This window comes from Lycium barbarum, chromosome 12 (genome assembly GCF_019175385.1).
Source record: "Lycium barbarum isolate Lr01 chromosome 12, ASM1917538v2, whole genome shotgun sequence".
Classification (NCBI taxonomy): domain Eukaryota; kingdom Viridiplantae; phylum Streptophyta; class Magnoliopsida; order Solanales; family Solanaceae; genus Lycium; species Lycium barbarum.
In genome coordinates, this window is record NC_083348.1 from 66,342,166 (window position 1) to 66,414,254 (window position 72,089).

Genomic DNA, 72,089 nt, shown 5'->3' on the forward strand with positions numbered 1-72,089 from the left:
ACCGTTGCCCGTCCATGGATTCCAGCTGATACGATCCTTTGCCCGTTACCTCAGTTATCTTATACGGTCCTTCCCAGTTCGGACCCAGTTTTCCTTCGTTGGGATTCTTGGTGTTCAGGGTAACTTTCCGAAGCACCAAGTCCCCAACTTGAAAATGTCGAAAATTGGCCCTCTGGTTGTAGTACCTTTCCATTCTCTGCTTCTGGGCTGCAATATGGACCAACGCGTTTTCGCGAAGTTCATCCGTGAGGTCTAGTTTTACGGCCATGGCCTCCTCGTTTGACTCCTCAGTGGTATACCTGAACCGGATACTTGGTTCACCAACTTCTACAGGAATGAGGGATTCGGCCCCGTAGACCAACGAGAAAGGTGTTTCTCCCATGCTTGATTTCGATGTGGTTCTGTGAGCCCACAATACCTCCGGTAGTACTTCCCTCTAGTGATGCTTTGACGCTTCAAGTCTCTTCCTCAGATTTTGAATTATTATTTTATTCGTGGATTCCGCCTGTCCGTTCGCACATGGGTGATATGGAGTTGATACGATTTTCTTGATCTTCAACCCTTCGAGGAAATTATTGACTTTGCTGCCCAAGAACTGAGGACCATTATCACAAGTTATCTCGGCAGGGATGCCGAAAGGACAAATAATGTGGTCCCATATGAAGTCGATGACTTCCTTCTCTCTAATTTTTTCGAAGGCCTGCACTTCAACCCATTTGGAGAAATAGTCAGTCATAAACAGAATAAAACGGGCTTTACCTGGTGCACATGACAATGGACCAACAATGTTCATTCCCCACTTCATGAAAGGCCAAGGTGACACCACCGAATGCAGCAACTCCCCGGGCTGATAAATCATCGGGGCATGTCTTTGACATCCGTCGCATTTCCAGACAAAATTCTTCGAATCTTCCTCCATCCGATTCCAATAGTAACCGGCTCTGACAATTTTTTGGACCAGGGTTTCAGCACCGGAGTGGTTGTCGCAGATCCCATCGTGCACTTCTCTCATCACATACTCCGTTTCTCCGGGACCCAAACACTTGGCCAGGGGTCCGAAGAAAGACCGTCGATACAATTAGCCGTCTACCAAGCAGAAACGCGCAACTTTTGTCCTTAGTGACCGTGATTCTTTTGGGTCACTCGGGAGCTTTCCATCTCGCAAGTAGTCGACGTATTTGTTGCGCCAATCCCAAGTTAAACCCATTGTGTTTATTTCGGCATGTCCGTTTTATATTTCTGAATTCATCAAGTGCACCGTAGTCCGGGGGTTGATTTCTTCCCCTTCGACTGAAGATTCCAAATTGGCCAATGCATCGGCTTCGCTGTTCTGCTCCCTCGGTACATGTTGCATGGTCCATTCTTTAAACCGGTGTAGTATCACTTAGATTTTTTCCAGAAACCTTTGCATCCGTTCGTCCTTGACCTCGAAGACGCCATTCACCTAGTTAATGACCAAAAGAGAATCGCACTTTGCCTCGATTATTTCGGCCCCCATACTCTGGGATAATTCCAAACCTGCAATCATAGCCTCATACTTGGCTTCATTGTTAATCAATTTAACAGTTCTAATGGATTGTCGAACGGCATCCCCAGTCGGGGTTCTAAGGACGATTCCTAGCCCGGAACCTTTGAGGTTCAAGGCTCCGTCCGTGTGTAGCGACCAAATACCCGAAGCTTTCCCCGAGGTTAGGAGAAGTTCTTTCTCAACCTCGGGGACCATAGCCGGGGTGATGTCCGCCACAAAATCGGCCAAGATCTGGGACTTGATGGCCGTCCGAGGCTTGTATTCGATATCATATCCACTAATTTGTACGGCCCATTTAGTTAGTCTACCCGATAATTCCGGTTTGTGCATGATGTTTTTAGGGGGTAAGTAGTCACTACACATATCGGATGGCATTGAAAGTAAGGCTTGAGCTTTCTAGAAGCACTTACCAATGCCAATGCCAACTTTTCCAAGTGGGGATAACGGGTCTCCGCATCCCCAAAAGTTCTAATTACATAATATATAGGTAATTGCGTACCTGATTCTTCTCAGACCAAAACGCCACTTACCGCTATCTCGGAGACAGCAAGGTAGAGAAAAAGCTGCTCGTCCGCTTTTGGTGTATGCAATAGCGGTGGGCTAGACAAATACCTTTTTAATTCTTGTAAATCTCTTTGACACTCCGGTGTCCAAACGAAGTCGTTCTTCTTCCTCAGTTAGGAGAAAAAGCGGTGACTCTTGTCCGAGGACCTCGATATGAAACGACTCAGCGCCGCTATCCTTCCGGTGAGCCTGTTGACGTTATTCACCACCTCAATATCCTCGATGGCTTTGATCTTGTCCGGGTTGATTTCAATCCCCCGGTTTGACACCATGAAACCCAAAAATTTACCAGACCGAACACGGAAGGCACATATTTCCGGGTTAAGCTTCATATTATACTTGCGGAGTACATCGAAGGTTTCCTGCAAATGCTTTAAATGGTCCTCTGTTTCCAGGGACTTGACCACCATATCGTCAATATAAACTTCTATTGTTTTCCCTATTTGTTCTTCGAACATTCCATTAACTAGGCGTTGATAAGTTGCACCGGCAATTTTTAATCCAAAAGGCATGACATTGTAACAGTAAGTCCCATATCGGGTAATAAAGGATGTTTTCTCTTGATCCTCCGGGTGCATCCGGATTTGGTTATACCCGGAGTAAGCATCGAGAAAACTTAACATCTCATGCTCGGCCGTTGCATCAATCATTCTATCGATGTGAGGCAACGGAAATGAATCCTTCGGGCATGCTTTGTTTAGATCCTTATAATTAACGCATATTCGAAATTTATTAGCTTTTTGCGGCACCACTACTACGTTAGCTAGCCAGTCCGGGTATTTTACCTCCCAGATAGAGCCTATTTTTAAAATCTTCGTTACCTCATCCTTTACGAAGGCGTGTTTTGCCTCTGCCATGGGCCTTCTCTTCTGCTTCACCGGGGGAAACCTCCCGTCTAAGCTGAGCTTGTGAGTTGTTACTTCCGGTGGCACACCTGTCATATCTATATGGGACCATGCGAAACAATCGGCATTAGCTCGAAGAAATTTAATTAACTTGTTCCTGAGCTTCGAGGTTAATCCCGTGCCCAGGTATACCTTTCTGTCCAGTAGACATTCGGACAAGGTGATTTTCTCCAACTCCTCTACTGTTGACTTGGTCGCATCCGAGTCATCCGGCATGACGAATGATCTGGGTATATCGAAATCATCCTCTTCATATCCCGGATCCAACCCTGTATGCTTTAGTTGCTATTTGGTGTCCTTTCCCCCGGTTGAATCTTCTTCCTTTTGATCCGATTTTTTGGGCTGAGGTGTCGCTTTCTCGACCGCGAGCATCTCCCTTGCAGCGGGCTGTTCACCTCGGATGGTTTTTATCCCCTCCGGGGTCAGGAATTTCAGCAGCTAATGTAATGTCGACGGCACGGTCCTCATGCTATGTAACCAAGGTCTACCCAGCAATGCATTATACTTCATATCTCCTTCGATTACATAGAACACCGTTTGCTGGATAGTGTCATCAATGTTCACCGGCAATGAGATCTCCCCATTCGTGGTTTCGCTCACCATGTTGAACCCGCTGAGCACCCGAGCTACCGGTACGATCTGATCGAGTAGCCTTAGCTATTCGACCACTCTCCACCGGATGATGTTGGCCGAGCTACCTGGGTCAAGCAAAATACATTTAACCTGTGTTTTAAAAACAAGTATAAAGATTACCAATGCATCATTGTGCGGTTGAATGATGCCTTCTGCATCCTCGTTGCTGAAAGAGATGGAACCCTCGGGTAAGTAATCCCGGCTGCGCTTCTCACGAACAATAGAAACCTTCGTCCGCTTCATCACCGGCCCTCGTGGGGTATCGTTACCCCCGATTATCATGTTGATTATATGCTGAGGATCTACTGGTTCGGCCCTTTTATGAGTCTCCCTTTCCTTGTAGTGACCTTTGGCTCGTTCACTTAGAAATTCTCGGAGATGGCCATTCTTCAGTAACCGAGCTACCTCCTCTCTTAGCTGGCGACAATCCTCAGTTCTGTGTCCATGGGTTCCATGATATTCACACATCACGCTCGGGTCCCGTTGGCCCGGGTCTGACCTTAGTGGTCTCGGCCATCTTACATCTGCGATACGGCCAATAGCTGAGACGAGGTCCGAAGTGTTGACGTTGAAGTTGTACTCCAATATCCTCGGTAAGTCTTTGTTGCCGGCCGAGCTTCCGGCATCGCTCCGGAATGAGAGACCTCGACTGTTCGACGGGTGCTCGGCCCGTTTATCACCCCGCCCAGAGAAATGACTCGGGCCAACCCTTGATTTTTCTGACCTGAAGCTTGGTTTTTCCGAATGCGAGTATGGACGATACCTTTCCCTCGATGATCTGGCCTCCGGTTCGTAATTCTTTCGTGATTTCTCCGAGCTTTTGTTCATATTTACGGGCCCCGAGTGAAGCTCGAGTTGGTCATCCTCCACCCGAATCTTTGACTCGTATCGGTTATGGACATCCGCCCAGGTCACAGCCTCGTATTCCAGCAAGTTTTCCTTTAATTTGAACGAGGTCGTTGAGCTCCGAGGATTGAGCCCCTTTGTGAAAGCTTGTGCAGCCCATTCTTCTCTAACCGGAGGGAGCTCCATTCGTTCCCTTTGGAATCGGTTGACAAATTCACGCAATAACTCATCGTCCCTTTGGGATATACGGAAAATATCCGCCTTATGGTCCTGCACCTTTTTGGCACCGGCGTGAGCTTTTATGAAAGCATCAGCGAGCATTTCGAAAGAAGTGATTGAATGCTCAGGCAGATGGTCGTACCATGTTAATGCTCCTTTTGACAGAGTTTCCTCGAACTTTTTCAGCAACACGGATTCAATTTCATCCTCTTCCACATCATTGCCTTTTATAGCGCAGGTGTATGAAGTCACGTGTTCCTGAGGATCCGTTCTGCCGTCATATTTCTGGATATCCGGCATCTTGAACCTCTTCGGGATCAATTTCGAAGCCGCACTCGGAGGAAAAAGCCTCTGAATATACCTCTTCGAATCCGGACCTTTCAGAATAGGCGGAGCCCCCGGGATTTGGTCCACCCGAGAGTTATATGTTTCCACCCTATTTTCGGTCGAGTCTACCCGCTTCGCCAATGTTTCGAGCATTCTCAGAACTTCGGTGGATGAACCAGCTCCGGACCCATTGCTCTCAACCATTCGCGTCTCGTCCCTTCGGGGTTCAGCAACACCTTTCGCCCTCTCCGGGGTCGTTTTATCACTTTTGTTTTGCAACAGGGCTATCGTGATTCCTTGTTCGGCAATCGCTGCTCTATATTCCTGCAACATTTCAAAAATTAAACGTAAGTCAATATTATCATCCGGGGTATCCGGTTCTTTCCGGCCCTGTGTCCGGGACAAAGTAATTGAATTGTGAGTATTTAAATGATTGGTGGGCGGCGAGGCGACATTCTCCTGATTCACGATGTTTTGCCGGTTGAGGCCCTCCCTCGAATTAACGGGGTTTGGGTCAGCGGGATTTGCTAGTAATCCTCGTGGCCCGCTGTCTTCATTTTCGGCCACAATCACGTTGTTGTTGATGTGACCAAATTGTCCACTGTTAACCATTTGGTTCGTTTTTACAGAGACAAACAAAAGATTTTTTCGATTCTGATGGGTAAGAGATAGAAATTAAGATCAAAGACCACTATTATCCTAGCCCCACAGTGGGCGCCAAACTGTTTACCCCGAATTTAGGTAATCAATTAAATTTATGAGTGAGGTATAAGATATGTGGTTGAGCTTTAATCTATTTGGTTGAAAAACGATATATATGGATATGCTATGAAGAAGTGAATAATAATTGATGGTTTGCCCTAAATATATATATTTAATAATATATGAATACTGTTTAATTGAACAAAGCTAAAGGATAACACACTGAATCCGGACCAAAATCAGAGAATGAGAGATGGAGATTTTATATATTTTGCTATTACAATGTTCTAGAGCTCAAAAAGTCAACCCTTGAAAGTAAAGTAATGCCTCCTATTTATAGCTTTGCCTTATGGGCCTCATACAACATAAAGCCCTTTTGAATAAATAAGAAACCCTAAAAAGGATAAGGTTGGGTCGTACGGTCTGACACCCGTACGGATGGCAGTACAATGTGGCAGAACGGTATTGACGCGTGGCAATTTTGTAACGGATCACCCGGACCAACGGCCAAGATCAACCGGACCAACGGCTAAGATCAATCGGACCAACGGCCACGATCAACCGGGCCAACGGCCACGATCAACTCGGCTATGGAGAAACCGGTCCAAACGATGTCCTTCGCTTTCTTCGGATCAAGCACTCCTCCGGTCCCAAAAGAAAGTCTTCATGCTCGTGCTTGTTTCTTTCTTCCCTCGGTCTCCGGTCTCACCAGTCTAGCATATATCCGATTTTTACCGTATACACTATATGCCCTGTGTTAGTAATAGATACTGACTGAGAAGAGCAAGCATTGAGAAAATAAGACGTATTGTCGCATTAATTGTAGAATACAAGAAGGAAAAAGATATCATTAAAACTACTTGTACCACTTGATGGTGAAATCTTTTTCGAAGGAAAACTCAAATTTGACTATATTATACTTAATATATAGAGCTTGCAATAAAATAATATTTTCAGCTTTCGCAAGATTTATTAAATTAAATTTTGAATTGGAAAGCGGAAGTTTTATGTGTCCATCTCCTGTTCACTCTCAAATAATCACATCGTCTTCTTGTGGAAATTCAAGTTTTTATTGAACTTGAATTTCATTTGGTTTTGTTAATCCTGAAGAAATTTTGCCATATATCAACAATATGAAGTTGTTCCAGGATCTATTTACAGGTACCAAGTATACTTGGAGCTTGAACATTTTTTATGTCACTCATTGGGCCTATCTCACGTTCTCATTAGACTATAGTCCATAAAAGAATATGAAAAATGAAACCCATTTTGACCTAGCAGATTGATCAGAATTCATGTCTACTGGCAAGTTAAGAAAGTGGATCCTAGGTATCAACTAGATAGGCCCTAAAATTTCCGTCCTTTGCTTTATCCCATCATGGATTTCAGACCTTCTTAATAGTACATATAAGAATTGTATTTCATATCATGGTATATTGGGCAACTTACATAATTCATTACCTTTTAAGAACTTTTAACAATTCGTAGCTACATTTTATGTATTTACATTTCATAGCTAGTTTAGGGTAATTTACTGTATTTGAGTGTATTTAAATGCATTGTTCAGTTGTATCCAATCTTATTTGATTTTGAGTATATTTGAATACATACCCAGTGTATTTATATATTAACGTATCCTTTTGCTTTGGCTGTATTTGAATGTATTCGAGCTCCGATAAGCAAGGTCGTCGCCGAACGTCGCAAAGGTTGGATGTATTCGACTGTATTTTAATGTATTTAAGTTGTCGCCGCTAGTATTTCACTGCTATAGAGTGTATTCGGGTGTATCAAACAATGACGGGTAAATTTGTATACAAACAAGAAAAGTTCAAATACAAAATTTCAGATACACTGTATTTACTCGAAAATATTGTATACAAACATATGTATATTATTAGGAACCAAAATCCCCAAAGAAGGTGAAGTCGCGAAACATAAATATGTTGCGGAATTAAATAAAGGAAAATATAATAGGTCTCATAATAAATCTAGTGGAAACAAGGCCATAAGTAGTCTAAGTCAATACAATCCCCAAAACTTGGAAGTCGAAGTACATGAGCAACTAAATTCGAATACAGTCCAGAAATACAACATAAACTGTCTGAAATGAAGAAAGACAAAAGATAAATGATAAAGTTAAGTCTAGTGTCATGCGACCGTCATCAGCATACCCTGAACTCCAAGAAAGCGCTCCAACAGTCGCGGAACCAAGATGCTCAACTCATACCCGGATTTGTACCTGCACACAAAAGATGCAGCAAGTATTTAGTGAGTATAGGAAGCACGTGTACCCAGTAGCATGGATCATTGACTGACCCTAAACTATCCAGATGACGAGGATTGGAACTACTGATACTCTTATTTTTGCTTTGTGTCACGACCCAATCGGAGGGCCATGACGGGCACCTGGAGCTAACCCACCGGGCACCTCTCATCGTACATTCACATTCATAACTAGGTGAGCCACATGGCTTATCAACAAACTCTATGCCTCAATAATACCATTTCCAACGGCTAAAACACTTTTATACATCAACATCAACAACTACGTCCATATGCATATACACAAGCCGACGTGGCTTAACAAAATAATATACCAAAAGTATGAGCCAACAAGGCAAAAGACATCTACTATACATGACTGTCTACGAGCCTCTAAGAAGAGTATGAAACATCATCATAAGGATGGGACAGGGCCCCGCCATGCCATATATACACAAAAGAATAGTACCCACAGCTGCAGCTCCGGATCAAATGGAGCTCCTCTAAGCAATCTCCGGATAAGCAGCCTAAAGATCAAGTCTATCTCCCTGTCCACCTGCGAGCATGATGCAGCGTCCACAAATAAAAGGACGTCAGTACGAATAATGTATTAAGTATGTAAAGCATAATCAATATCATAACAGAAGCATAAGAAATGACATAAGATAGAAAAGTCATGGGATGAAAGAGCCATATATACCTCTAGCGACGTTCATCATATTTACTTACCCTCTCTCTAATGGGAAACTTCTATTTTATATATTTATACATTTAGCAGTATCATACCCGACCATAGAGGTTCGGTGTTTTACGTACCCGACCATAACAAAGTTCGGTGTTATAGGATAGGACCAATGGTATCGTGAGAATATCAAGATCATGAGCTTTAGTGATTCTAGGAATGAAGTCATCCTGGAAGATACTATGGATTTCACATGAAGGTACTCATCAATAGGATCATACCTTAAGAAAGAAGGGTTAGCCTTACATACCTCTTTGTCTTCTTAACCACTTAACGTTCACTGCCCAAGCTTGAGAAATCTACATTTAAAAGGATTCATACCATGGTTAAGTCTTAGAGACATCCTTAAATTCAAACTAGAACAACTCATGGACTAACAAAAATTGGGCAGCATTTCCCCTATTTCATCGACTTCCACCATATTACCAAACAAATCCCAAACATCCATAATAACATCCACAATATCATAATCAAGTAATCACATTCCATTAAGTCTTCAAAATTCATTCTCATGTTCAATTTATACTAACAACTTCACACCCAACCTGAGCACATTTTCATACAACGCTTCCTCATCACTATTATTACCTTTCATAACAATATTATATCCATATCACACTAAGAATCATGACTCAAGTTAGCCTACTACCCAAAAACATCATAAAAACTACATTTAGACCTCATCTCCTACTTTCTCCTTCTACCCAAGTTGTTCAATAACTAAGTATTCTTGATAACATGAGATAAGCATGAAAACTAACCTTTTATCTCACAAGGATGATCTTTGGAGCAAGCTATCAACTTATATGGAAACCCTAGCTTCAATACCTAAAGAATTCTTGAAATCTACTAACCCTAGCAAGACTTCTAGCACATGGATATCTTGATTCTTGCCTCTTGATCTTTAATTTCTCTTGAATTTGTGTGGAATATGTTTGGAGAAGGGTTTTGGAGCTCTCAAGACTTGGAGAGAATATGGGAAATGAAATAATGAACAAGGGTCATCTATTTAAAACAAGAAAATAAAGCTGCATGTCGGGATTTATAGGGACACTTATACGGTCCGTATAAGTGACGGTATAATATCACTAGTGGTGACCCTTCACTGTAACTGTTATACGGACCCTTATACGGACTGTATAAGTGGTTGTATAACCCACTATTTTTTGAACTTTCTCTCGTTGCTTCGTTTGACCTCCAATCCTTGTGAAACCTTCTCGGCACTTATATAACACTTCATTAACCATACAATAAGCCCTATAGCAGCCCCTCAAGACATCGCTAAATACGTATCAAATCAACTATCACGAAAACCCTTCCAAACATGACTTACATTCACTTCCTTTAACAAGCTTAGTCTCACATATCCATATGACTTCGAAATCTTATGATACGCGCTTTGAGCTATCTAATACTCTCCTTAATCTCGTAAGGACTTCATGTTCATCTTAAGCTCACATTTTTCTACTCACAAGGTAACAAATTCGGAATTTTCGAGATGTAACACTTTGTTAGTTTAAAATCCACAATTCATAAGCATTCAACCAGTATAGAATTTGCGTACACTATATCAGTTCAGACAATCCATTTCTGTTCCACCTTAGTCGTAAAGGTTCAGTCTTTCCCTTAGTTAAGTCAAGTTTCAGAGTAAAGACCCCCTTTTTATATTAGTTGTGATACGCACGAGCATAAAGATCCCATCTATATATACCTTAGGCACACATAGCATGAAAACAAGACAAACATCATAAATGGTATGCAATATAAAGTAATACATGAAAATTTAAGTGAATAGTATGCAATGCAATGGCCATATGCACCGGTAGACAAACGCTCTTGCAGTAGATTTCACATGACCCATGGGGGACTCATGAGGTTCATACATCCACCCAGAATACCAGATCTCCCATATCACATTGGGTCCCAGCCGTTGGCTGAAATATCATCATCACTCCAAATCATAGACCATATCCAATATCCGGCCTCCCAGACCCCTGTCTTGTAATTTACCAGTCACATGCTAATAATATCATGAAATTATTAATGGATATGCGTACACCATGCAAATGCACAATATCAAGTCAATATCAAGATTATAAGTCCTTTTTCATAGTTCAAACGAGATGTGGAGTGATGAAATGCAATTCAAGACATTAATCACAAGTATTCAGTCAATCGTGGCTCTCATGCCCAAATAAACAACAATCATACCAACCTACTGCAAGAAAAAAATCATAAAGCATGTACTATGTATAATTTCCTGCAAAAATATTTTTTATAAAGTATGTTCTATAGATGACACTAAGAAACCACTACAACATTATGTATATATCGCTATGAAATACAATGTAGCTAAACGTGAAAATTTTCGTGGCTAAACACTTTAGCCACAATTTTTTTTCGTAGCAAGATGTAGCCAAAAGATAGCTACAGGCTTTACATGGTCCGTGACTAAGGATTGATATTTGTAGCTACATAATTTTTTTGTGTTGTAGCTGTGATGATAAAAAAAATTGCCACAAAATACACTTAGAGCAAATCTTATTCTTTTGTCATGTCAGATAAAAATCTTCATGATGTAGCTACAAATTATTGTATTGTAGCAAAAGTTTTAATTTGTTTGCCACGCAAACCCAAATTTTGTTGCTAGTTATATAGCTTAATCTCGTGGCAATAGAACTCGTATTTAGCTACGAATTAAAATTTTCATAGCTACGAATTGAAGTATTTGCCACAAATATTTTAAGACCTCATACCTTTTAACTAAGCCTTATTCATGATTCAGGGACTTAGAGACCAAGACGAGGGAGTGTTGGGATTGAAAATTTGCCTCATATCGATAAATTGACGTCTTACGTCATTTGTACGAGCTGTACATTAATGTACGGGCCGTACTTTGAGGACGTCCCTCGCAAGGGAAGAATTTGAGCTTTTGGAATTTGACATTCCATGTACGGTCAAGTTATACAGACCGTACAAATTTGTACGGGCCGTACTTCTCATCGTACATTATTTTATGGGGACGTACTTCCAGCTCGTACCTCACTTGGTATGAATCATGGTTACTGAAATTTGACATTCCAGGTACGACCACATGGGCCGTACATTAATGTACGGGCCGTACGTGGTATCCATACAAATGCCGACGCAGCAAAGAGTATAGATATGAAACTTCAATTTTTAATCCTATTTTTCATACTCTCAAGCCCTAGCACGAAGGTTCACTCCTCCCATCAATCCAATACACCAAGGTAAGCCTATTCCAAGCCTTTCCAATGAATTCTAACATATACCCATGAATGCTAAGTAGAAATTCATTGTTCCTAAACCTAGGGTTTCCAAGAAAACCCATCTCAAGGATTTAAGATTAAAGCTTTTGGAATTCTTCTTCAAGTTCAGACCTTTTTTACAAGTTTTGGAGCGATTAAGATATGTAGGGTTTCTATCCACGTGTGAGAACATCATTGTTCTTCCCCACGCCACGTTCTTCCATGACAATATGAAGTTTCACCAAAACTAGGGTTTCTAGTCAAATTCATGATGACCCTAAGTACACTCACCACGATATACCATGTTCGTATTAATAATTCGTAATTGTGTTCTTAATATTCCATTTTTCGGTTATTGGGAATCCGTTCGTAATCCATGAACATCCATGCTTTGCATTCCATGGGTTCTTAAATGCAAGATATGAGCTATTATGCTTATTTCCATGAAAATTCACATGCTTCCATGATCTCATACAAGTTATACTATATACCTATATTCATGTTATACTGCACTTACGAATCATGCTTACAACCATGTTTATGTAATGTATGGGCTTTTAAGCCAATTATATCCATGTTCATATTTTTGGGAGTTGCACAGATTACCGAGAAGGTATCATACCTGAAACTACGTATGCTAGCGTAGGATAAGGATCGATTCACCCAGTTAGGACGATTCCTTCATTTTACCCGTTACGGGTTATTGGATCCATTCATGTCATGTTCATGTCTTGTACCCCGGCAAGGTACAAGATGGATTAGTTGATCGGGCAGTGATCAGGAGCCACGTGCTCACGTGGTGGTTACATGTCGGTTATACTAAGGCTCTCCCATTTAAAATGTTTCGCTCATGTTATATATATATATATATATATATATATTCATGTCAGATGATGCTCATGTTCATGTTCAGCTTACAGTCTCAGTTTGAGTTCAGCTCTTATTATTTCATGTGCTTTATTTCATAGTTGTTTTACATACCAGTACAATTCAAATGTACTGATGTTACACCTTGGAAAAATTCCCCGTTAACGTACAGTGAATAGGCTAGCGAAGAGCACGATGTATACGATGTTTCGATAAGTGAGAAATAGCCTCTGATGATCCTAATTGAGATTCAAGACATTTAACGAAAAGGAAGAAGGTTATCAAGGAAAGCAAAGGATATGTTGCGTGTCGGGTAAGAATTATGGGCGACAAGTTAATGATGGCGTAATGACATCTTAGAGAAGAGTTATAACGTCCCTTAGATTGGTATTGAGGTGTTAAACAAGTGTCAAGAAGGTTCCATAAGGATTGGAGATCAAACGAGTCGACGAGAACGAAATCGGAACAGCTGGGCATTATACGGCCCAACATACTGGCCGTATAAATTATACTGGCCGTCTGTTAGGCCATATAATTAGCCAAGAGGGGCATCACTCACTGGACCAAACATACGGCCAAACATACGGCCCGTATAAAATGTACGGACCGTATGTTGGTCCGTATATGTTGGTCGGGACAGATTTTAAGAATTAATATAAGGACCCCTCTCTCATTATTTCATTTCATTTCCACTCTCCTCTCTTCAAGAAACCTCTAGAACACTCTCCATTATTCATCCACAATAAATCAAGGGAAATCCATGATCAACTACATTAAAATCACAAAATCAAGTGTATGAAACCTAACAAAAGTTCATCTACACCAAGACAACTCACGGGAAGTGAGTTAGGGTTTTAGTGCAAGAAGAGAAGTTCCACTCAAGGATTGTTCATCCACTATCTAAGGTGAGTTTTATGATCACTCTTGGTTGTTTAAGGTGTTGAAAGTTAAAAACACATGGATTGTAGAAAGATATAGAAAATGGGTCATAAATGTGGGAATAGTGACATTGTTGGGTAAAGGTTTGGATTGAATTATGAATATTGGTATGTTGTGATTGTAAATATGTTTATGAATGACATTTAGAACATGGAATAAGTATTATATGAGAGAAAATGCAATAATGAATTATGACCATGATTATGGAGAAATTGGAGTGAGATTATGAATTGCGGATAATATAGATGGATGATGATTGTTGCTTGTGATATTGTGAATGTCGTTATCCATGTTTGGGAGTTGATACAGAATATGGGGAAAGTAGTATAAACAAAGGAAATGCTGCCCAATTTTCCCTAGAAATAGTAACACGTTCTTATAGTCGATTAACTAATGTTGATGCGAATTCTCTTGAAGGTAGAAACGTGGGCATTGAAGGAGAACCAGCAAGCAATAGATTAGTTAAGCATAAAAGGTATGCGAGGATAGTCCTTTCTTTCTAATGGCATGAATCCTATAGCATGACTTTTCCTTCCTCTTCATGAATTCCCTACATTCCGGAAAACTAAAAGTCTATGTTCATGAGTAGCTATATGAGATAAGCGATATGTTACGAACCCAATAATGATGATGATGAGCTTGAGTCTAAAGATTCTAGATGTTCATGAGATGATGTTCCTATAAATTTAATGATGTCATTTATTGTATACACTCACCTTATTTACTATTTCCTTCAAGGTGAGGCAGAATGTTTATAAATGTCCCATAATAGAATTGGGGGTTCACGACCTTATGTCACCTCGATAAAGTATAGCTATATTGAGTTTCTATGCATGCATTATGATGAGTACATGTTGATGATATTACACCACGCCTATATGGCCGGGCAGACACCGCTAAGGCGGGCAGCTATATGTATACACCATGTCTAGGTGACATGGGCAGACACCACTAGTGGGCAGCATGAGTTGATACCCCGGACGCGGGAGGCCTGGACACAGGCTAATGATTATCACACCGTACCTATATGGACGGGCAACTTATACATTTATGATGATGATTATGAAGTAAGCCAGCATGCATTATTTCTTTTATAATTGATAGTCAGTTACAATTGCTCCCTTATTGATGCTTCCTTTATCTCATTGACGTATTGTTGTTATTTATGCCTCTCATACTCAGTACAATATTCGTACTAGCGTCCGTTGTCTTTGGACGCTGTGTTCATGCCCACAGGTAGACAGGGAGGTGATCTTGATCCAGACTCATAGGAGCTAGTAGTTGATTTGAGAGCACTCCATTGTTCCGGAGGTGCCTTGATTATTCTTTTGTGTACATATGTATATTTTGGGCACGACGGGGTCCTGTCCCGTCCCTATGTCTAGCACTCTAGTAGAGGCTCGTAGATACGCAGGTGTGGGTTATATGGTCTCACGAGGTTGCCATTATGTATCTATATATATATATATATATATATATATATATTTTTTTTTTTTTTTTTTTATTTTTATTTTGATGGCCGAAAGGCTTATGTATATATAAAAGAATTTATGTTCTCAAGAGAAAATTGATTTTTTAATGATTTGAGTATGAATTTGATAAAAGAACGTTTAATAAGCATGATGAGTAGTAGAACGAGTGGTGCTCGGAGGTTAGCCCCGGGTACCCGTCACGGCCCCTAGTCGGGTCGTGACAACTGACGTCCCCTTTTATTGCCCGGAGGCCTGCATTTCATGATGCATGTTTTGATTTACAGGACGACGAATATGCTCGTTAGGACTATTCATGTATCAGCTGTTGGTGAGCCCCCATTCCATTCGGGGTGTTATCTTTACTTTATTTTCATGTTAGTTATGCAGTCAAGGTATGCCGGGGGCCTTGTCCCTGTTATATCCCGTATTTTGCGCATTCAGATATTTTGAGATAATTGCGACAAGTTAAAGACAAGGCCATATTTTGATCTTGTTTGGTATATAAGTTGGTTATAAAAAATAAAAATAAAAAAATTGATGTGGAAATATTAAGAGTGGCTAGGGGTAAAAAGGGAAATTCGCAAGATGACTCATAGAAATGTTGCGGAAGGCTAAGGGCAAATTTGGAATTTGGAAAATAATTTTTCATGAGTCACACAACAAAAAAAAATGGGCTTGAGACAAATTGGGCCAAGTGTGGCCGTCCAAGGTGATGTGGGCTTTGGCCCATATGGATGCTCAATATGTGTAATTAAAAAGATGACTTATGGATCATTTTTATCATCTTTACCTTAAGAAGGTTCAAGAAACTTTGAGAGAAAAAAAAGGATAGCCTATTCGGCCAAGAGAGGAAAAATTGAAGCTTTCAAATTTGATCCAAAAAAAATATTTTCTTCTAGTATTCCTACTAATTCAAAGGTCCTCTTTAACGTGGTATAATTGTTGGAGCAAGAAAACTACTCTTTGTTGCAAATTCACAACCCTAGCCAAGTGAGAAGTTGAAGGAAAAAGGTAAGATTTAATCTTCTTTTTATATGTTATGGATGGTTGTGTATGTTGTAGTATGTAGAAATGGGTGAAATTCATGAAAAAAATGGATATATAGTTGTGGCCGTGTATATATATAGTTGTGGCCGTATGGTTATGGTGTGGTGGAGAAGAGATGAATTAATTTTTCTTAGTATGATAGTTGTGTTGTTGTGGGTTCTATGAAGCAAATGAAGGTTTAATGGTTCAAGTTGGCATCGTAATTGGTTGTAGATTGTTGTAGGAATTAATGTGATTCTAATATGGTTTTATATAATTATGAGAATGAAGTTGCTAATGTGTAGATTGTTGGTGTAGTTCATGAATTTGGAAGGAAGGAATGTGTTGTTAATGTTCTTATTGAGTTTGGAAGATTTCGGATTGTGTTGTTGTAGTTAATTCGAATGTAAATGAAATGCCGTCAATTGTGTAGAATGCGTTCTGAATCGATTGTGGATATTGTTAGAATAGATGTTGGTATTGTTGTTGATAATTTGGCCGAGTTAAATTCTTGGATTCGTTGTTGATAATATAGCCGAGTTGGATTCTCGGGGATGGTGTATTTACTGAGGAAATGTTGCCGAAATTTCGGTAGAATATAAATAAATTCATTTGAAAGACTAAGACAAGTATATGACAATAAATCTAATGATTTTGTCGATTCTCTTGAATGTAGACTAGCAAGCTTGGACAATTAAGCGTAGCTAATAGGTCATGGAACAGGTATGTAAGGGTTACCCTTCCTTTCTTTTGGCATGATCTTTATGAAAACGAGCAAATGATGAATATGTATGATTTCAAAGAGATTCCTATTCTTAGAGCCGCTAGGATGGCCACTATTTTTGATTTCCATAAGCTACTCCATATGGTTTGAAACGAATCCATGATTTCCAAAGTTCTATTGGATATGTTTCAGAACGTGTTTACGATTCTTATTTGCCTGTCGATATGAGCATACTTAGTATGGTTGAGGTTATTGCATGATTGGATAATGAGCCAAGTATAAGAGTTCATGTCCTTAAAACGGTTATGTAAGTATTAATGTTTCTAACCCTTGCATACAGTTTTGGATCGGGCCGAACGTTCCTCGGCAGTAATATAATAAATATATTTATGGATCGGGCTGCATGTTCCGCAGCAATATATTTATGGATCGGGCTGCACGTTCCGCAGCATTACACTGTATGATGTTCTATGAGTATGCATGCATGAGTCTGTTATATGCATATATGATATATGATGTCGGCGTATCGATTTGATCCATAACGATATTCGAAAGGTACCTAACATGATTGTTGCTTTGATTTTCCAAAAACGGTTTCTGAAACGTTCGTAGAAGGTTCTGTACTTCAAACGCTTATAACTTTCTTGTACTAAGTCGGATTGACCCGAAACTCGTTTCTGAGCCTTCAGATGTCGGTAAGTGTACGTATCTATCGAGTCTTGATTTATGTGCATGTGGTTTCGCACTACTCTGTTCATGCAAGTCTCAATATGTCTATTCACCGAGTCCCGGGTCGGGTATGTTATCGTGCGCACTCCTCTGCATTGTTCACCGAGTCCCTCTCACTTGCGGGCCGGGACACGTTATATGTATATGTATATGATGATATGATGATATGATGATACGGGGATGGCGGCCAGGATGGCATATGATGACTTTATTCACCGAGACTCGCAATAGAGGGCTCGGACACGTTATGTATATCTGATCCACCGATTCCCTCAATAGAGGGCCGGGACACGTTATATGTATACATGATATATGATGTTGACATGCATGATTCTATCCACTGAGTCCCTCACGTGAGGGCCGGGACACGTTATGCATACATGACATATTATGATATATGGATCGAGCCGTACATTCCACGGCATTATATTGATACATTATGATATATGGATTCCACGGCATTATATTGATACATGACTTTCATTTATGATTTATGATGATGACATACATGATTTTCGTTTCAAAAGGCAAGTGCTTTGATGTTTTAAAAGGTCATACTTGATTCTGGTAAATCTCTGTTTCAGTTATGATCCTCTTTTCTGTATTTCATGCCTTACATGCTCAGTACATATTCCGTACTAACCCCCTTTCTTCGGGGGCTGCGTTTCATGCCACGCAGGTACACCCAGATGAGTAAAAAACATTACTAGAAGATGCTTCAGCTGGATTGGCAAGCTCCATTTGCCCTGGAGTGTTGTCGGGTCAAAGTATTATGTTATGATGTTTTGTTCGAAGTTAGAGACTTTGCAGACAGAGTTGTGGGTATAGAATGTCAGTTTTGTAAGCGGCTCCATCAGCCGATATGTCACTCTGTGTTATGTGATAAATTCTACATGATTACAGATTTTGTTTGATTTGAGAATAACGATGAAAAAGAATATTTCTGAAAGCTGTAATATGTATTTCATCTTTATTTGATTTAAAAGTCTAAGAAGATTATGTGTGCACTAAGGGTCTGAGGGTTCGCTCGGCCCTAAGTAAGGGTCGGGTGCCCATCACACCCTAGGGAGATTAGGGTGTGACAGTTCCGGTAAACAGGTTAGCAGTCAAACTCATGTTAGAGGTTTCATAAACTAGTCAGTTATGTCATGTCAGATGTTCAGTTGAGTTAGCCTCATTAGCTACATTACCATATTTCCGCATTCATGATATAATAGTATTTTCAGACTCATGACTATTGAACTCCATGTTTTCACAAGTCATGCATGTTTAACTTATATTTCGCATCAGTATATGTCCCATGTTGACTCAACAAGTCATTTGGTTCGCTCGGTCACATGCAGCAAAGCACCAAGTGGCGTGTTTATGCCCAGGCCATGATTCGGGGCGTGACAAATATATTCATATTGTAGCTAAATTCCATACCTTTTGCCATGAAATATATAGAATTATACCTAAAGTTTTTCTTCCTTTTGTTATGGAAAGTATAAATATATTGTCATGTTCTTGTTACATGCATTTATATATACATTTAGCTGTGAATCCAAAAATTTATTGTTATGTGCCAATTATATATACCTTTAGCTGTAACTTCAAAAAATTTATTGTAACAAATTGAAGAGCAAGAACTCTATAATGTAATCAAGAATCCAAATAATTTTATATTCCAAACCAGGTTCTAAGTTACACATAATTGTATATTTCAACTCTAAAACATTCACAATACACAATTCTTCTATAACACCATCTCGTTTGAGATCTAAAGCTGCATAATCTTCTCCTTTCTCTCCTCCCACGGTCTCAAACTATAACTTATCTTGATTAACATTGATTTTAACTTGTCATTTCTGCTCTAATTCCAGAAAAATTACCCATCAATGATAAAGCATTTTAATATTAGAAAACAGAAAGAACTTATCATATATATATATATATATATATATATATATATATATATATCTTTTTAACTAGTACAAATTATTTACTACAAAGATGAAACAAGTACTTTTTTCATTTTATTCTTTTTATTTGAATGCTAATTAATTCTTTTAATTTATATAAAATAACTATTTTCTATCCTTTAGGAAAAATCTAACTTTTATATTTAATTTTGTTTCATAACTTAACCTTGTTAGACCATCTCTCATGATTTTGTAGTCGATGCAAACATATTAGTAATTTAAGATAGTTAATTTATTGTAATTAAAATATTATTATTGTAATGGTAACCTCGCGTGTATAACAAAAATTATAGTTTACTATGGAAGTTTATTGTCACTCTAAATTTTTAGTTATTCATTTTATCATGATAAATAATTATAATTCTCAAGCAAATTATTTTCACTTTTTTCTCAAATATTACTTGAAGAAAAAATATTCAGCTAGCTATAAGATTTAGTTTCGAATAATTTAATGTGGTAAAATATTATTATTGCTACACGAAATTTCAACTCATGGTAAATAATAATGATTACCTCCGAAATTTTATCACAACAATAAATTCATGGCTATATCATTTTGTCATGACAAATAATTGTAGATATTAAGCCGACTATTGCCACAGTTTTTGAGTACTTAAAGCAAAAATATTTATTTAGCTATAATATTTTGTTTTAAATAAGTTTTTTTTGGCTAATAGATTACTATTGCTACAGAAAGTTTCAACTTGTGGCAAAAGTTAATGGTTAGTTAAAAAATTCTTATTATAGCAAAAGATCTGTGGATATATTATTTTACTATTGTCACAATTTTTTATAACTTGAAGCAAAAATATCTATGTAGCTACAACATTTGGTTTCAAATAACTTATTATAACTAAAAGGTTACTATTACTACAGTAAGTTTCAACTTGTTGCAAAAATTAATTATTAGCTACAAAATTTTACTATAGCAAAGCTCTGTGGCTATATCGTTTAACTATTGCCACATATTTTTTTTATAATTTGAAGCAAAATTATCTATTTAGCAAGAACATTTTGTTTCAAATAATTTATTGTGGATAAAAGGTTATTATTGCTACAATAACTTCTATTGTGTGACAAAATCTTATGATACACTACAAAGTTTTGTTGTAGCAATAATGTTGTAGCTATTTAGGTTATTACTGCCAAGATGGTTAGCAACTATAGCAAAAATGAGAAATTAGCTTTGTCAATTAAATTTCTATGGAAATTTTTTTTTACGAATTTGTAAATAGCTATGAAATTCAAATTTTTGTGACTATTACTAGGTTATTAGTATTTTAAAATTCATAGCTAAGATTTCATATATTATTACTTATAATAAGGGGGAATCTAAAGATTTCGTAGTCATTTAATTAGATTCTAATTAATGGTTACTAACCAAAAGGCTTCTCTTCCATATTCAACCTTAGTTGGTTGTCCTTTATCTACTTGAGAGGGTGATGTGAAATATACTATAGCTTCTTTTATATGCCTCATTTTTCTCCTACTATATATTGCTTTATTGACTTAATATATTTTTTTAAAATTTGTCAGTAAATTTTAAATAAACACATAAATTACGACTTACTTCAATTAAGCACCTGAATACATGATAATATGTTTCTATTAGACATTTTCTATTTAAATTTTAAAAATACTTTTGCGTGTATTCTCAAATGTCTATTACATAGATAAGTTAACTACTTAAAATATGTCACCTCCTTTAATATACGCATTAGCCTCAATAACCTGTAAATTCTTGGAATCGTTCCAACTATAACTAATGTGTATAATTAAAGAAAATGACATATTTTATGCTTGTGTACCTAAATATTACATAACTTTTAGTTTTCCAAGCAATAGCAATACTCCCTCCTCCCAATTTAAGTGTCTTAGTTTGACTGGGCACGAAGTTTAAAAAAATAAAGGGAGACTGAATCTTGTGGTCTAAAACTTGCCAAAACTTACTAAATATAGAATGAGACACCTTTTTTGGGACAATTAAAAAAAAAATAAGACACTTAAATTGAGACGGAGGGAGTATCAAATAATTGTACAAAAGGGAGCAATCATATTTAAGGTTTTTGAGTATCGTTTTCTTTTCTTCTTCTTCTTCTTTTTTTAAAGCATAGGGAAGCATGAAGCGTGATTAGAATGTACATTTTATTAAATAATGTGCCACTTATAAACTAACAAAAGGTCATCACATAAATTTTTGGAAAGCAAAAGGAATTAATTAAAATAGGAAAAGTCATTAATTCTCTTCATATTTTGTCATTGTAGTTTGTATATCTTAAATGAAAATAACATCTACTAACATCTCATCGAAAGAATAAATGTAGCATATATAATTGATGTCTCTTGAACTAAATTATTTTTCTTCTTTTTGAAAGAAAGTGTTATAGTTCATAATGGATGTTTATAATCACACAGATGTTACAGCTAAGTTGGATCTCAAGAAATTTTCAAAGTCTAAATCTAAATAAAATTCAATAAATAAATAATGCTAAAAAGAAGTCTAAAATAAGGACAAAAAAGTCTTTATTCAATTTTTAAATACTTTGGATGCAATTTTAATTTTTGGAGAGCCTTTAGTTTTTAGGAATTTGTAGAAAAGGTTGAACTAATCTTTCAATAACTTAAGATCACAAAGAGTGACAAAAAGTAATTGCAAATTTAATTTTAATATTAGTTAAGCCCGGGCCAAATAACACTAGTATAGCTATATATACCTTATGTTGTACTCCCTCCATTCACTTTTACTTGTCAAATATTCCAAATATAGATTTTCACTTTTACTTGTCAGTTTTAACATATCAAGATAAGACAATTTTTTTTTTTTGTTTTACCCATGTTAATAATTATTCACTTCAAATTATTTTTCAAATTCAATAAAAATATGTACTGATTAATATGAGTACATTGATAAATTATACACTTCATTTATTATTTCTTAAATAGCGTAAAAAATTAAAAGTGAACAAGTAAAATTGAGCGAAGGAATTAGTGAATAGATAACCGTCATCAAACACAAAACCCCCTTTCGATTTTGCAGTCCCGTCCCGGTGTTGGTACATAGAAAAAAGTGTCCTACCTGTTTTTCTTTTCCAACTTCTAGTCAAATGCTTCATAAGTACGTTTTCTAACATTGTGAACCTTCACATATTTAATGTTTTTGTTTGAAAAGTTCAAAAATGAAAGATACTCTAAAAACCCGAATTGGATTGAATCTGTCACATAATTTAGGTTCATCTTAGACTTCATGATTTTCACATTAAGCTGCACTTGACACCAATTAATTATGTTAAATAGATTGAGATGATGAACGTCGTGCTTTCTTTTGTTACAAGCAACACATATGCTTACGAGGAAAACAAATAAGAGGTTCAAAATGGATGACTCATACGGTATATTGACTTTTGATTGAATATTCGAATTGTAATTTACTAATCACTGGATTATTCTTGAAAATGGAATATATTTAATTAGATTAGGGTAGGCTAAATTTATTAAGAGTTTTCTTCTGCCAACAAGAAATTTGGTGAAGTGATAAGTACTCTTTTATTTTTAATCAAGGGTCTCTTGTTTGAGTCGTGTATAAAGTCGCTTTTATTGGTGAACCTTCACCCTCAATTTGAGATTTTTTTACGCGAATTTAAATTTAATCAAACTCAATATGAATACCGGACACCGCTTGGAAAATAAAGAAAGCAAGTAACACATTGTTCATTTTAATTTATGTGAACTTATTTTCCTTTTAGTTTGTGTCAAAGAATGACCCATTTTTATATTTGGAAATAATTTAGCAATGATTTATATCCATACAGAATATATGTGTCTCATTTTATATTACGAGTTTAAATGTCTTTCTTTTTTTTCTAAATTCCGCACCCAGTCAATTAAATTCACATAAAATGAAACGGAGGGAGTATAGATTAATTAGCGGCCAATTCATAGAATTCCAAGAACCCATTGTGTCAAAGACGCGTAAGAAAGAATATGCAACGTAAGTCCCTTCTCCTGAAAAAGAGATAAACAAAGAAGACGTCAACATTCAATCTTACCCCAAATTTCCATGAAAAAATTTCTCTCAAAGAATATGCAGCAAAAACAGGACTTCTCAACTGACAATTCCCCATTATGTGGGCATGACAATTTTCTCTCTTTTTTGTGAAGAATAAGGATGTCAATTAGACCAAGTCGCTCAGAAGTAGCTATCTTTTCCCCTCACTTTTTGCTCGTAAATCTGTTCACTCCATGCATTTTCACAGTTAGGTTGAATTTCTACTTCCAGTTAGTTTTTATTTTGCTTGCAAATCTTGCTATCTTTTGACACGTGGTTCGTCGTTTCTTATACAGGTGCTTAGTCTATTTCTCTCTTTGACAAATTCAAACGGGTCATTAGTTTTTCCTCAGTTTCTTTGCTTCCTCCTGCATTTTCATATCCCATGGAAACTCTTAAAGCTTCTTCTCTTCTCTGAATATGGCTTCTCTTTCTCGTTTCCTCTATCAAAATCTGTTTTTGTCACTTACTACTCTATTTGCCTCTATTTTCATCTATTTGGCTCCTCCGTTAAGCTTCATCACCACATTCTTCCTCAGGTATTTTAATTATCTATTTATAGTTGCTTCACGTAATTCAAGATTTTTTTTTTCTCATTATTTTCATGATCCTGGTATTTTTTTGTATTACAGATTAAGAAGGGGTTATGCTCCTCTAAACAAGAAATCAAACATTACTGATGTTTTACCCAAAGAAGACTATAAGAAAGAAACAGATTTTTCAGAGACAGAGCAGCAGTTAGATTCTGAGTCTGATGATTTTAAGGATGTTTCTGAATTCCCTGATTCGGAAAATAATGAGGGTATTCAGGAAACAGAATTCTGTTTTACATTTAAATTCCCAACCTATGAAGAATTTTGTAAGAGCAAGGAAGACAAAGGTGAATTTTTTAGCTCTGAATGGATGCCCTCTACATGTAACAATACAAAGGTTGTTACATGTAAGACAGAAACAGAGGATATGAAACAAGTTCATAGTAAAAGTGAAGCCTTTAATGAGGAAAGAAAAGGGAATTTGGGTAGCTTAATGTGTGATAAAGTTCATAGTAAAAGTGAAGCCCTTAATAAGGAAAGAAAAGGGAATTGGGACAATTTAACGTGTGATGAAGTTCATTGTAAAGATGAAGGCCTTAATGAGGAAAAAAAAGGGAATTGGGACAATTTAACGTGTGATGAAGTTCATTGTAAAAGTGAAGCCCTTAATGAGGAAAGAAAAGGGAATTTGGACAATTTAACGTGTTATGAAGAGAAAACTGAGGAAATGAATTCCATGAAAGGAGAATCAGATCCTGGAAACAAGCAATTTCTTGAGGAACCAGATTTCACTGATGACTTTTTTCAATCTGAGAAGGATTCTATATCTACTGATTCTGATACTGTGTCAATTGGTTTTGAGCATATGTGTTATCTTCTGATGAACAGATTAGTTGATTCGTATAGCGATGGATTCTTGACAGATGAAGACTTTGGAGGAGAATTTGAGCTTGATTCCTTAAAGGATATTGAAATGTCAGAGGAAAATCAAGAATCTGATGACAGTGATAGTGATATAATGGAAGAGCTAAGGAGATTAGAACATGAACAAGAACAAAGATTTTTATCTGAGGATGATTTTCATGAAGATATGGATAAGCTATCTGATGAAAATGTGGAGTCAAGAAATGAAGATGCAAACAAATTGGAAACATTGTGGGAACATCAAGAATTAATTGAACAATTAAAGATCGAACTTAGAAAAGTTAGAGACACAGGTTTGCCCACTATTTTGGAAGAATCAGACACTACAAAAATGGAAGATTTGGAGCCATGGAAGATTGATGAAAAGTTCCAACGTGAAGATTGCATGAGTGAACTTTATAAGTTCTACAAGAGTTACAGAGAAAGGATGCGAAAATTTGACATATTGACGTACCAGAAGATGTATGCAATAGGTCAGTGACAACTTATGACTTTATGAATTCCATTCTTTTCAAGTTTTCTGCATAATTACCAAGAAAAGCATCATTTTTTACTTTTATTTTTAATTATGTAATTTCTTGTCTCGTCTGTTTGAACCCCTGACATTCCACATGGTTTTAAGCCACATCATTGACCGCCATAGGTTTTAGGTAAGTCATTGACAAGCACGGCTATATCTTAGACCATTTAATTTGAGATAAATCGCATTGTAATATTTGTGTTAGCCCGTTTTTCCATTGATTGATTTTATACCTCTAAAATTTCTTATGTCTTGTATCATTGGCCATGAAGGCTTAGGCCGATAGAAAAAATTGCTATTAAAATTTAATATTGATTTATCGCGATGTTCACACATCGATCACTAGATTACACTTTTGAATGCTAGTGAAAGTATCATTCCTTTTTTTCGTCTTTTCTAAGTTGGTGAACTAGGAGTTACGTGTACATGAAATGGATGAGGCAGCTTTATCTTTACTTATTCGAGGACCCACAAAATCTGGTTAGCTGGGCTCTCCAAACTCCTAGCAAAATGAAATCTAAAGCATTGGATCCATGACGTACAAACAAAAGTAGGCGCAAGCGAAAAGACTTGCTACCTTTTCCCCTATTTTTTGTTGCACTATGTGTAAAGAAATTTGTTACGTAATATTTCATCAATACCTCTAATGTTTATGCTATTTGCATTAGTCTAAACTTTGTATAAACAATAAGCAGTCAAAAGACTATTTAGCATAAAGTTTTCCCCACCTTACATTTAGCATAAACGAGAGGAAGATTATTACATGTAGCATTTATTCCGTCTTTTATTTTCTTGGCCGTGTAAACAAAATAAGCAAGTTAAAGAATATAATAAAGGGGTATTCCGACCTTTTTTCTGTGATTCATTTTTGGAAACTTTCAATTTTCTTTATCATTTATATTTGGAAAGTTGACAGTTTCATACTATTGTTTTATTGAAGCTTTTTGGCTGCTTTATGAATTGCTCGTCAATGTAATTTAACATGTTATAACAGGTTTTATAATCTATATTCAGTTAGCCAAACCATGTTTTATGGTGTAACAATATTGTATATAATCGGTGTGCAGAGAACTTAAATTCCTTTCATTTTTAGCTGTTCTAATCCAGATTTTTTTTACAGGATATCTACAGAAAGATCCACTAAAAGATCCATTTCAACATGTCTCAAGCCAAAGAGGCTCAGGTCCAAAACTAAAATCCCTTATTTCACAAAATATTAGGCTGTTCAAACATAAAAGGATTGACAATATTGACCCAATGGTAAAGTTTATCAAAGAATTGCAGAGTGATCTGGAAGTGATATATGTTGGACAGATGTGTCTTTCGTGGGAATTTCTACACTGGCAATATGGCAAGGCTTTAAGTTTGTGGGATTCTGACCCTCGTGGTATTCGTACATATAATGAAGTTGCTGGAGAGTTTCAACAGTTTCAAGTTCTTCTCCAAAGATTTATAGAAAATGAACCTTTTCAAGGCCCTAGAGTTCAATATTACATCAAGAGTCGATATGATCTTCGTAATCTTCTTCAAGTTCCTGTCATAAGAGGTAAGCGTCTCAAAAGATTTTAGATTAAAGTGGTACACACTGACAACATAATTTTTTTATACTATTACTGAATTTTAACCTAAATTAGTTTATTTCAATTTATGTGACATAGTTTGAATCCGTGCGGAGTTTAAGAGGAAAAAAGCATATCATATCATGTTATGTGTGCGAACAAAGTACCACATTGGTAGCTGAAAAGGAAAAAAGAAGATACTTATAAAGTGTTAGATACTCTTAATGATGTGGCATTTGCCCGTCTATGGGCCGATTTACAACATTTACCTGTAGCTTTGAAGACGCATACACAGCCTTTGGGCTTTAGTGACCGTAAATATTCTGACAATGTAGGTGGCACATTGACACTTTGAATCTCTGACCCGTAATGAGTCACGTGGAACTTAGTTCGAGGGGGAGATTATTGGGTGTGCGAACAAAGTACCGCATTGGTAACTGAAAAGAAAATAGAACTACTTATAAGGAGTTGGATACTCTTAATGATGAGAGGCCTTTTGGGAAAAAACGTGCTGGCTTGGCCCAAAGCGGACAATATTACATCATGTTAAGAGTATCTTTGGGTCGTGTAACCCAACATATCATTTGTGTAGTTATAAAAAAATTTGAAACTTGTGGCCTTAAACAAGTCATAACATACTTTGTCGTTCTTTTTGGAATGAACTAAAACAAAAAGTATGTCACATAAACCTGAATGGGTGGAGTATATATAGTTACCATTTTTATCAAGTTACAATTAAGCTTGTCATAGAAATTGTGTAAGTATATTTTACATTGTCGGTGCATAAAACTTAAATTCTGTTTTATCATTCCATGTACTGATAATGAGGGTGATGGGCAGAGGACAGAATGAAAGACAAGAACAAGGCTGCTAGAGGTGGAGAAAAGGGTGAATATACTATTACAAGTGACGTGCTAGTGGAGATACTGGAAGAATCAATACGAATATTTTGGCAATTTGTTAGAGCTGATAGAAAATACTCCAGCACAATGGTGAAGGGTCAAAAGGGAACACAACATCATGAGCTTAAAGCCCCGGGAGATTTAGAGCTTTTAATGGAGGTCAAAAAAGGTCTTCAAAAGGTAGATTCTTATCCGTTTGTCCATAGATTTTGTTTGAAATATTTGAGTTAATATTTGGAGATATTTTAAAAATAATTACCTAAGTTGCTCATTGTTTCAACTTCAAACTTGAAATAGGGAATTTGAAGTTTGAAAAACAGGTTTTAGGAGCTTTTCAAGTTTTCACACACAAAACTATGTTTTAGTATCCAAACACAACTTCAATTTCTAAATACCTTTTTTTTCCAATTTAACTGTAAATACTGTTTTTTTTTTTTCAAATATCAATTAATTCATGTCCAAATGCTTAACTGTTACTCAATGTCTTAGGATTTAACTTAAACTAACTGTGCAAGTAATTTTAGCTCAATAAGTGTGTTTGATCTTGTTGTAACAGATAAACTGCCTTATTTTTAAATTACTAATTTCACTTATTGTGGACGGTTATTCGTTGGTATCATTAGGTGATCCAATAATATAAAAATCCATTTATATTGTCAGTCATAAGTGTTGAACTCATTGCCTTATTCTAATGGAATGCACTAATGCAGAAAGAGAAGAAGCTGAAAGATGCTTTGAGAGGTGAATGCTGCATATTGAAAAGGTTCAAGAAGTACAAAGAAGATGATTCAGATCATGTACTCTACTTTTTCTCTCAAGTAGACATGAAATTAGTAGCTAGGGTCCTCAACATGTCAAGTCTGACAACAGATCAACTAGTCTGGTGTCACAACAAATTAAGCAGGATTAGTTTCCTGCATAGGAAAATACTTGTAGATCCTTCCTTTCTGCTCTTCCCTTGTTAATATCAGTCCTGCCTACCCCCACCCCCACCTTTTAGGGTAGAATTAGATTATCAGTATATGCCATCAAAGTGCATCTTTTGTTGAAAATTTCCTTTTCTGTTGTTAGAGAGCCATTTTTCCTGCTGGCTGGAAAAAAAAAAAAAAACTTGTACTAAGTTGTATATATGTAAGGAGAGTTGAGGGGCCAAACAAAAAAAAGGAACTGTCAAGAATGGGATTCGAACCCATGCCCTTTCGGACCAGTACCTGAAACTGGCGCCTTAGACCAACTCGGCCATCTTGACTTTCGTTCTTGTGTTCAACTTTTTTGAAGTATATCAATTAAAACAACAAAATTTTCTTCTTTTTACAGGCGAGTGTTTGGCTAAGCTTATAAATGTGTTTTTTGACTTACATACACGTTTAGTTAACATTAAAAGTGGTTAAAATTCATAAAATTTTCTTGAAATAACTTTTAATTATCTCTATTTTATTTTCATCATTCGTCCTTTATGTAAAATAGCTTTGAATTTATACTTCCTTGTTAATAGCTTAGGAGTTGGGACATTTCAAGCATTTTAATAGAAAAAAATCAAAAATGTTGAGCAACAATTTTTTTACCAAACACACTATAGCTATTATCAGCTTCAATACCTAAATGTGTTTTTCAACCCTTGATGATATCACATACTATTAATCAACTAACCCAAACAGACTCTAAACTGACCGACTCTTGCCTTCTTTCCAGTTTACCTATAGCTCCTTCACAGACACATAAAAGTTAGTGGTTGACTGTTTTCCACTCAGGAAGTAATCCTCGACCATGCATGTCGTGTAGTTGTGTAAGAGCAGAAATGATAAAAATCATAGACTTGCCTATCTTCTCTCGTGTATACAAAAACAATTACATGAGAAAGCACCTTATTATAAATTGATGTCATGACCTAGTAGAGCCTGTTTGGATGGGCTTATTTTAAGCAGCTTATAAACTGCTTTAGATAAGCTCAGTCAAACGGGCTCAATTATTTTTTTGAGCTTATTTTAAGCACAAAATGACTTTAAGCTGACTAGTCAAACACTCAAAAAGCTGAAAATAGCTTATAAGCAACTTATAAGCCAATCCAAACGGGCTCCTAAACCTTCTCATAAAATTAGCAAAAGTTGGGAGGAGAAAACATTGATTAAAAGAATTTCAAGTATTACTCAATTTTGTCTCCTCCAATGGTAACTTAAAAATACTTTACAAGGGATAAATTCTGCTGGTAGCATCACAATGGAACATGCTCCAGACATTTCCACTATACAAAATTCTTAATGATAGCATACAGATATTGGAATAACAACATGAAAACTGATGGTGCTAATTAAGCTGGAGATGATAAAGCTCCAATTATCATGAATCCTTTTCCTCTAATGCAATGCTCAACTCCAAGTTTTCGTTACCCCTACGGATTTTTAACCGAACTTCATCACCTATGTTATAGTTATCCAGGGCTTTATACAATTCTGCTTTACTCCTAACCTGCAACAACATGAAATGAGTGCATCTTAGTAATGCAGAATTTCTTAGAACAAGAAGCAATAAAGATCAATCATAACTTTCTCATGTCACCAATGGGGGCGGAAGGAAAAATTTCAAGGGGCTACAGTAAGTTAGAAGACAATAGAGTTGCAAACTAATTAACCCTATGGATTTAGGTAGTATACTGACGGTGTAAAGATTTTTACACTATCAATATAGTTTTAACCTCTGAAAATAGGTTACTTACAATTCTTACCAGATTACCAATTAATGTTTGTCATAGATGTTTACCGTTAATTACTTTATAAGGGACATGATTTTGTATAATTTATTTTTACACTATTAGCGCATAGAACTTAAACTCTAATCTTGTCCATTTGTTTGCATTCCCTTTCCTTCTTGGTTCAATCACCTAATTACTTGTGATTTCCTAGTTAATCTTATCCTTCCAAGTTTAAGCAAGCGAAGGCAACTTTTTTTCTGTTTTCTTTTTCTCAACCTCCTTAAAGGATCAAACACTAGTTTCCCACTCACTCATTCTCCGCAAGATTTGAACTCTAGACGTGCAAGTTGGAAGCCTAGGCAAGGTTCATATCATCAATTTGCACCAACAAAAAGCTCGCAGCCTAACATAAAACAGAAAGTCAGAACAACTCACAGGTTTGTCATCCACTGCTTCAATAATATCACCAAGTACTATATTTCCTGCAAAACCCCTGGTAGTAGGAAGAAGTCCAACTTTGGCTGCAAGACTATTTCCAGGTACCTAAATAGAGCAGGGAATAGATTCAGACAAAAGAGATAATTTGAGTTTTACTCGGAAGGATAACTGTCCACAGCAGGGTCATAAATGTACCAGCAAAACCAGAGCTCCATTTCGAACATTAAGTTGGTTGGCAATCAAGTCAGGAGCAATTTCAATATTCAAACCAGCACGAACAGCCTGACATGCATAAGACATAAATATACATAAATAAATAAAAAACCCTCAAAGCTCGAAACCACTTTACTTCCCTACCCCCTCCAACCCACAGATTCCAAATTCAACACCTAGAACGACTCCCAAAAGAAAAGAACCACTATTTTTCAAATGAGAATATGAAGCAATCTTCGACAATACAGGATGAGTTCTGTAACAAAATGCAAATGAAAAGAATTCTGGAAAACCAGGAAAAAAAAAGCTGAATTAATAGAGCAACTGCCGTACTTTTCCAGATTGGATCAACTGGGGCACAATTCTCAACACAGTTGAAGAAGGGATTGCAAATCCAACACCTGCTGATGTCCCTGTTGTACTGAAAAAGAGTAAGTAATAGCAGGAGATGATAAAATTTGAACATTCAATTAAGTTTTTCCTGTCATCTCCTCTCAATCTTCAGTCTAACACAGACCATGATGGAAAAACTATTCACCTGTCTGAGTGAATATTGCAGTGTTAATCCCAATCAAGTTTCCTTTTGAATCTAACAAAGGACCTCCACTGGAAAGAGACACATATTTATTCACAGAACAGCAGTTGAAAAAGAAAAGGAAAAAAAAGGACCTTTAGCAACTATCCGCACCAGAGGCAATGCATTTGATACCCAGGAAAATGCAAGTTCAGAAAAATAAACCTGTTTCCAGGGTTGATTGCGGCGTCTGTTTGAATTCCTCCACCAATTGTCACTCCAGTTTGACTATTTATATCTCGATTCAGTCCACTGATAACCCCAACAGTGAGTGTATGATCAAACCCAAAAGGATTTCCAATGGCTAAACATTGCTGGCCAACTTTCAAAGAAGAAGATTCCCCAACCCTAATTGGCCTCAACAGGTCTTCAGAAGCTTCCACCTAGCATTTCAGGATGTGAAGTCATAAGGTATCAAAAATCTAAGTTTGAGTTAAAAAGAACCAAAAAAAAAAAAAAAGCCAAAATGCACGTCAGCAACTTCTATGCTCTATGCAACCTCCTCAAGCAAAAAGAACTTTTAAATGTATCGATTCCGCACAAGTGTAAAAGAAGAATAAAAAAATAGGGCATATGGCTCTTTCCTGGATGCGTAATCACGTAATGCAAATAATGCACTTGGATTATTTTCCTCCAGAGGAAATAAGATAATTGCAACCTCACCCCGTAGGCCCGTACAGCTGCTCCTCCCAATTTCCAATTAAAGCACTATGCATTACAGTATTATTCTCACCGTATCTAACCACCTATCTCTCTTACTCTCTTTTTCTCTATATCATTTATGCCAGCTTATCTCGTCCCACTACTATCCCGTGTAAGATTGCTCTACGTACTTCTAGATGCCTTCCTCTCACCTTTCTCAAAGAACAGCAAATTATCTGTGGAATATGTGGACAAACGGGTAGATCCTTTTGTTCTGTAAGAATTAACTGAAGTTGTTACTGGTAACTTGCCTAAACTAAAACTAAACAAACCTTACTGCCTCCAGGCCCCCTCCGAAATGGTTATTCTCTAAGACAATTATCAACCATTTTAAGCAAATGACAATCATGAGTCTAGTAGTAAAACTCAAGCTAAACCTTTCACCGCTAAGTGATACCAATAAAGAAATAGAATGAACAAACCAGACCGAGTACGTGGCTGTTTACAACCATCACCATGCATTCTAATATGTGCCAGCAGATCCTTAATTGCTTGTGCAGAAGAATTATAATTTAATGAGAAAACACGACCTCAAAAGTTGAAGCTGGAAATTTATGTGGAGTATCATCTAAAGAGAGATAGATCCAATTGGGAAAAGAAAAACGCAACAGAGAAAATTGACAATCGAACTAAAACAACATGATCACAAAACTGAAGCAAACATAGCTATCAACTTAGGAATGCTCCAGCTTTGGACTAAGCACGCTTCTGGAAATAATGTTTACCTTCAACACAGCAAGATCCTTGGAACGGTCTGCACCAATCAATATACCCTCAAAATTCTTTTGCACCCTTCAGAAGGAAACAAAATAAAATAAGGAGATTGAAGGCATAAAATGGAGGATGAAGCTGTATCATCCTCATCAAGTATATGCTAAAATAGAATACAACTCACCCATCTGCAGCGAGAATATTAACACGTGCAACTACTTGCCCACGGCTTGGGTTTCTAGAAAGGGAGTTACCAATCACTGGGAATATAAAGAAAAACTGTTTAACCAAGATTGCATAGCCCATCCAATAAACTGAAGCTGATGTTGAGTTATAGCACTTCAATTCTATCTTTTCAGACAATGAAGCCTTTATCAGGCCCCTAAATGAAGAAAAACTGATTTCCGATTTCACACCAAAAATTGAACAGTTTGACTCTAATACTCCGAACCCCATTATTCTTTCTGGGGTGCAGGGAGTATATTACAAAAATAACTAATGCACTCAGGTACCGTATTGAAGTGATCTTACCATGGTAATTAGTAACAATGTGACCTTCGTTGTCCCAAATCACCCCCGAACCATTTCCTTCAGGAATCTGCCATTGTTTAAACACATAGAATATAGCTTCTTTCAAACACAGATTATTTATCAAGGGACAAAAGAGGTGTGTTGGTTGAGGCACCATATGAATGAATACAGAAAATCCATGGACATGAGAAAATTTACTTCCAAGACAGTACCAAAGCTAATTACCAAAAAGTTTAATAAGCATAACAGTGAAAATGGAGAAGTAAATGCTTGCACATTGCTATAAAATTTACCTCGACCATACCAGTAACATTAAGCGAAGGTCTCAAGGTTACATCAAATATGTTGACAACACCGTAAGTATTCTTCTCAAAGAGCTCAACAACTCTTTCCTGCCAAGTAGACACGTACCAGTAAAGTGTGATCTATATATTAGAACATAACAAAAACAATAAAGACAAAGCTGAACAGGTGATGATATTGAACCTCGGAAGGGAAAAGTGCTGTAGAAGGAAAAGTAGAAGGTGTAACTTGTTCAACTGTGACAGATGGATCCCCCAAAGCAAGTGCTGTATATCAGATAGTAGTTTACATGGTTAAAACCCAAATAAAGGACAAAACTTAACAACTGATCAGGAGGAAACAATCTCATCATGAAGTTTTGCATTTTTCTTTTTTTTTGGTAAAGTAATAAAATTCATTAGTAAAACATCAAGAAGATGCAAGGTTACAGATGGGAAAAGCTGGCAGGCTTGGCAAAACCTGTAGAACAATCTAAAGATATCCTATCTCTACTGAACTAGAGAAAAGGAGCTGATAAAATCTAGAAAGTTACCCACATTGTTTACAGGGGCAAAAAAATGCCAACTAAAAAGACTAACTAAACACCTAGACTTTAGAGAGCAAATAGGAGTTGAGATTCCTTCAAAGCATCTGTTGTTTCTCTCCGTCCATAGGGTCCAAAAAATTACTGCTGGGATCATTCTCCAAATTCTTTTAATGGATTTGTCAACTCTCCAGAGTATCCAGCTAGCATATGCATCTTTGATGTTGAAGGGCATTACCCATTGTAGACCAAGCATAGAGTAGAAGAAAAACCAGAGGCTAGCTGCTGCAGGGCAGTGCAAAAATAGATGGTTGACACTTTCATTGGTCTGCTTGCACATGGTACACATGTTAACAACTATTACACCTCTCCTTCTAAGATTGTCTTGTGTTAGGCATGCTTCCTTCAGTGCAGTCCAAGTGAAGCAAGTAACATGAAGTTTTGCATTTTTCAGTAGCCAACCACACAAAAATAGGGGTTGGGGATTAGGGGGAGAGGGCTAGCTCAGTTGCATAACGACAGTTGAGTTCCCTGTTAGTATAAGCAATCAACTATACCTCTAGTTGGACAAAATTATAATTCGAAAGATTCATCAGTCTTAGACTGTTTTACTAACCTACGGTAACCACTCCTTTTTCTGGTATTGAGACCAGCTATGTTTTGGGAAGCTCACATACAACCAATCTCTTTCTCAAGCAAGGAAATTTAGAATACAATGTAAGAGCTGAAAATACCACATATATGCATTAATGTGATTAAACCTGCTAAAGGGTATGTGACTCCAAAGCCCAGATTAATCCAACAATTGTGAGGTCCAACACACAATTCAAGTGCCGGCAAAAGCTTTGAAAGGCGACAAGTAAAAAGAAAGGAAAAGAAATAGACTGCAAGAACGTGCGAACCTGACAAGTACCTTGAAGGATGATAACATGAATACATGCAAAAGCTTGTTAACAACATCCTCCGTGTGGCCAAAGGGAAGTTCTTCTGTAGTTGCTCACTCAATGAATTGTCATTATCTCCATCACCCCTGTAACATTAGTCATGACAAAAAACACATGAAATCACGTGACAAAATAAGTACTCCCTCCATCCCAATTTAAGTATCTTACTTTCCTTTTTAGTCTATCCAAAAAGAGTGTCTCTTTTTAAATTTAGTAAGTTGACAATTTAAACATCCTACATGGCAAGTTTAAAACCAAATATTCAAAAGACATTTTAGCACAGTACACACATGTTCATTCCTTAAACTTTGTGCCGAGTCAAACTAAGAAATTTAAATCGGAACAGAGGGAGTACTAACTAGGTTCATAATATTAATGAACCACCTCATAAGTTTGAACTGATAGAGATGGAAAAACATGCCCCTAATTCCGGCCATTTTTCTTTTATAACCAAGTAGGTGGATGCATTAAGTTGATGAATTGAACCCAAAACCTCTTCCTATTATTGTACCATATAAACTCTGTGAAATGTTTCACCTAACCCTTTACCCCATGTTAGTAACATTTTTCCTTTTCAATCTGTTCCAAAAAGATTTGACACATTTCTTTATTCGCAAACTAATTGCTTTTAACAATTCCAGTATTACATGGTACTCTTATACTGACAATATGAATTGGGGGGGGGGGGGGGGGGGGGGGGTTAATTTATATGCATACCTGGGAGTGAAAGGTGCGGTAGATGGAGGAGAAGAAGTGGGGTCCTCGGTAAAGCAGGCTGAGGAAATGCTATCGAAGCAGAGCTCTCTACGCCCCAAAATGACTGAGTTTTTGAGAATGGGATGGGGATGAAGAGGAGGAGGTGTTGTTTTGTTACATGATGATACTACTATCACTTGCATTTTACTTTCTCAACCCAAACCTTCAAACTGGGAAAGAGTCTGTTCAGTGGACGAAAGATGCAGCAGATAAAGTGGAGTTGAAAACTAGGACTGGGATATTTCTGCTATTATTACTCATCCGACACTCACATGTCATCTTAACCAAATAAACTAATAATACAATATAAAGTTTATTAAATTAATCCTGTCTACTATAAGTAAATTACTTTTTTATCTTGATTAGAGCGCGCATGAGAAGTAATTCTTTTTACATTAGAAATCTAATAATATCAAATTTATGGTTTTTTCAATCATCATTTAGATGTTACTTTAACTTGCCTTTTTTTGTGTAAGTGTAGAGTTGAAAAAAATTAGTCAATTTATGTTTTGATTTCCTAAATTAATACTTAGGATAATTTTTTTTGGATAAGGTGATACTTATTATGGGACGAAGGGATTATACCATATGTGCTTTCTATTTTAATTGATTGCACAGAAAACACCCCCATCAATATTTGTGGATACATCAAACCAAATTATTTTAATTATAAGAAAAAAGGTGCTCCCTCTGTTTCAAATTAAGTGTCACCGTAGCAAAAATTAAACACTAAGGAAATCAATAAGTACAATAAGCACTAAGAATTGAGCAATATTAAAGATGATTACTTCTTTAATACTAAGGGCATAATTGAGAACACTTGCCAAAATTTATCTTGAATTCGTAAGGTAAAACTTATTTTGGATTGATTTTTTTTTTGCCAAAATGACACTTATTTTGGGATGGGGGAGGAGTACCTATAAGTCAAGGATAACTTGCGTTTTTCTTTTTCATTTCTCTTTCCTTGATCGCGTATCCATAGTATAAACTCTAAAGGATCTTATTTCTATATATGAAATTTGTTGATTTTTACATTCTTAAGAACATTATTTGAATATTTATTATTATTTTCTTAATGTTTTTGGTCGACATTATAATGAGAGCTATTTTTTAACGAAGACAAAGTTCCCAAAAAATGTAACATGCCACGTTACGCTGTATTTTGGTTTTATACATCCTTTGGGTGAGAATCACTTCTTTCCTTAAATTTAACAAGGTTATTCACAAACTCAGTGCGAGCAGCTTTTTTTTCTCAGCACAAATTGGTCTAGTTTTTGAGAATTAGCTATTGAAAGACTATTTTACGTAAATGTCGAGCATTTCAAGTAATTTTTAACAACGAATTCTCGAGAAGATTGTGAAAGCTAACTATTGGATAGGATTGAATTTAGAAAATTAAACTCCATTTTTTCAATCAAACGGCTCTAGTTTTCTTCTTCGTAATAATCTTTGCAGAAATTTTTTAAACCAAAAAATCTTTTAATCAATGTATACGGCCTCCACTTTGCGCTTTATCTTGAGCTCTTGAGCTGAGGTCTATCACAAGCTGTTTTCAGTTTTTTTGAGTGTTTGACTAGCCAGCTTAAAGTCATTTTGTGCTTAAAATAAGCTCAAAAAAATAATTAAGCCCATTTGACTTAGCTTATCTAAAGCAGCTTATAAGCTGAAAACAACTTATAAGCCAAAAAAAATAAGTTAGACTATCCCAACTTATTTTTTTTAGCTTATAAGTTATTTGCAACTTATAGGCCCATCCAAACAGGCTCATAGTAGTATATGGCCTCCACTTTACGATAATAAAACTAGGGTCCCTTCAATTGATTATCGCTCTATCGGACATCAGCACTTCTTCTGATGAATGAATTTTGAAGCGACCTCAAAAATTTATGGCAGAACTAAATTGGTCAAATATTATACAAAGAAAAACCTCGAAAGGATTTGTATTCAAGAAGTGCCCACAGGAGTAGCAATCAACCAACCGTTTGAGATTTATGGAAAAATTCCTGAATTTGGTGGCCCGGTGAATCACTGATCGAAGAACATAACCTAACTAACCTAACTATCCAAAATGATTTGTACTCGAGATGAGCCTACAGGAGTGCCAATCAACCGAGCCACCATGTTTGAGAATAAGGCTAAGTTCCTCTGTGAATCACTGATCAAAGAGCAGATTTTAACCTAACAGTCTGAAGCCGTGCACCACCATATATAATAAGCAATTCAAAAGCTCCTAAACTGATCTAAACCTATCACATTGTGGAGCACCATGGTACCCCTTTAACCAGATTACCAAAGAAAAGTACAACTAGTCAATCCAATGAGGCTGGCATTAAAGAGTTTTGGGGCATCAAAAGCATCTACGTATCCATCCCGGGTAAATCTACTGGCCAGGTACATAATAGGTTTTTTAACTGTCATATCAGAAATCAAAGCTACCTACGAGACTGAGTATTCCACAGCTGAAAATTATATTTGACACCAATATGAGCATAGTTTAGAAGAAGGGATTAATTAAAGAGCTAAAAGCGAGTTCAGCCATCATCCTCATCTTCCTCATCATCGTCGCTTCCCTGATCAATATGAATAAAAGATTAGTTCAAAATCACATCATATAAGATGTTATTACAACCAAACTTCAACTGTCAGCGCATTTTCAAGTTAGAGCATATGCAATAATAATTAAAAGCATATATACTGAAAAGCATGAGATAAGCATTTAGGTAATTCATTTTCAATCTCAGATATATAAATAACACAGAGCCTTTAAGACAAGTTCTGCACATATCAGACACAATTTAGATGTAAATAACATCTATGATTTCACTGTTGTCTGGAACTCTGGATCGTATAACTCCCTGCAGAATGTGAGTTGCCAAACTTCAGTACACCTAAAATCATACTCATTTACATATTGCGGGAAGTAATGAGCTACTTTCCCATAAGGTTGCTTTCCCCAGGAGAAGTCATAGAAATAAACAATTAGGTGTTACATGTGCAATTTCGGGGCTGTCACTTCTTACGGGAGCGCGGACATGTATGAGACTCCAAGAAGTTTGTATCCCAATAAATACTGAAATCCCCTCATTCACAAGATGTATCAACTTTCTAGTGGTAAAAGATGAATATATGTGTTTGAGAATAATGTAAATTCTCTGTATCCTGGAAGGACAAAGTAAGATAAACTACTTTTGAGAAGTGTAGATCTTCCCCACTTCAGCTGAAAAAAGGTGTAGGTTCTTCCCCTAATGCCTCAACTTGCCCTCTTCTTAACTGTTTGTTGCCTATGTCCCATCACTTTCTTTGGTATGTCTACATCCTTGTTTTCCGTCTAAGGCTTTAATTAATCATCAGATTGACCAGTAGTCCGGTACTATGACCATTGATTTTTTACTAAAGAAATCCAAGCTACAACTGAATTCACCACAGCGCATCAGTTTCGGTATACCATTACTAAGTTGTGTGGTTCTGGCTGTAGCATCTTGAAGGTAACGGTTATCATTGGAGGCAAGACACAGGAGTAGTTGTGCCTAGGTTGAGAAAACCCTAGGCCGTAAAAAGCTCAGATCCAAAATGGCTAACCCAAACACAAAAATGTTTAGGAGATACTCAATTATGCATACTCAATTATGCATCTTTCGAGGTTTGTTTCATGACATTTGCACCATCTATTTAGTGAATAAAGGTTTCAAATTTTAACAAGGAACAGTGAAATAGAAACAGAACAAAGGACAGGAACAACGTGATAGTACATTTCACCAAAAGAACTCAGAAGATTCAATAGGCAAGTCAGAAAAGCTTAGCACAAAACCAGAAGGTCCAAATCAAGCAACTTCAAAAAGGAAGATAGTCTAATATCATCAATGTTTACCTCTTCATCGTCCTCGTCTCCATCGGAATCTTCTTCATCAGCTTCCTACAAGCAAAGCACGAATTTCTCTTAGCTTGAAGAAGGGAAGAAGGAGAACACATCAGATAACCTTGAAAGGAAAGGTAAAATGTTACTACATTGTTAAAATATTTCAGCGGATTAGGCCACAAATCCTCCTTAATTATCTCTCCCACCTGCAGTCACAGGAAAACATATATGATATCTGGTAGAAACTGAACTTTCTGATAAGCCTAAATTTGTTGAACTATACAATATTACAACGTATTAAGTTTCTCATAAGAAAATCAGAGAAAGGACAAAAGATGAAATAATCTCATCAATCATTTATATAAATTGCCATATAAATAGTTTCAAGCATCCAGATACAACAATTACCTCATCACTAAGCCCATCCGCAATATCTTTAAGCTGAGTTTCAGAAAACCAACTAAAAAAGCTGCATCCATCAGCATATGGTTATTGGTGATATAATATACGGTTAAAAAAGATCTAAGCTACTTCTTCTCACCATATCAATAGAAAGACTACATGTTTGCGTCTTAGGAAATTTAACCAAGCAATCTATGGAACAAATATCAGTAAATAAGAACTTCCTTAGTCCAGCTTTTCTTTTTCCTTCCAAATCTTTTCTTGAATAATCTTTATAACTACTCAGAGACATTGTTGTCATAAATCAGGGAGCTCCCAACCTCAAAGCACAGAATTAGCAAGCCCAGAAAGTGAGTAACAAATACCTTTCCTCTGATGGTGGCCGCTTGTTTCCTTTCTTCTCAGGATTACCGACATTAGCCGCACCCTTCAAATTACAGCTATTCATTAGTTTTCCATGGAAAAGGGGTCTCAAGGAAGAAGAAAAGGAGGATTTTAACACATAACAAGTTCTAGAGGTGTAGCCATTACCATGCCTTCCTTCCACTTAATAGCCGTACCAGTTATCTTTGTTGATCCTTCATCAAGGAATGTATATGTCTTGACAAGTTTTGTATCTTCAAAATAAGGATTTGGTTTGAATTTCTGCAGGTTGAAAGAAAAAAATAGAATGTCAGCAGCAACTTGTTGCAATTTATGTGAGATGATGCAAGCTGTTGATGCATATTTAGTACAACCTTCCAGTAGAAAGGAGTATTTTTAAAAACAAAAAAACTTACAAAAGTAAGGGAGTAACCGGATGTCACATCTTTGAAATCCTCCACATCAAGAGAATCTAAGTATTTGAAGATCTAATCAAAGGAGAAGAATGTTAAAAAAAGAAGAAACCATCATCCTCACATAATATATCAAAGAACAACAACTTAAACAACAGGCACTATACTAAGGCTATATCACAAAACATTTAAGAAACTCCGAAGGAAGTCCTCCAATAAATTATAGTTGAATAACATGTCAAACCTTCTGATCTTCCACATTCAAAAGCTCACCAAGGGCAGGGTGACTTAAGAACTGCATGGAGAAAATTTATTTACAGATAAAAATGTCAGATTGCTCATTTTTTCCGCCATAGAGACGCTAATTGAAATTCGGAAAGACATTGACTGGACTTACAGCAGTCAACCAAAAGTCAGGAATCGATGTGATGACCTCACTCCTTTTCTCGTAAACCGGCCTCCTTATCTCATTATACTTCTGTTCAATTGCTAATACCTCCTCACTAGCTTGTTCATTAACCTGCACAGTTGCAAATCAAGAATGGATGGTCATGATATAATGCAAAAGCTATTAACAGCATTTACTAAACAGATTTAGATGCAATTAAGACAATCAATTGATAGGTACTTGAACCAGTTTTATTGAGCCAGCAACTATCTTATAGTGTTACACTGAGCAAACAAGGGAAGCAGATTCTCCAAGAAGGCATATGGATATAAAGCTAATAAGAAACACGTGTTTGAGGACTTAGAATTTCGAAGCCACAGTTAAAACTTGAATCTTGATGAACCCAGTAACCCACATCTAAACAAATTAACTGTTTTTTGTTCGTGCTCAAATTCACATATTCTGAAATCATCCTCATGCGCTTGACCAGCAAGAAAAGCTCTGACCCTGAAAACCAAGTACCAAAAAGAAAAAAGAGAAAGAAAGGAGAAAAGAACTTCATATTTTGGTAACTCTCTAGAAGTCATATTTAACCTTAGAGCAAAATGGGCTTTAAATGGCCCGTTCACTGTGGCTGACTGTATTCTTTCTTGTAGCAGGAGATTCAAAGCATCATCGATGACATTAATAATTCACATCGTATTATAATAAACGCATTTCCTGAGCCGAGGTTTTATACACAAGTTAGGGGTACGTCTGCGTACACCTCACCCTCCCCAGACCCCACTTGTGGGATCACACTGGGTGTGTTGTTGTATCGTATTATATTATAAATAAATAAGTAAAAGCATGTTGATCAGAAAAGGAAAAGAAATAAATAAGAGAGTAACCACCACATTGCCAGCAAACTTTTGAAAGTATGATATCTGCCAATTGGTTGGTTGTCCCAGTGGCGTACACAGGATTTTTTTCGAAGCGGTGTCCACAAATTTAAAATGAGAACAAATAAATAAAACACTACAACATCATATTAAAAAAGAACACAATGGAAATAGAACACGTCTAACCAGGGAAGCAGAAGTAGCAAATATTTGCTTGTCACAGAAACTTACATATGTCAAGCAGGATTGATTGATCGACTGTTTTCGTAATTTTTAGGAGGTCCGTGGTTCGAACCTGGACAAGTATCTTTTTGTTTATGAGGCCAAAAAAATAGTAAACAACAACTGAGGTTGCTGAGTGTGGAACTCACGACCTATAGCGGAAAACTAAGAGCGCTAACCAACTGAGCTACTCTGTTCTTTACGTCTTTACGTCAAGCAGTGTCATTTTCACCAATATATCCGTATTTTCATTTCTTACTTCCAATTATATACACATATTTAGTAAAAAATTCCGACGATGCAATGTCACGTGACACCCCTCGGCATAAGGTAAATCCGCCCCTGGGTTGTCCGAAATGTCAACTGGGTAGACTGGCGGTGAGTTCAAGAAACTCCTCTAGTAGACAACTTTTAAGCGAAATGACAAAAGAAGAATGACTCTTGCAAAATAAATGGTAGTAATTGGTTCTGGCAGACCAACTTAACCATAAATATGATGGGCGATTAAGATGTTACCCTTTTAGCCTATGAACTAAGTTGTTACCCAGACCCATTTAAAGTGAACAGCTTTGGTGGTTTATTAGTAGTTAATAGGTGTTTCCCAGCTAGACCGCCTGTATGGACATGGTAAGACATCTTGCAATGACCCATAAATCCATAAAAATCTGTACTTGCCAAAAAGAGAAGTGTACATGTACTCAGAGAATAAGTCAATAACACGAGCATTAGGTACTTCCGGAAGAAATTTTTCATTGAAAGGCTAGGACCAAAAAGTACAGCTAGCTAGATATTTCTGTGGCTATAAATCAACTCTTTTTTATATTTTAAAAAAAAAAAAAAAAAAGGATCATCACATTAGAGGTAAAATGAGAAATTTAAAGTTAAATTGTTACCAAATACTAAATATAGAAAGGTGCCACTCTTTTGGGACAAACAGAAAAGGAAAGAGTGTTACATAAATTGGGACAGAGGGAGTATGATTTTAGTTCCAGACTTGCAATGTTTAACACATAAGTTGAGATACCCTGCTGCGTCAATCAATGATGTCTCAATCCTAAATTTAAACTATTGATCTTAAAGTTATGTAAATAAATGTCCAATAGGAAAGTGAACAAACTACTAGCCCTCGGGGATTTCTCAGTTACCCAAAAAAGGGGGAAATGAAGCATAGCATTCATTCAATTATTAACAATCATGTCAATATGGTCTAAACGGAACTGATTTAGATAGAAAAGAATCAAAACATTCATCAGTTATTAACAATTATAGTTCATTACATGATTCATTACCATTATATGTCTTCACACTTTTTCTGTAGATTTTTTTCCAAACACTAAGCCTGTCTTTTTTGTATCAAAGTAGGTTACGACATGAGCCACCGGTCTCACTACAGTAATTGGCGCAAATTGATTGGGCTTTCGCTCTCTAATCGTTAATGAGACGATTTTGCTCATTTTTTGCACCTTTCATTCGACTCGCCTGATTCCTTCTTCTTCTCGAAAAGACGTTAGTTTCTATTTCGTTTTTTTTATAAAGACCTATTGTGTGATTCATCTGTCCGTGATCCAACATTAAATGTTTCTTTCAAAGTCATTTAATACTTTATAATGGTTTCCAGAGATCTAAATAGCCAAAATTTAATATGGAAAGTTTCATGCAAACTCTAAGAGATAAAATGCACTGTGAATTAGAGGATCCCTTTGAGTGTAGCTGACAGTGGATTTGGTGACAATTGCAGTCAGCGAGCCACGATGAGTGATAGCTGGCAGATTTCTATGAGAAGAGAGCATTATGGTTCATTGAAGAGGAGAGAAAGGAAAATTGGGCAAGGAATTAAAAAAAATGAATGAGGGGAGGGAGATATAAGTACATAGAGAATCAGATAGTGTTAGATTAACGCATTGGTTGAGGGTACGGATTGTAGTCTCTTTATGTGGTTTAGGGAAAAGCTACCTCATGAGCTAGCTTTTGGGGTTGAGTAAGGCCCAAGGTCTATCTTCTGAACCGATAGTAGTCTCTAACAAGAGGCTGACAATTTATTATACTCCTGTTTATACTACCACCATCAACAGTGACACGTCATGGTAAAAAGAGGAGCACTAGCTGCAGAGATTATGTGCTTTAATGTTTTGGAAAGGGTCCCCATGTGTTGTTGAAGTGTATTAAAATCTTAGCATATCGCAAGGCTTCCATTTGGTTAAAAAATACAGCTTCAAAGATCCAGAATTAATAACCCCGGCCCCTCTTTTGTTCCATTCGATCCATCAATGTAGCGTAAGAAGTTACAAGTGTACTACTCCTAGCAAAAAAGTTCACTACTGGCTTCTCCCTTTGTCGCTTATGCTAATTTATTTTCGACACCAAGAAAAAAACAAAAGGACAATTGACCGACTAATCATTTCCAATTACAGAGGAATTTAACAAAATACTCCCTCCGTTCCAAGTCGCTTTTCCATTTTCGAGAGTTAATTTGACTAATTTTCGAAGCTAAATTTAAATCGGATTAGATCAACGGAATATTTTAAAATTAAAATTTAGACATTCAAAACTATACGAAAAATTCTTTGAGTTGCAATTCTTCTAATGATGAAAAAAATACATATTAGAATATTAGAATATTGATCAAATTTTACTTAGTTTGAATCTCGAGAAGTGAAAAGCAAGATATAATTTGTAATTGGGGAGGGAGGGAGTAACAAGCTTCAAATTTTCTCTTTCTTTTGTTGATAATCGTGGTGTCCAGGCCAGCTTGCGCACACCTCAACCAATACTACAGGACACCTACTAGCTCCCACGTAACCGGAAACTCTATCCACCAACAAACTTCAAATTTTCTCCTTCTTTATACTTAAAGTTGTCTACTCACTCTACAATATCTCCAACAAAATCTAAGCTGATTGTAAATTCCAAAAACGAATATCCTAATACAGCACACAAATGGAAGGAAAAAACAAAGAAAGAAAGAGAATGGCAGCAATCAATCAATTAATCAAAAGGCCAACTTGTTCTGTTTGGGCAGAAACCTAAAAACAAAGTCTTTGCTTTCTCTTGAACAAGTGAAAGGCATTAAAAAGCATTGCTTTCCAAATAAAGCACATCCTCATCAACAATCCCCATAATGTAGAAACATATAAAAGCAGTAACAACAAGAAACACAAGGAGAAAAAAAAAATACTAAATTCCACAATCAAGATGCCAATTTGTTCTATTTGGGCAGAAACTAAACACAAGTCCCTGCTTTCTCTTAAACAAACAATAAAAAACATTGGGTTGCAAACAAAGAACACCCTTGTCAACAGTAACAACGAGAAACACAAGGTACAATAAAAAATACTAAATTCCACAATCAAAGACTTATAGGCAAATCCAATAAAAATATATATATATATATATATAACATGCATTACAAATAGAGTTAAAGATTAAACCTTTTCTAGCTCATCTTGAACTTCTTGAAGTTTCTCTATTGAGAGAACAAGATCAGTGTCAATTTGATCTGTGTTTTCCTCTGTCTTTGATTTCTTGGCATGGTCAACCACCATTTTTAGTAACCCTAGAGAGGTGTGGTCTGCTAAAACCCTAATGTTGCCAACAACAAGAAGAAAGGGAGAAGTGAATTTCTATGTTTGTTCGAACCAATGTATTTGTAAAGAGACCAAAGTATAAACGATGATATTTTTTTCTCTTTGGTCTTTACTTATAACATTCTCTGTCATCATCCTCGTATGTTATGTTAAGTTCATCTGTTAAATGTCGCCTCTGCCACGTCATATGATTTCCAAGTGAAGAGTAGCATAGTATACAAATTTTTAGTTGGGAAAATTATGCACTATGTATGTCTATTAGGAGAAAATATTTAGGTCTAAGTAGTTCATATTTTGAGTTTTTTATCCGATTTAGCCTATAGTTGTATACTAAATTCAGCGTACACGCTTTGATCATTTGACAACTAACACTACAGCAAAAAATTGAGCTTAACTATGAATTTTTATCGTTAATCCGTGGCTAAATTATTTTTAGCTAAGATTTTTTTTGATAATTCGTCATAATCCGTCGCTAATTAGGCTTAGTGACGAATTTTATTGTTTAACTTCCGTTGATAATTTATGTTTATTTAGTAGTCAAATAATTTCACATATAGTAAAAGAATATTACTAAGAGTTTTCATTTGTTGGAATAATGTAACAGAAAAATCATTTAGAATATATTTTGTTTTCTACTATTTTATCCTTGTTACTTTGAATTTGCATTTACCTATTTGATATTTAATACTACAGTATAGTAGATTTTGCTTTATTTCTAATTTCTTTCACCACTGGTATTTATTTTATTTAACACTTGATTTACTCTTATATTATGTTAAAAAAATTATCATTCCAAGATAAATCATTAGAATTCGAATTGTATTTGGAAGTAAAGGTCTGTATAAGTTCATTCAGCCAATATTCATTATTTTTTTATAAGAGATATTAGTATGTAATTGGTGAATATCCCCTCTATAATTCAATAGCTATTTTATTTTATTCAAAAAAAAAAAAAAACTTTTTCATAAGATCAAAATTGAAATTTTTGTACCCTGTAAAAAGTAAACCAAAACTAACGTCAATAACTATCTAATGATTTGATACATAATGATATTGTTAAAAGAAACTCTACTAATGAAACGAAAATAAAATCTGTGCATGTAATAATTATTTGATATACTAAAATAGAGCTAATCTTGAGAAAAGTTTCTAAGCTCGAGCTAGTTAATCGGAGAAGAGAAGGTAGTCCAAAATTAAAAGAATACCAAAATATTAGAAATTCTTACCTAGTTCATATGAGGAAGTATTATTAGTACATACAATTTTAGCTGATTTCAGAGTTTTAAATATTAAAAATAGCAATTAAATGGTCATTATGTCTATCTATTTCTAAATGGTAAAAAAAGCGAATGACATTTCGCTAAGGCCTTCGTACTTTTATTACCAACACACACACATTACATGCGCGTGTATAAGTTATATAGAATAATGGTAATTAGTTCAAATTAATCTGTGTCTCAAGAATCATTTTCTTTTCTTCATTTGAGTCTTCTATTTATTTCATCTAAAAGAATTTATACAACAAAAATTGGTTACACATAAATATCACATATCTGAATAAAGTTGTAGATAAACATAAGAAAAAATATAATAAGCAATAAAGAATTTAAATCAATAATTAAAACTTGCATAATAAATTAATAAGTTTATGTCAACATGTCAATTAAAAAAAAAAAACTTAAAAATAAAGAACAACATGGCATAGTAAAAACACTCTAATAGAACTCGTTCCTCCTACTCTCATCCGAAAGAATCATATTACATACGTATCATACAATCAATATTAACAAAATAATGTGAAAGAAGAAAATTGAACCTATCAACCACTAAGGGTAGTGGTTAAACATATTGGACCCCTTTCATCCTTAATCGAAGATATCAACTTCTAGTCCTGAGAAGAAAACTTTTAAATTTTCAAGAAAAAATTCATGAGTTATGTTTTTGTTCAACGTTATTGGTGAATACCTGCTTCACAAAAAATTGAGGAAGAATGATTGAACAGTCGCGTTATTAACCAAACAAAAAGGAAATCATGTTTTCTAATGTAAAATAGATAATCAACTAAGTAAAAATATTGGGATTTCAAAAAATTCTTGGACTAAATAAATAAAGCATACCTTATTACTTCATAGTTGGTGTCAATGATGAATTCACTGCAAAGTAAATATGAAATCACATTAGAAGGAAACAAATGATTTCATCAATGAAAAATAAGTAAAAACTCAATATTACAGATACATATGTATTATCCATGTAATCAATTTGAGCATTCTGAAAGAACACACGCTATCAAACGACAATTTTGCATGATTAGGGATAGGAGTGCCAATTTCTAACATACAAAAATCAGAGATCCCTATAATTATTCTTGATCAAATCCGGTTGTTCCCTTCGTTTTCTCATGAGTTTCGATCAATTTCTTTCAAGATATGCTTTTTAAACTATAGTTGAATTTTGATTAGTACATGATTAGAAATAAAGAAAGTAAAAGTTTTTCTAACTTAAATAAAAATGAATTTCTAACAATCCCCAACGCAAATAAGAAAAAAATAGACAGAAACTACCTACAATTTACTTCCAACATAATCGACACTTACATTAAATCAATCAAGATGTATGGAAAAAAAATTATGAATTCTTGATAAGCAAGTCATAAAACCAATAATATTAGTATGAATCAAATTACATACTTGTAAAATATTTAAAACTTACCAATTCAAGAGGAAAAAAGTTTAGGTTATTGCAAAGGGAGAGACAACGCGTGGATTTGATGAAAGAAATCTGAAGCTTTGCCGAAGTTAAATAGTAATTTTGTAGAAGAGTATTAATTGATTTGAAGTCCTAAATATTAGGACATAATTTAAATAAGGAAAATTTTAAGAAGTAAAATTATAGATTTTTAGTCCTAAATCGATTGTATTTACATTAGGCATGCGTGAATATAGTATGTACTACTGGGGATGGGGCTCCTCTCCATTTCTCTTCTCTCAATTTCCTCCAAGTTCTTACTTGGATGGGAGATAGGTGTCATGGTTAAAAAACAATGATTGAGATTTAATTAACCAAATCAAAGTCCTAATCACGGTTAGGATAATAAATATACCATATATTTGCTTCAATTTTTTTTTTGATATCCCATAACTTTAGCTACATATATATATATATATATATATATTAAATATTTTTCTCTCTCTTTTTCCAGCTTCGTTATGAGTTTTTTTTTTCTTTGAATAGTTCTTTTCTGTTTCTTTGAACAGATGGGAATATAATTGAGAAAATAATGGACATAAAACACTTAGTGGGAGTAAATTCAGTAAGATGGCCAATTAATCAATGTATTAAATCAACAAATTAAAAAGAATAAATAATAATATTTGTATAATAAAAGTAATTTATACAATTTTAAAATTTTAGTATCCGTTAATTGACTTATTGACTCGTCAATTGTTAAAAACAAAATAGAAAAGGAATACCAAACAAATTAAAGAGAAAGGGAACACAACAAATAATTGAGTAAAGATTAACTGGACATATAAAAAATAATTATTTGAAGTTCTGAAACTTTTAAAAGAGGAATTATCGGAAATTACAAAAATTGACAAGGAAATATATATTTATTATCCTAACCATGATTAGGACTTTGCTTTGGTTAATACATCTCAACCATTAGTTTTCAATCATGATACATGTCTCCCATCCAAGTAAGAACTTGGGGAAAATGGAGAGGAGCTCCATCCGTACCACCGGTATACCACTTTTTAATTACTTCCATTCCTAAACTCCACTACTTCCATTGTTATTGTCATTACAATTTTATTTGCAGTAGGCATGCGTGATTTTAGGATAGGACTTTAAAATCTAAAATTTTATTTATTAAATTTATTTCCTCATAGACTATTATTTGAGAAAAATAGTAAATGATAATTTTATCTATCGTAGAGTCTTTTAATAAAGGAAAAAAAATTCAATCAACATTTCTGAGGCCCTTCGCGCTTTTAACTCAGTCTCAAACAACATAACTTCTTATTCCAAAAAAATATTGAATTGGATGGGTAATAACTAATAGAAAAAGAAAAGGATATCATTAAAGAAGAAAAAAACCTGAATTATAATCACTAAACTCTATATTGAAGCTACGTTTGACCAAAAAAGAAATACTAATACTAAGTTATTTAGATATTTTCAATCCTGAGTTCTCTTTAACTCAAGGCCTTAATCAGCATTGTCTTTTTATTCCAAAAAAACTATTGAATTGAATGGTCAATAATACTGAAAAACAAAATTAAACAGTAAATCAAAACATTTTTACAAAAGCATTAAAAACAACAATAAACAAAATCAAGAAAAAGCATTAAAAACAACAATAAACTAAATTAAGAAAAAATACCAAAGGCTATAGAACAACAGAAGAAGAAAAAGTTTAAAGAACTCACCGTATGATGAGCAAGTAGTTTTACATTATTAGGTGATTATTACGTTTATTTAAGTATGGAAAGAATTGACATAAGGTAAAACCTACTTGGTTTTAAATTCCTAAATATTAGGACTCCCTATATAATTTAAATAAGGAAAGTTTTCTAACTAATTTTTTTGGGTCGCGTGAAATATTATAAAAATAATTAAATAATAATTTGAGATAAATAGTAAATAGCGATTTTATCTATTGTGGAGTCTTTTAATAAAGGACAAAAAGTTCAATCAACATTTTTAGGTCCTTCGTGCTTTTAATATAGTATAGATAAACACCTTTCATAGTTTCATATATTATTTTACACTTTTATACAAGATTCATATATTATGTATAATGATTTCACTTCAGATATAATATTGTATGAGTAATATTATATATTGAGCTACGTGACGTAATATTTTATGTTGGGCTATATATTTTTTAAAATTTCCTTTTTCATAAGTTTGATGAGCGTATAAGTTTGATTTACTAATCTAATCTGTAAGATATAATTTGTAAAACTGCTTCAAAGCAATTAGAACTTCTAAAAATGGCACTTTTATGCCGTGACAATTAGTCAATTTGACCAATTTGGTAGAATTGAACTAAACTACTTAGTTTAATTTTTAAATATTTTGAGAAAAATTGTAAGTTACAATTGTTTAACTATGAGATGACGGAAATTACATTTTAATGATAGTTCATTGCAAAAGTGGCTCCTACTAGTAATGACAATGTAAATAGGGGGAGGCGTAGCAGTAAACATTCTGGAGTAAGACGATTAGTCTATGGTTATTATAGGAATAGAAATTTTCCGGTTTAAATCTTGACAATGAGATTTTTTGATAGAGAATGTTCCCCTTTATTACTCTTCGCAAACGCAACTTGGACTGATAGGACCACCAAAGGATGTGGTGCAACAGATGGGGCTGCTCTTTCCTTAATCAGAGGTTTCTAGTTCGAGCTATGGGTATAAAAAATCCTTGGCAGTAAGCGCTTCCCCCGAATGGGCCTTACGCGGCGAGAATCCAGATATAGTCGGGCTCCAATGGAGATATCAGGCACCGGGTGAAAAAGTAAAAAAAAAAAAAAATTGGACCAAATAGGCTTTTGATACTTGGTAAATACAGCAAAAAATTAAAAAGAAAAAATAGCTCTCAACTTCGTTTCATGAGATGCTGCTAGCTTTCATTAGAGCCTTTTTATAAAAATAAAAAAAAAAATATTACATAGGGGTAAGGGAAATCGAGAGGAATTACAATGTGAGATTTGAACTCTTACTAACCAAATGAAAGTTCAATAGCCAACCAAGTGAGCTATAGGAGCCTTGGTTCGACTAAGTTAAGTTATTTGCTCTTCCTATTTTGGGCTTGCTAAGGGGTTCGTATATTTCTAATTGGGTTTTTCTTCTTTTCTCTAGAGCGTCCTTTAATTTTGGTTCCTTGTATCAAGCATGAAGTAGTGTGTTTTTCTGTTTTACAAGTAATGTTAAGTCATTATTGTGCAAGTTTCAATTTTTGTGCGGAGTGCCCTTCAAATGCACTGTTCTTTAATTTTTGCCCCTCAAATTATTGGTCTTTAATTTTTATCCTTCGCCTAAAATTCCTAAGTTCCGGATTCGAACCCCCGCTCAGTCAAAAAATTTAAAAAAATTCGCTAGGTAGAACTTGGATTCGCAAGGCAGAATTCTGCCTTGCAGGAAGAATTTTGAAACACTACCTTAAACTCTGCCTGAAGCAGGCAAAATTCTGCCTGCAGGCCTAACTTTGGCCTCAATAGGCCTAAGTTTGTTATAAAACTCTGCCTTGCGATTTTTTTTTTCCGACTGAGCTGGGATTCGAACCCCAAACCTTATAGTATTAGGCGAAGGACAAAAATTAAAGGGCAATTCGCAGGATTGCCCTTCCTTTGGGATGACCTTTAGTTTTTGGCCCTCAAAATGTTGGTTTTTAATTTTTGCCCTTCGCGTTGCAATCTTGAGTTTCGCGTAGAAATCATGAGGTTCCGGGTTTGAACCCCCACTCAGGCATAGATTAAAAAAAAAATCGCAAAGCAAGGCTTGGGTCGCGTGTATGTCGGACTCGACATACACTTCTTAAGGAATAACTAAAGTTATGCCAGACCCGGCATAACTATAAGTTTTGCCTTATAAGACAAAGTTTATGCCTTAAGGAAAAGTTCCGCCTTAGGGGCATACTTTTAGTTATGCCTTAACTAAAAGTCTGCCCCATAAGGCATAACTAAAAGTATGCCCCATGAGGCGGAACTTTTCCTTAAGGCATAACTAAAAGTTTGCCTTATAAGGCATAACTAAAAGTTTGCCTTATAAGGCAAAGTCTATGTCTTAAGGAAAAGTTATGCCTTAACTAAAAGTCTGCCCCATAAGACATAACTAAACGATGTCTTAAGGAAAAATTCTCCCTTATGGGCATACTTTTAGTTAAGGCTTAACTAAAAGTTTGCCCATAAGCATAAGTATGTCGGGTCTAGCATAACTTTGGTTATTCCTTAACAAATGTATGTCGGGTCCGGCATACAAGCGACCCAAGCCTTGCCTTGCAATTTTTTTTTTTAATTTGTGACTAAGCGGAGGTTCGAACTCAAAACCTTAGGTATAAAGCCATTTTTCAAGCGAAGGGCAAAACTTAAAGACCACAAATATGAGGGGCAACATTTAAAGACCACCCCAAAAGAAGGGCAATCTGCGCAATTTTTTGAAAATTAAAGACCACCAATTTGAGGGGAAAAAAATAAAGATGTCCCCAAAATAAGAGCATTCTAGCGAATTGCCCCAATTCTTTTACAGTGAGGATAATGATATTGGCCTCAAACCTCGAGGTGCTAAGCCCAATTCAAGGAAGTCCCTCACATGGCTATAAAACATGCAAATACTTAAATATCACCAAACCACATATATTTTTTTTTTTTTGGTAAACATATCACCAAGCCATTGGTAGCATATGACTTGTCAGACTTGTACATTACTATTAAAATTTCACAACCCTGAAGACGTGTCAACCATGTCAAAGCTATCATTTTTGCACTTGTAATCTCATGCACCTAAGTGAAAGGTTTCTGAAATTATCCATCTTTTTAGATAATGAGGATCCATTTATTGGATTTATTCATGAAAATTTGATATCATATGACAATTTGGCCCATTAAATAAATAAAAGGGGCAATTACAGATTAATGCACTTCGCTAATCTAGTTTACCAATTGTAGCCAAATTGTTAATACATTACCCCACTACCATTAGATAAAGTTTTGGTGCTCATTCTCAGTAGGCGTTTCGCCATAGATATCAAAAACAAATTCACTTTTTTTTTTTGGAATTTCCGAAGTTGGAGTTGGAGTTGTGTCTGGCCATAGTTTTTGAAATTGTAGTTTTTTGTGAAATGTAGTTGTAAAAAGTGAAAAAAATGAAAAAAGAAAAACAAGTTTTTTGAGTTTTTGGTATTCCGGAATACAACTTCAAGTTGTATTCGGAATATTTATGGCCAAACGCCCAAAAGTGAAAAAAATGAAAAAAAATTCCGGAAAAAAGTGAATAATTTTTATGGCCAAACGGCACCTCAGTTTTCTCTCTCCCGCGTGCCCATTTCTTTCCCAACTCATTTTTAAACCTTTTTCAAAAGTAGTACTCTACTTAACTGCTTAGGGGCCATATTACATGACACACCATAGGAATCAATAGAAATTTTGCTTGGCTGGCCTCTAAAAGCACCATATTTTTCACTCTTACTCGTTATTACACAACTAATATTTCATGAATTTTTTTTTTATTTCTTGCACTTTCGAAATATTTCAGAAAATATTTAATTTCGTTTTGCATTTTGTATCTAAAAATTTTGAATTTTGATTTTTAGAAAATGTTGATTTTGATTTCATCAGTATTATCTTCCTGGTAGTCAAATTAATTAATTAATTATACTTAAATTTGAACTTTTTTATTTGCCCCGTAAATTTGTTGTCCGATTAAATATATATTAGAATCAATGGTCATATTTCCCTTTTTCATTTGGTTTGTTTTTCTTTTTCTTTTTCCTCGATTTTGTTGTGTATGTTCAATGAAAATTCTAATTGAGTTTTTTCTTGTCTCCCAGCTTATGCAAACTGCTATTTGTTCTATTAATGATGCTTGTGTACGATAGTGTATAACGACCTGCTTATATGTAGTTATACAAGCAGATATATTGTTTATACGTAGATATAGAGAGCAGTACATTATCTATACAATGTATATCTACTATATATACAATATATAATAGTGTATTAGTGTATAATGATGAATATGTAATGTATATAGTGTACAAAATCCTGCTTATATATGGTCATACAAGCAAATACATTGTTTATACATAGTTATACAGAGCAGATACATTATTTATACACTGTATATGTACAGTATATACAATATATAAGAGTATATAAAAATGAATATGTAATATATAATAGTGTATAACAGTGTTATACATCAGATAAGTTAGCTCTATTAAATATTTTTCAGAAAATATTCACAGTTATAATTAAAAGAGGTACGCTGGTTAACCAACAAAGCAAGTGGTAAATAGATGATTCAAAATTTGCTTATGTAATTGAAGTAGTTATCTTAAGCAAGAGCAAATACAATATATAATACTGCTTATGTATAAATGTAAATTTTTCTGAGTAAGAACGATGGTACAAAACTATGTGAGTAATTTTTTGCGAAAGTGTATTTATCTTAATTACTACTCCATTACTTAGTTAAATTTCTCTCACTTTTCTTTGTTTGTAACTCTTACAAGAGCAAGAACAAGTGGATTAAATAGGGGGTGTTTGAGTAAGTTTAACAGAGAATCAAATTTGCTTTTAAGCATTTTTAATGTATATTAATGTTAGTCACTTAACTTTGTTGTCGTTTACATATTTATTGTTTTTAAGCATGTGCTTAATACTAGTAATTCAACTGGACATATTTGGAACAACTCTTTCTCGCACACAAACCCCTACCCCAGAAGAAAAAAAATTAAGTTGGTAACTGATCGGTGATTCACTGCTTGGTAGCCTTATGCCCTTATCCAGAGTCTTCTTAGCTAAACTTTTGGGCTAAGCGAGATGTACTTTTTTTGAGCTATGTAATGTGTAAACTGTTTGCTTGGACGGTATATTTGAGTAAAAATCCCTAAATAAAATGGGGAAATTTTATCGGATAAGTTAATGGAATTAGCAATCGGTATATCGTATCCACATTTTAGGCTAAAATTTTGGCATTTCATAATCAGAAACAACATTCGTTAAAATAGCTTTAAAATTTCAAATTACACCCCTCTTTTAACGATTTTATACTATTACAACTTTCCGAATTTCTCATTCTCTCACTTCAACTCTCTCTATCATTATATTTGTCCAACAAACACTCTTAGGTCGAAGTTTATTTTCTTACTTAGAGCTTTTGGTCAGTACATTGGATGCATTCTCATTTCAATTTCTCAACAAATTTTTAAAAATCCAAATTAACGATGGGAAGAGGTATGCATCAAAAATGCTATTTAATCTTCATCTATTCATGCAAATAAAGACTTTTGATTTTGAAGATAAGGATCTGAAAACACTATTAAAGACTATTGTTTTTTTAATCGGCATATTTATGATTTGTTTCGATCGAGATCATATCATGTTTTGTTGGAAACATCTCAAGGAGTTTGAATATCAATCTTGGAGTTGTTTGAACTTTGAACATGATTTGAGCTGAATCTTATATTGAAAACTTGAGGTTGAAGACAACTCGATATGTATATATCCCTCACTGTATCCCTATATATTGCTATGTATATCAATATATATCACACTGTAGATCCATTTATCTCCTGCATTTGCATATCATGTATATATGTGTATATACATAAAACTTTGTGTATGATATACATTGATATACACGACATACAACAAGCCATGGTGGCCCCCCTTTATTAGTGATACACATTGTTCTATATTACATAATGTGTGAGCGTGTGTCCGACTTTCTTACTTGAAACAAATCCAAATCACTCAGTATAATTTTTCTCAAATTGTATATATACCTTCGTCTGGGTGTTCTCAACCACACCAACTCATACCTGTTCATCCAACAATGAAAAAGACGAAAGTCATTTTTTTTTTCATTTTTCTTCTTGATTTTGTTTCTGATCTGAGATGAAAATCTCACAACCCAAATCTCATTTGTGTCGTGAGGGCACCTAACTCTACCTTTAGGCGAACCCCAAATCATATACAAGTTCCAAATGCGTAAGGTAAATGCGAAAAGTAAAGAAATACAACTCAAGGTACTTAATAGTTTTAATAACTCAATAGAAATAAGTCTAAATCAAAATACACCCCAAAATCTGGAAGTCACAAGTACAAGAGCTACTAATCCGAATACAAGTCTGAATTATACATGAACACTGTCTGGAATAATGAAAGATAGAAAGTAGAGGTAGGAAGGAGTCTGGTGTCGTGGAATGATCATCGGTTCACCCTAAACTCCAAGAGAACGTCCAAAGGATCTACAAGCCTCTACCCGCGCTCGGATCCGAACCTGCACACAAAAAGTGCAGCAAGTGTAGAGTGGATACCGGAAGCACGTGTAACCAACAACATCATTGGCCGACCCTAAACTATAGTGATGACGAGAGTTGGTACTTCAGATACTCCTCTTCTTGCTTTGTTAGTTTCAACATTCACAGTTTATAAGGATTCAATAAGTAAAGAAGATTTCCACAACCCAATCGGTTCATAAAGTCCATTCATTTTCAAGAATAATCATTTAAACTTTTATCAATTAAAACAAGAATAGTCATAAAGCTTCGATCTTTCCCTCAATTAGAACAAGTATAGGATGAAGATCTCATCTTTTTATCAATTATGACATATTCAAGTATAAAGATCCCATCTTTCTATCAATTAGGGCACATATGGCAGGAAATCAAGTCATGCAAGTATAAATAGCATGAGATGCAAGTGAATAGCATGCAATTCAACTGCTATATGTGTTACACCCCTCGTGTTCGTAGTAGTAGAACCTGTGGTTTTCTAGTCGGGTATGCCCTTCGAATAGAGACCCGAGCCCGAGTTAGAGTAGAAAGTGCCTTACCCCGTGTACGAGGGTACCAACAGATATTCCTGACAATTTACATAGTTAGAAGTTGAGCGAATCGACGCGATCTGAAATGAATCAGGAAAATCTGCAAAACACCAGTTATCGTCGACATACTCGACGGACCGTCGATGTGCGGCGTCGACAGGATCACACAACCTTGCATCTGCAGGCGCAGGTCGACAGGGTAAGTCGACGGGCCGTCGACCCGCTCGTCGAACCGGACGCTGTAGCCTTTTTGGCTTCCAAGTATAAATAGGTGGTACATGACCATATTTCATATTTTCCTCCTTCCAAAATCAGAAAAACCCTAAGATATTCTCTCCCAATATTTTTCATCATATTAGTGAAGGTTTGACAAGACCCGGACCCCGTAAACCTGAGATGGTGAAGAAGAAGGCTGCTTCTAGGGTTTCTTCAAGTTGTGGAGTTTAGGGAGTTGAAGTTGAAGTGATTCTTAGGATTCTTGACCCTCAAGGTATGTACATGATTTCTACCTTTGTATTTAAGTGAGTTTTAGTGATATTAAGTGAAGAAGGGATAGTTGTGGAAGTGGTAAGTGGATGAAAGACAAGATAGTGACTTAGGGTTATTTTAACAGATGATTGGGAATGGATTTGAATATATTTTGATATATATATATATATATATATATATATATATATATATATATGTGTGTTGTCATTGTTGATGTGAGTATTGTAGTTGATGTGGGATCGAATGAGAAGTTGGAGAGTTGTAAGCTTACAAAGGAAATTATTGTCTATAGTTCGTTGAGCTTTATATGTATTTGAGGATGGTTAGTAAGCAAAGTAAATAGCCTAATTAAGCCCTATGTTACCTTAATTGTAGATTTACAAGTTCAAGAGGTAAAGGTTGGGCGATTGGAGATACTCCAAGGTATGTTAAGGTCATTCCTTTCTTCTTTTGGCATGTTCCTATGGTATGATCCAACAAGCGAGTAAGTGAGTTTCCATATTACTCTACTCTTAGGAGTATTAGGAGTACTTCAGTCTTTGATGTTCATTTACCCCATTTATGGGTAATCCTTCTGTTCATGGGTCTAGTCTTGTGTAGCCAGTTCTGTGTATATAGTTTATTCATGCATTTACATTCATTATATATTATGTATATTGACCCGTGACTAGAAGGCGTTATATACGCACACACATCAGGCGTTATATACGCGAATATTAGATATATGTAAAGTATGAGAAGAAATATAGGCGTTATATATGCATTACTACTATGATGATAATATTGATTATGGCCACAGAGGAGCCAATATGATATGACGAGATGCCATAGAGGCTTACAGGCGTTATATACGCACATACATCAGGCGTTATATACACACTCATATAGATGCACGACCATCATTGATAGGTATGAGCATGCATATTATGTGCCGACAGAGGCATTGTCAGTTACACATATTTATGCAGATACTAGTTCATACAAGTACATGCAGTCAGTCATTTCAGTTTATGAGTTCAGATATTATCCATGATTCTTATATATATATATATATATATATATATATATTGTTCTTATGCCTTACATACTCGGTACGTTATCCGTACTGACTCCCCGTTGTTCGAGGGGCTGCGTTCATGCCCGCAGGTACAGGGAGATAGACAGGTGGTCCAGCTCAGTAGGACCTCTAGATCTAGCAGTGGTCAGTACGCTCCATTCGATCCGGAGCTACAGTCAGTTTTGGTATGCCCCTTTTTGGATGTGTACATATGGGTATGACGGGGCCCTGTCCCGTCCCTTCTACAACTTTTATTCCAGTAGAGGTCTGTAGACAGTTGTATGTAGTAGTCAGACGATGTAGCCTTTTCGACTTTTATTCTTTTGTGTACAGTATATATAGCAGCCTAGCTGGCTTGCACTGTTCTTCCGCATGTGGTGTGTGTGTGTGTATATATATGCAGATTGTACAGAGTTCTAATGTTTCCCTCTTATGAGAATTCGCAGAATTGCCCTTTTTTGGGGTGGTATTTAAATTTTGCCCCTCATATTTGTGGTCTTTAAATTTTGCCCTTCGGCTAAAACCCATAGGTTCCGGGTTCGAACCCCCGCTCAGTCAAAATTTTAAAAAAAATTTGCAAAGCAGAGTTTAAATTTCGCTATGCCCCCTCCGGCAGACTTTTAGTCATGTTTAACTAAAAGTCTGCCGGAGGGGGCAGACTTTGCCTTGAAGCATATATACGTATTTTTTAAAAAAATATTCAAGGTAAACTTTTAGTAATGCCTTAACTAAAAGTGTGCCCCATAAAACATAACTAAAAGTATGCCCCATAAGGCGTAAGTTTTCCTTAAGGCATAACTAAAAGTTTGCCTTATAAGGCAAAGTTTAAATTTTGCTATGCCCCCTCCGGCAGACTTTTAGTTGTGTTTAACTAGAACTCTGCCGGAGGGGGCAGACTTTTAGTTGTGTTTAACTAGAAGTCTGCCGGAGGGGGCAGACTTTTAGTTGTGTTTAACTAAAAGTCTGCCCCCTCCGGCAGACTTTGCCTTGAAGCATATATATATATATATATATATATTTTACTTTTCAAGGTAAACTTTTAGTTATGCCTTAACTAAAAAGTGTGCCCCAAAGACATAACTAAAAGTATACCCATAAGGCGGAACTTTTCCTTAAGGCATAACTTAAACTTTGTCTTATAAGGCAAAGTCTATGCCTTAAGAAAAGTTCGTGCCTTATGGGGCATAATTTTGTTATGCCTTAACTAAAATTCTGCCCCATAAGGCATAACTAAACTATGTCTTAGGAAAAATTCTGCCTTATGGGGCAGACTTTTAGTTATACCGGATCCGGCATAACTTTAGCTTTTTCCTTAAAGATTGTATGCTGGATCCGGCATACACTCCCCCAGTCCTGCCTGGCGAAATTATTTTTTTATTTTATGCCTGAGCGGGGGTTTGAACCCAGAACTTCATGTATTCGCCCACCTTTCCAAGCAAAGGACAAAACTTAAAGACCACAAATATGAGGGGCAAAATTTAAAGACCACAAATTTGAAGGGCAAAATTTAAAGACCACCCCAAAAGAAGGGCAATCCGCGCAAAAAAATGGATCAGTTTATGCCATTTATGGGCCTTTGATGTTCAGTATGTTTCAGATAAGTATTTAAGGGTGTTTGGTCGCTAGAGGTCAGACTCCCGTCACGGCTTATCGGTTTGGGTCGTGACAATATGCACCGGTATAAACACACTCATGCAGTCTGTTTCATGTGACCCATGGGGGACTCATGAGGTCCATATACCCACCTGGAATACCAGATCTTCCAGATCACATTGTGTCCCAGCCGATAAGCTATAATATCATCATCACTCTATCCATGTACCAAATCCAATATCCTGCCTCCCAGACCCCTTTCTTGTATTTCATAAATCAAATGCCAATAATATCATGAAAGTATGAATGGATACGCGTACACCATGCAAATGCATAATATCAAGTCAATATCAAGATTATCAGCCCTTTGTCATAATTTAGACGAGATGCGGAGTGATGAATGCAAATCAAATCAATATTCACAAGTATTCAATCAAACATGGTCATCAAAGCCCAAATAAGCGACAACCATACCAACCTAGTGGATTATCCATCACCTTCATGGCCCGAATGCTAAACACATAATCTCCATCACTTTATATTTTGTTTTAGCTACCCATACAGTTACACCGGTATCCGCACAAGTGCTCGTCATCTCAGAAGTACGGGAGCCCAAATTCCCCATTACACCCCTTAGTTACATTAACCAACACATAACACTAGATAAAGGGTCTAGTAAGTCTCACCTTGCCAGAATCCGAAGCCGAAGAGTCACTCTGTGGCCTTCCCCTTCCTTTGAGCTTCCAAACTATCCCAATCTGTTCCAATACTGTATTTACAGAAGATTACAAGTCTATCAATACCCATTTTGTCATATAAAGGATTCAGGTCCAAAAAATCAACCCAAAACTCTATCCTGAACCCCGAAGGTCAAAACGGTAATTTTTTTGTGAAATCGAGTTAAACATAGTCAACATATTATTCTACGAGGTTAAACGAATCCAATGATATCCATATGGCTATACTTTAATCCGGAATTCAAAAAGCTAACCCCGAGCCCCAAGGGCAAAATTGAAATTTAGGCTTAAATTCATATTACCCATAGGTTAATTAGTCAATATCCTAAAAATCATGAAGTTCTCATCACAATTGAGCCTCCAATTCCATTAATCTCACACAAATCCATTTCATAAAAAACCCCTTAATCTACTACTTAGAGATCATGGAAGAAACCTCTAATTAATGAATGGAATCATGGGGGAATGATTGGATTAAGGTTAGATTCTTACCCCCAAGTCGAATCTTGAAGAATGTCCTTGAAATCTCTCAAATTCGAAAACTAGATCTCAAAATATGGAAGAATGAAGTGTTTTCACGAAATTTAGATTTTTACTACTGTCAGGGGTCTTCGCAAATGAGACCTCTAGCTCGCAAAAGCGAGCTCCGCATTTGCAAGCAACACCTCGCAAATGCGAACAACCCCAAACCCGACCCATTTTCACAAATGCGAACAGGACCCCGCAAATGCGAACTAGTCATCGTATTTGCGATGACACTAGACAACAACTGAACCATTTTTTTTTTTGGTTTTACATAAATTCCCGATCCAACACTCGAAACTCATTCGGAACCCCCTGGACACAAACTAAATATGCATTCCAGTCATAAAATACGGTACGAACTCGCTCGCGCACTCGGAATTTTCAAAAGTGGTCATCTTGATCCGGCGTTCACCAAGGTCAACTCCAAAAACATCAAAATCTCATGTTTCCAACCAATGACCCAAATCACACCCGAACACCTTAGGAACCGAACCAAAGGCTCGACTAAGTCGAAGATCACATTCCAGATCTAATGGAATTGATAAAACTTCAAAAATGACGCATCTACCCTCGATGTTGACTTTGGTGAAACTTCTTCATTTTCTTATCTTAGAAAATTCCAATTTCAATAAAACCAATCCAAAACCCATCCGATTGCCTCGGGAACCGTGTCACCCATCCCCACAAGTCATGATACCAAAATGAACCACAGAAAGGATATTTTGGAGAAAATAAGGCAAAAAGTTCAAAACGACTAAGCGAGTCGTTACAGAAAATGACTATGATAGTTTTTTGAAGGATTACATATTTCAAGTGTGAACTTAGGAAGAGAATCTTCAGAATTTTCTATTATCTTGTTATTTTTTGTCGGAGATGATCATACAATGCCATTTTTTTGGACTTCAGTTGTTATACATATTTTGTGTCAAAAGTATGTCTATAATTGTTGGATGTTATATGTGGTTGTCAAGATCCCTTTATTCATTACTATAGTCAATCAATAGTGAATACAAATATTTTTGCCCCATTAGAAACTCGATTTGCACTCAGTTTGGATGTTAAGAATTCATAACGACAACAATGACTAACATCCTTATCTAAAGTTTGTTTCGAGGCATAAGCCAAGTTAATTTTGGTATATAAATCGATATCGCTGTATATTATGTTTGATTTCCAATATAAAAATTTACATAAGTTATGTGAATTTTAATACCGAAAATTAAATGTTGTATAGTTAATACGGGTATATGTTATATAGAAATTTATGTATTATTTTTTACGGATAGAAGGTGGAATAAGTAATATGTGTATTATCAATATGTAGATAAAAGTATCTACCGATAAAAATTCCCTTACAATTAGGCAATTCTTAAAAAAAGATTCTCGCATTATTTATTCGCCATGTAACAATCCTTTTATTATTTATTCTCCATATTATAATCTCCGTACAAACAATCCATATGTTACAATCTCTGTATAACTAATACTTCAAACCTAATGACCCATCAAGGATTACAGCGCAAGCACAAACTATTTTTTTTAGGTTTTTTTTTGCAGAAATATTTTCAGCTAAATTTTGAATAAAAGTTGCCTGTCTTTTCTAAAAAATTTAAAACCCAGTTCTTTGATCTTTCAAAAAAATGATAAAGTTCAAAAATTAGTTTTCGAGTTTTTAAAAGAATTTAAATCTTAGTCTGAAAATCTTAAAACAAGAACAATTTTTTTCTCTTCTTAAGATTTAACTCAAACAAACACTTTTTGCAAAACCACAAAAATTGAGTTTGCATATTTTAAAACTCCAAAATATTAAACATTCACGGCCATATACAATCAGATATTGTACAATATGATTATATTGAAGCGCATATATCCCGATATTAATACAATGAACTGTAAGGATTTTCACAAATCATAGACCGTAAAACGTAAAAAATCTAAATTTAAATCCTATCAATTATTTAGGAACGTGAAGCTTCATGATTTTCACATAAACTTACAACAACGATAGTTCAGTCAAGAAAACATACCAGAATCGGCCATAGTGTTCTTGACTTGAACCGAGCAGAAGAGAAAGAACTTGATCTTCAGTTCTTGACTTAATAAGTTTTTCTTTTCTCTCTCTTTACCTTGTTCGTTCTTTCAGACTACCGTAGATGGGGTAGGTAATTCCCTTTAATAGACAGAGAGAGGGACCTAGCGGTTATTTCCCACTCCTCATCAAAGTGGGTAATGGGGGTTATCCTAAATAACTCCCTTTAATAAAATTAGGATTTAGCCATTATTAATTAAATAAAAAAATAATATTAAATGTGGGCCATGAACTAATATACGTTGGCCATAAAAATTAACATTCTCCTATTTGGCGCACATAACATTATTCACTTAATGGTTTAATAAAATTTCAATCATAATGTGCACATATGCTAAATCCAACATCATTTGTTGTTTGAATAAATCAAATAATATGGGTCATGGCGGTCATGCATCACTTCTCAACATAATCCCTTCCATGTACTACAATATTAGTATATTACCCAACACAACCTTTAAAAATACATAATGGTCCAACAATAATACTTAGAATACTTTATCTAAGTCAGAACCTGTTATCATCATTCTCAACATAATGTATACAAGTGAAAACAGGTTTTAACATAAACATATAAATGAGCTCAAAGTGTCAATTGCATAAACATAATAAGTCTTTACATAAGGTCATTCATTGCCATCAATAAGGCCCATTCTTTCAACATGTTCAACAAATGTTTTGGGCGGTAATCCTTTCGTCAAAGGATCGACAATCATAAGTTTAGTGTTCAATTGACACTTTATGTTTCTGGACTTCTTCTTTAACCGAAAAGTATTTCAATTCCATATGCTTACCATCCTTTGAATACTTGTCGTTTTTAGAGAAGAAGACTGCTGCGGAGTCATCACAATAAAGTTTCAGCGGCCTGGCAATGTTGTCGACTAGCCAAGTCCTGAAATAAAGTTTCGCAGCCAATTAGCTTGAATTGTGGCCTCAAAGCATGCCATAAACTCAGCTTCCATAGTGGATGCAGCTATAACAGACTGCTTCACACTTTTCCATGATATTGCTCCTCCAACTAATAGGAACAAATAATCAAATGTGAATTTTCTTGTGTCCACACAACCAGCATAATCTGAATATGGATATCCAACTACATCAAGATGATCAGATCTTTTATAAGTGAGCATATAATCTTTCATTCCTTGCAAGTATCGCGACACTTTCTTTGGAGCCTTTCAATGATCTATTCCTAGATTACTTTGATATCGGCCCCACAACAAAACTGATGTCTGGTCTCATACATGTCTGGGCATACATTAGGCTCCCAACTATTGATGCATAAGGAATATCTTTCATTTGCTTTTTGCTCCAATTCATTCTTTGGACATTGATTGAGACTAAATTTATCTCCTTTCTGAATTGGAACGGGACTTGATGGGCATTTTTCCATTCTAAATCTCTTTAGCACTTTATTAATATAGGCTTTTTGAGACAACCCCAACAATCTTTGTGACCTATCCCAGAATATTTCTATCCCAATCACATAGGATGCCTCTCCCATATCTTTCATTTCAAAGTGGTTAGAGAGAAATTTCTTGGTGTCGTGCAACAAACCAAAATCATTAGTAGAAAACAAGATGTCATCAACATAAAGGACTAACATAATAAACTTACTCCCACCGACCTTCAGATATATACACCGATCAACAGTGTTTTCCTTAAATCCAAAGGTAACAATAGTTTCGTTAAACTTAAGATACCATTATCGGGAAGCTTGTTTAAGTCTATATATTGATTTCTTAAGTTTTTTAAGTTTACACACCATGTGTTCCTTTCCGTTAATAGAAAAACCCTCGGGTTGATCCATATAAACTTCCTCCTGTAAATTCCTATTCAGAAAGGCAGTTTTCACATATATTTGATGTAGCTCTAAGTCATAATGAGCTACCAAAGCCATTATAATTCTGAGCGAATCTTTTCTAGAGACTGGTGAAAATGTCTCCTTATAGTCAATGCCATCTTTCTGAGTGAAACCTTTGGCAACAAGTCTGGCCTTGTGACGTTCGATGTTGCCACTTAGCCACTTGAGTCGCGTTTGGTCTTAAAGACCCATTTACACCCGACTCTTTTGTAACCTTCTGGTAATTCAATAAGGTCACAAACTTCATTGTGTTACATAGATTTCAACTCATCTTTCATAGCATATATCCATTTATCTGAATTATTACTTTCAATGGCTTGTGAAAACGAAAATAGATCATTATCAATTCCCAAGTCAATTTCTGACTCATGTAGATATACCACATAATCATCAGAAATAGCAGGTCTCTTTTGTCTTTGAGATTTTCTTAATACTACTTCTCGTGGTTCATCTACTGTTGGTTTATTAATTATGGCTTCATTCTGAATAGCAGTATCATTTATTTGCTATTCTTGTTGATTGTTAGGCGGTACAACAACTTCAGGAACAACAATTTTATAAGAAGTGCAGGGTAGAGGAATTTTCACCCTAACTTATTTAATTTCCACATTACGTGGTTTTTTATTCCCACTAACTTCACCATTCTTAATGAACCTAGCATTTCCAGTTTCAACTATTCTTGTACTGTGATTAGGATAGTAAAATCTATACCCCTTTGATTTTTCTGGATAACCAATGAAGAAACCACTGATTGTTCTTGAATCCAGTTTCTTTTCTTGTGGGTTATAAACTCTAACTTCTGTCGGGTAACCCTAAACATGCAGGTGCCTCAAACTAGGCTTTCTACTAGTCCACAGTTCAAAGGTGTCTTTGGAACTGCTTTACTAGGAACTCTATTTAGCAAATAAACGACAGTCCTTAAAGCATACATCCACAATGAAACGGGAAAATATGAATTACTCAACATACTCCTAACCATATCCATTAATGTACGATTACGCCTTTCTGCTACACCATTTTGTTGTGTCATGCCTGGCATTGTGTATTGAGAACATATGACACGTTTTTCAAGGAATTTAGCAAATGGACCAGGGTGTTGTCCAGTTTCATCATATCTTCCATGATACTCACCACCTCTGTCTGATCTGATTATTTTCACCTTTTTGTCTAGTTGTCTTTCAACCTCATTAATAAATACCTCAACGATATTTATTGCTTGAGACTTTTCATGCAACATATAGACATATCCATAATGTGAAAAATCATCAATAAAAGTGATAAAGTATTTTTCCTTACTGAAAGATGCGATATCAAAAGGACCACATATATCAGTGTGTATAATTTCAAGAAGCTGTGTGCTTCTTGTGGCTCCTTTCTTTGTGTGTTTTGTTTGTTTTCCTTTAATACAATCAACACAAATATTAAGGTCTGTAAAATCCAAATTTGGAAGGATTTCATTCTTAACTAATCTTTCCAGTCTTTTTTTAGATATATGACCTAAGCGTTTATGCCACAAGTAAGCAGACTGTTCATTCACCAAACTTCGTTTGATTCCAACATTATGATGCAGAGTTAAGAGTATTTCGGCAAACAGATTATCAAGATTCAGTTTGTATAAGCTATCACAAAGAATACCAATACCAATGAGACGATTATGCTTAAACAAACTAAGCCATCCATTACCAAAATTAAAAGAGTATCCAGTCTTATCCAACTTAGGTAAATAAACTAAATTTCTCGAAAGAGAAGCTCCATAACAAGTTTCAAATAAGTCTAAGTGATGGCCAATATCTAGGATCAAACGATAAGTCCCGATAGCTTCAACTGGAGCCTTCACTCTATTCCCCATGTACATATATTTTTTATTCTTGTTTATGATCTGTGTTGTAAGGAATCCCTGCATCGTATTAGAAACATGAATAGTGCAAGCAGATTCAAGCCACCAAGTATTATAAGGAACTTTAGTTAAATTTGATTCGATACATGTAAAAGCACTAGGCTCACCTTTCTTCTCGAACCATGCCTTATGTTTCTGACAATCTTTCTTAAAGTGTCCAGGTTTTCCATAGAAATGACACTTACCATTCTTGTGTTCCTTTTTACGTACTTGAAGGAGGACTCATTAACGTTATGTTGCCTCTGTTTCCCCTTACCATGTTTCTTTCCTTTCTTACCTGCTTCTTGATTAATTTCAAGGTTAATGGAGTGGATTCCTTGATTCTTCAGTCTTGTTTCCTCCTGAACCAACATTCCGTGCAATTCATGTACGTTCCATTTGTCTTTCATAGTATTGTAGTTCATTTGGAAAGGACCATACTCAGACGGTAATGAGTTGATGATGAATTGTACAAGGAAATTTTCATCCACTTCCATTCCCAAAGTCTTAATTCTTACTGCTATGTTTGTCATTTCAATGACATGCTCATGCATAGTACGTGAACCATCAAACTTCATGGTGGTCAAAGTACCGATTAGTGTCCCAGCAAGAGACTTATCAGCAGTTTGGGAGAATTCTTCCACAAGTTTAAAAAGTTCTTTGGCACTTTCAGTTTAGGGAAGAGTAGTCTTAATGTTGCCCGGAATATTCATTCGCATAAACATTAGGCCTAATCTGTTAGACCTGTCCCAATGCTTATAATAGGACCTTTCTTCAGCACTGCTAGTATTAGTAATAGTAGTTGGCTGTGTAAAGTGCAACATCAAGATCTAAAACTCCAAGATGGAATTTGATATGTTCGCACCAATCTGAGGCGTTAAGTCCATCAAAGGTCGTAACAGAAGCAGAGTGCGAATGAAGAGCAAATGCTGCAAATAGAACATGCTCATTCGTTAATGCTTTGAGTTATGAATTTAAAATTCAGAAACGGTTTCTTATAGACTTAAGTGTACTTTGATGCTTACCTTTGGGCAGAACATCAAAATACTAACTTTAAACATAATGATGCTTAAATATGAATTCAACGTAATTTGATAATCTTTAATGAACCAATTAGTAATATTTATTATCTTTGGATAAATAAATAAAACTAACGGCACATCTAAATTATCACTTTAATGTTTAATAATTATAAGAACAAACGGTCAACCTTTTGGGCGATCCATAAATGTCTTATTACCAAAACTTCAATTTACCCATAAGTGTTATATCGTTTATAAGCATCAAGGTTAATGGGTAATTGAATATAAATTTGATCATTAATTTTGGAATTTATCTATAAAGATTCAACTACTTTGGTGATTAACAAATCATGCGTAATAATTCCAAAAGAATTTCAAAATAGTAATTTTCATTAAGTTTCAGTTACTATACAGCATGGGTACGAACCCTTTGAAAATCGTAGACTGATAAACATATCAAACAAAATCTTCCATTAACTTGGCCATCTCTGCTTACTGCCAATTCAAACTTGATTCCACCAAATCAAGTATTCTCCATCATTTAATTATATTTTAAGTCCACTTGATGTATTCACAAAAGAACCACATAATGTAGTACATACATGAATTAACTAAGAAGTGCAATTCTATATCGATTAAAATCAAGGAATCACATGTCCATTGAATGTCTAACACCACTAAAGGCTTCAGCATTAATTTTACAGTTAAAGCCTGTTGGGAAGAAACAAGCAATAACCAAATTGCACGACAAGGTAACAGCGGAAGAAATACCAAAGTCGAAACTTCCCACACTATTTGAACCAAGAGAAGACAATAAACACTAGCACAAATGGAAATCCAGGCAGCAGCTATACCAACAATAAAATAGAAAATCAAGCAAAAATAAATCGAATGGAAGAGATACGAAATTTACGTGGGAAAACCCCTTCAAGGTGAAGAGGAAACATCCACGGGACCTTCGGCCCACAAAAGCTCCACTATAAACAACAAGAGTTACAACAATGTTCTCCAAATGGCTACAACAACAAATCCAAGTACGGAGCAACAATACATAAAAGATAGCACCAAAACTAGTGAAGAAAGGAGAGAAATCACCCCCAAAAACGAGCTACTGTTCGTACTCGAAAACTGGAGCTACAGACTACAAAATTCGATCTTCACCGTTGAAATATAAGAACCAGATGTTGAGAACCCCCAGTTCAAATGGCAGGACGATCCAACGGTTAACGAATCGGGAAACGCAATTTAAAGCGGATTGCTGTAGCAGAAAATTTCTGGACGAAAATCTGCCTTCTCTCTCACGTTTTTCTCTCTATATGGCTGCTATAAATTCACTCTTGTGTTCTGTAAATAAGACATAAATTGATCCTATATATAGAGGAAATTTTGGGCAAAATTGATCTGGTCCAAATTAGATTGGGTTTTATTAATCCAATTCCACAGAGGAAGGGAAAACCCAAAAACCTAATTGGATTGAGTTTTATTAATCCAATTCCACATAGGAAGGGAAAACCCAAAAATCTAACAATTCTCCCCCTCCCGACTATGTGGAGGAAACCGCCATCCTTGCGATCAAGCAACACTCTAAATCTAGACTCGCAGCCAAGCTTAGGACAACCTGAATAGATGACATCTTCACAAATGGAGAAACGATTTCATCAAAATCAACTCCCTTCTTCTGATTAAAGCCCTTGACAACCAATCTACCCTTGTACTGTGGAACTGGGTTACCATCTTCATGTTTCACCCTAAAAACCCACCTATTTTTCAAAGCTTTTCTATCTCTAGGAAGCTTAACCAGATCAAATGTATGATTATCATGCAAGGATTTAATCTCATCTTGCATAACATCAAACCACCTTTCTTTTTCTTCACTATCCATGGCCTCATCAAAACTTTCAGGTTCTCCCCCATCAGTCAAGAGTACAAACTCATTGGGAGAATAACGAGATGAAGGTACTTTCTCTCTAATAGATCTTCTGAGAGAACTCTCTAGAACATCAATAGCAACTGGTTGCTGGCCAACCACATCATCTTCCACTGGAGCATCAACAACATCATGCTGGTCATTCTGAACATGATTACTATCTTTATTATTAACTTGATCTTCATTATTTTGAAGATTTTCTTTAGGTGCAATAGTCACAGGAATTGGGTCAACATCAACTAAGCTCTTATTGCTCTGAGAGTCAACCTTCTCAGCTTTATCAAAATCTTCAATTGTCTGGTCTTCTCAACTGGATCATAGAAACGATAGCCAAATTCGTCTTGACCATAACCAATGAACATACACTGCCTAGTTTTAACTTCCAGCTTTGACCTCTCATCCTTAGGAACATGCACAAAGGCTTTACACCCGAAGACTCTCAGATGAGCATAAGAGACATCCTTACCAAACCAAACTCTGTCAGGGACATCACCATCCAAAGCAACAGTAGGAGATAAATTGATAACATAAGCAACAGTATTAAGTGCTTCTGCCCAAAATGAATCTGACAGCTTAGCATCTGAAAGCAAACATCTAACCCTCTCAACTAGAGTTCTGTTCATCCTCTCTGCTAAACCATTTAACTGAGGAGTCTTTGGAG

The 72,089-nt window shown here is 35.7% G+C and overlaps 3 protein-coding genes and 1 non-coding gene across 8 annotated transcripts; 1 reads left to right on the forward strand and 3 right to left on the reverse strand.

Annotated features, from left to right (window-relative positions):
• Positions 1–23,681: 23,681 nt before the first annotated feature.
• Positions 23,682–29,514, forward strand: LOC132622238 (uncharacterized). 4 transcript variants are annotated; one of them, XM_060336808.1, is made up of 6 exons: positions 23,682–24,299; positions 24,393–25,690; positions 26,858–26,920; positions 27,014–27,283; positions 28,137–28,378; positions 28,909–29,514. In XM_060336808.1, the coding sequence occupies exons 1-6, from the start codon at positions 24,181–24,183 to the stop codon at positions 29,161–29,163; spliced, it is 2,247 nt and encodes a 748-aa protein (XP_060192791.1). In that variant the 5' UTR covers positions 23,682–24,180; the 3' UTR covers positions 29,164–29,514. The 4 variants fall into 4 exon arrangements, with proteins under 4 accessions (XP_060192791.1, XP_060192789.1, XP_060192790.1 ...); XM_060336806.1 differs by having other exon boundaries at positions 23,682–23,972; positions 24,057–24,299; positions 26,858–27,283; XM_060336807.1 differs by having other exon boundaries at positions 23,682–23,967; positions 24,057–24,299; positions 26,858–27,283.
• Positions 29,367–29,447, reverse strand: TRNAL-CAG (transfer RNA leucine (anticodon CAG)). The gene has a single exon. It is a non-coding gene; the product is annotated as a tRNA-Leu (tRNA).
• An 805-nt stretch (positions 29,515–30,319) lies between the features above and the next one.
• On the reverse strand, positions 30,320–36,836 carry LOC132622030 (protease Do-like 8, chloroplastic). 2 transcript variants are annotated; one of them, XM_060336539.1, is made up of 13 exons: positions 36,544–36,836; positions 35,785–35,912; positions 34,543–34,625; positions 34,350–34,448; positions 34,057–34,123; positions 33,710–33,785; positions 33,540–33,606; positions 32,227–32,495; positions 32,077–32,144; positions 31,872–31,951; positions 31,521–31,607; positions 31,323–31,430; positions 30,320–30,664 (listed from the first exon to the last, which is right to left on the reverse strand). In XM_060336539.1, the coding sequence occupies exons 1-13, from the start codon at positions 36,723–36,725 to the stop codon at positions 30,536–30,538; spliced, it is 1,443 nt and encodes a 480-aa protein (XP_060192522.1). In that variant the 5' UTR covers positions 36,726–36,836; the 3' UTR covers positions 30,320–30,535. The 2 variants fall into 2 exon arrangements, with proteins under 2 accessions (XP_060192522.1, XP_060192523.1); XM_060336540.1 differs by having other exon boundaries at positions 32,278–32,495; positions 36,544–36,833.
• Positions 36,837–38,888: 2,052 nt separating this feature from the next.
• LOC132622647 (NAP1-related protein 2-like) lies at positions 38,889–46,827 on the reverse strand. Its single transcript, XM_060337290.1, has 10 exons — positions 46,536–46,827; positions 42,014–42,136; positions 41,861–41,911; positions 41,620–41,691; positions 41,372–41,485; positions 41,206–41,267; positions 40,847–40,907; positions 40,588–40,644; positions 40,451–40,495; positions 38,889–39,152 (listed from the first exon to the last, which is right to left on the reverse strand). Exons 1-10 carry the CDS (start codon positions 46,647–46,649, stop codon positions 39,114–39,116), a joined length of 738 nt encoding a protein of 245 aa, XP_060193273.1. The 5' UTR covers positions 46,650–46,827; the 3' UTR covers positions 38,889–39,113.
• Between the last annotated feature and the right edge of the window lie 25,262 nt (positions 46,828–72,089).

Bases quoted from the DNA above. Each gene is read 5' to 3' on its own strand.
- LOC132622238 (XM_060336805.1), top strand. From the start codon at position 24,181: ATGGCTTCTCTTTCTCGTTTCCTCTATCAAAATCTGTTTTTGTCACTT. The intron at 25,691-26,857 runs GTCAGTGACAAC...TTTTTTTTACAG, and splicing joins CCAGAAGATGTATGCAATAG to GATATCTACAGAAAGATCCA. The intron at 27,284-28,136 runs GTAAGCGTCTCA...GGTGATGGGCAG, and splicing joins TCAAGTTCCTGTCATAAGAG to AGGACAGAATGAAAGACAAG.
- LOC132622030 (XM_060336539.1), bottom strand. From the start codon at position 36,725: ATGCAAGTGATAGTAGTATCATCATGTAACAAAACAACACCTCCTCCT. The intron at 32,496-33,539 runs GTAAACATTATT...CTGAAATGCTAG, and splicing joins AGGATCTTGCTGTGTTGAAG to GTGGAAGCTTCTGAAGACCT. The intron at 31,952-32,076 runs GTGAATAGTTTT...TCAGTACAACAG, and splicing joins TGCAATATTCACTCAGACAG to GGACATCAGCAGGTGTTGGA.
- LOC132622647 (XM_060337290.1), bottom strand. From the start codon at position 46,649: ATGGTGGTTGACCATGCCAAGAAATCAAAGACAGAGGAAAACACAGAT. The intron at 40,908-41,205 runs GTATTTGTTACT...TGATGGATGCAG, and splicing joins CGGCCACCATCAGAGGAAAG to CTTTTTTAGTTGGTTTTCTG. The intron at 39,153-40,450 runs GTAAACATTGAT...CATATTGATCAG, and splicing joins GAGACGAGGACGATGAAGAG to GGAAGCGACGATGATGAGGA.